The sequence below is a fragment of the Sesamum indicum genome, linkage group LG6 (assembly GCF_026168435.1).
Source record: "Sesamum indicum cultivar Baizhima isolate 11 linkage group LG6, ASM2616843v1, whole genome shotgun sequence".
NCBI lineage: Eukaryota > Viridiplantae > Streptophyta > Magnoliopsida > Lamiales > Pedaliaceae > Sesamum > Sesamum indicum.
The window spans coordinates 11,189,400-11,261,488 of NC_142662.1; the positions used below are offsets into that span (position 1 = coordinate 11,189,400).

Sequence of the window (72,089 nt, forward strand, 5' to 3'; positions counted from 1 at the left end):
CTGGAAACTCACGATTTTTCGGCCGATGATGGCATCGACGTCTCTATGGAGAAGGTAGCAAGGATCCTGAACGATAAAGGTGAGAACTTGACCTCTGAATCGCCTTCTTTAAACGCGTCGCCAAAACTAGGGTTTTCCTCCATTAATGGCGGACGCGAGATGGAACCGTTTAACCTCGACGAATTCTTGCGGTTGGCTCACGCTGTGATTGATCATGGAGATGAGAAGACTGTTGATGCCCTTAGAGATCTGAAAAATAAATGGACTTTGCGATTTAAAAGGATACCGTCGTCCCGATCGACGGCAAAGTTGCAGGAAACCGCACCACCACGAGTGGGGGGTCTTCGCAAGGCTTGGAGGTGCCTAATACCATCGGAAACAAGCAGTAGACCATCGGAATCTGGAGGGATAAGGACTGAAGCAGATCTGCGAACAAAAGCGCCTGGTTTCCAGCGACTGACGAGGAAGACGACCGGCAAGTTCAAGTGACTGTTGGTATTTCGCATGACATGGCGAATGACATGACAGATAATGATGTGGTGAATGACATGGCAGATACTGTGGCAGATGATGTGGCGCATGATAGAGATGATGATGTCATTGATGATGCAGACATGACCTATGATGCTGACATCACTGCTGAGGCAAGCATGACCTATACTGCTGACATCACTGCTGATGCAATGACAACATCAGCTGCTGATGTCATGGATGACATCATTCTGCACAAGAAGACAAAAAATCTGCATTCTAAACTTAATTCTTGCACTCCTATGGAATTATACGTCGGAAACATACCGTTGCATGCATGTTCGGAAACGATTATCGATGACAAAATAACTCATGCATTTCATAAATCAACTCGCAAGACCTTATCTTATGTGGCTCCAACGGTACAAAATGGAGAGGGTATAGTGCGCCCAACATTGGATACTATACGAAATGGATCTAAACGATGGAGGGCTACCGCGGTGGGGTATTTTCTAGGAAAAAGGCCGTATTTTCATCATTTAAAAGAGTTTGCAATGTCTGTATGGCCGGGCTTGAAGGAGGTCACTGGTACTAATAATGGATTTTTTTTCCTCCAATTCAAATTAGTAGCTGCTATGGAAGATGTAATTGAAGGAGGGCCGTGGCTATTCCAGGGGCAGCCTATTGTTCTACAAAAATGGAAACCAGGGATGGTATTAAGAAAACTACAGCATACACAGGTTCCTGTGTGGATAAAACTTCGACACCTTCCAGTCGAGTTTTGGACAGAGGAAGGCCTTAGTACGGTGGCCAGTGGAGTGGGTAAACCACTTTACCCGGATGCAATTATGAGAGCATGCACGAGACTGGACTTCGCTCGTGTATGCGTAATGTTGGATGTGACCTCAAATTTACCGAAGCACATTATAATAATGAAATCGGATGAGGATGGAGGAGAATCACCTTGTAAAGTAGATGTTGAGTACGAATGGCTACCCCAGAAGTGCAACAGTTGTATGACATTGGGACACTCTGCCAAAGAGTGTGTTCTCAACAAACCAAAACAAGCTAAACCACCGATTACTGTATATGTACCGAAAGTGGGAACGCCGCAAGAGCCCGAACGGAGTAAAAACAATCCTAATGAGGATGGTGATACTAATTCTATATCGACCCGGCCACCACAAGTGCCTGATCGGAACAAGAGCAGACCACCACCAGCTCCAGTAGTAGAAAAGCAAAGAGAGGGACGAGAGTACCCTAGGGATGCAACTGGGCCAAGTCGTGAGGAGAGGGGTAAGGCGCTTGTTATATATAATACTTTTGATGCACTTCACCTATTGGATGATACAGATGAGTCATCTCGGGGTCCTAAGCATAGCAGCGCCATGCCTAGTGATCCATGTTGAATGCAGCAATATGGAATGTTCGTGGCCTGAACAAAAGAGATCATCAGCTAGCAGTCAAAGACATCGTTGCTGAGTTCAGGTTACAATTCCTCGGTCTCCTTGAAACTCGTGTTCGTATCAATAATGTATCTCATATTCAAGCTTTTTTACTACCTCAATGGAAATGGTTTGTGGATTATGGATCGTCTGGAAATCGGGTTTGGATAGCGTGGGATGAAAATTTTATTGATGTTGATGTGGTTGAATGTGGCACACAGTTTATTCACTGTCATGTTCATATCCATGCACTTCATGAATCCATTGCTATTACTGTTATTTATGGGGCAAATGAGCTAGTAGAGAGGAGGGCATTATGGAGTTCCATGGAGACTATTGCTATGCAGTGTACCAATATCTCGTGGCTTGTTGGAGGGGATTTCAATACAGTGCGCGACCTTAGTGAAATCTGTGGTGTATCAGGAGATATTCGAATGGCCATGGAAGACTTTAACACTTGCATCCAGAATACAGGATTATTACCATTACCCATGCAGGGAGAATGGTACACATGGCACAATTGTAGTGCCGGGCCACGAAACCTCTGGAAAAGACTGGATCGCATGCTGATCAATGATAGATGGATGGCTCAGTTCCCGACATCATATTATTCTTCTCTCACAGCACGCACTTCAGACCACTCTCCAATGGTGTTATGCGGGGATAGACAACAACAACTTGGAGGTATGTTTCGATTCGATAATTACCTCGCCCTATCTCCAGAATTTACTCCCAGTGTACAGCAGGTCTGGCAACATAACATTATAGGGACACCTATGTATGCCGTAACAAGGAAACTCAAAGCACTTAAACCGGTGTTTAGAGAGCAAAGGAGGAAAAAGGGGGACTTATCACACAATGTCCAACTGGCAAAAGGGTTTCTTGAGATGGCGCAAGTACTTGTTACTTCAAACAGGCAGGATGAACTTTTCCTACAATTGGAACACTGCTGCCGGGTAGTACTAGCTAAAGCAGCTAAACTTGAACAAATTATGCTTCAACAGAGATAAAAAATGCAGTGGATGAAGGGGGGTGACCAGTGCTCACGGGTGTTCTTTCGTAAGATTGCTCAAAGGAGATCGACGAGGAGAATCTTACAAATCAATGATGATAATGGAACCACTCACACAGATCCAGGAGCAGTAACTAATGAGTTTGTCATGTACTACCAAAATTTACTTGGTGGGGAACGACGAAGAGACATGATAGATCTTCGATTCCTGCGACCATGGGCTAGACATATATTGAGTGAAGATGATGTCAACTCCTTAGTCTTTCCATTTACAAAGACGAATGTCAAGCAGGCGATTTTTCACATTGCGGAAGATAAGGCACCTGGGCCGTACGGGTATTCATCGGGCTTCTTCAAAGCTGCATGGCCTATAGTAGGGCAGGAGGTGTCTTCAGCAGTATTGGATTTCTTTAATACGAGCCGAATTCTGAAACAGATAAATACTACACTTTTGGCGCTCATACCAAAGGTACATTCCCCTATGAATGTTGGTGATTTCCGTCCTATATCTTGCTGCAATGTACTGTACAAGATTATTGCTAAACTCCTTGTCCAACGGTTGAGTGGGATACTAGACAAACTTATTAGTCCGTGCCAAGCGGCGTTTGTGCCCGGACAAAGCATAGGACACAATATTATGTTGACGCAGGAATTGTTTACGGGATATAACCAGACTCATCTACCACCCCGGTGTGCTTTAAAAGTGGACATTCGAAAGGCATATGATACGGTGGAGTGGGACTTCCTGATAGCTGTGATGGAATTATTTGGGTTCCCCCATACATTTGTGAAATGGATTGAGGAGTGTGTCACAACACCCTCATTTTCTGTCAGGCTTAATGGGAAACCTCACGGCTTCTTTACGGGGGCCAGAGGGCTTCGGCAGGGTGATCCTCTATCACCGTACTTGTTCGTGCTTGTGATGGAAGTCCTACAATTAGGTTTCCTACAGTTGATTGACTAGGATGAATTATTTTCCTTTCATTGGAAGTGTGATGCAGCCAGGATTTTTCAGCTGGGATTTGCTGATGATTTGTTGCTATTCTGCCGTGCCGATATGAACTCTATTGGAGTATTTAAAACAGGATTGGATCGCTTTGCTGAATGGTCGGGGCTCAAGCTGAATGTGCAGAAAAGCCACCTCATTATCTCACGTTCAGCACAAGGATTACGAGAAGAGATGCTGGAAGTACTCGGGTTTCAAGAGGGAGTCCTACCGATGAGGTATTTGGGGCTACCTCTTTTATCTTCTCGATTAACAGTTGCTGATTGTAACCCATTATTGTTGAAAATTGATAAACGCATTGCGGGTTGGGAGGGTATGGCTCTTTCTTATGCTGCTAGGGTGCAGATTATTAAATCTATACTCTTGTCGCTGAGTTTATATTGGTCATCTGCGTTCATCCTGCCAAAGAAAGTTACTAACGAAATTGAGAAGAGACTGCGAACTTTCTTATGGAAGGGGACAACAAACAGTGGTTATGCAAAGGTAGCATGGAAAGATCTATGCCGACCGAAAGATGAGGGAGGACTAGGATTCAAAGATATTGCTATCTTGAATTGCGCATTAATGACAAAGAAACTGTATGATATCATCAGATGCGATAGGACCTCAATTTGGGTTGAATGGCTTTAGCAGGGTCGATTACGAGACACCTGCATTTGGACGATTAGGGAGCATGGAGGCTCATGGGGTTGGCGGAAAATTCTACGTCTACGGGTTTTCCTCCGCCCTATGGTGGACTATCAGATCGGCGATGGGCGAACTTTTTACCTTTGGCAGGACCCGTGGCATTATCTTGGACCGCCCAGTGTCACATTCCCACGGGGACCGAGGCTACTCAGAATGGAGGAATCAGCCAGACTAAGCACGGTGATTAATGAAGGAGAGTGGCAGTGGCCCCCTATCACGGATTTTGAGTGTCTAGAGATCACAAATGATTTACCCACAATCCATGGAGGGGAGGATCGAATTATTTGGAGATTTGATCAGGGAAAACCCACAACTCAGGCTCTATATAGGCTTTTTGATCCCCCAGGACCGAAAGTAGGCTGGTCTTCACTACTTTCGGGATCACTGAAGATTCCACGTCATTTGTTCATCCTGTGGCTTGCTATTCTGGGCAAATTGGCTACGATGGACAAATCATGGTTAGCACACCTTGGCCCATGTATTCTATGTAATGAGGGAGCGACAGAGACACATGACCACTTATTCTTTCAGTGCAGATTTAGTCGACAGTGTCTCACAGCAATTCGGAGAGTGGTACGATATCCTTGGCCCAATAGAGATTGGATAACGGATATTGAATGGGCTTCCCAAAGATGGAGAGGTAAACACATTGTTAACATATCTTATCGAGCACTATTAGCATCATGTGTTTACCACATTTGGAGGGAGAGAAACTTGAGACGATTCGAGCACACCGAGAGGACACCTAGCACCATGGCTTTATTGATTGTTGAGGATATCAGGCAGCGGATCCTTAGTATCTCTCTACCTAGATCAGTCAGTACACGAGCTTTATATAGATTGTGGCGTATCCCTTGGCCTGTCGAGGGAGAAACCAGCTGATAACCACACTGTTGTACTGTACTACTATTTTACTTTACTTAATGAAACTTACATTTACCAAAAAAAATATTTTCTTTATAATTACCAAAATGTTCCTAATTTTTGGTTTTATAATTTATTATTTTTATGTAGTATATTTTAATAAATTATTTAATTCATATATTTAATAAATTAAAATAAATAAATAAATTATTTAATTCATATATTTAATAATTAAGGAAAAATATTATATTAATATAAAATATTATCTAATTAAAAAATAAAAAAAATAAAACCTAATCTAAACCCTCCTCATCAGCAACGTCTATGTCGTCGTGGTTCGAGGCCGGGGGGTCTGTCGAGGAGGTGGCCCGCATCTCCCTTATCATGGCCATCATCGTTTTCAAGGCGGCGGATGCGGTCCTCGACAGTCAATGTAATACTGGACTAGTAAATATCGATACAATGTTGAAAGATAATTTTTTATTTGACAGTGGTAGGTGGCACCAATGGAGTTTATTTTTTATAGAATATTAGAATTATGGTGCATTGATTTATATATTGTCGTAAATGTTGACTAACGTCAAGTATTTAATATCTTTTTTCATTTCTTATTTATTGCTAAATTTCATAAAACAAATGTGAATCTTTTGACATATATATATAGAATACTTTTTATTTTTTTATTCGATTCACTAAGGATCTCCCACACTCAATTTCATAAAACAAATATGATTAGTTTGGTTGCCTTTAATAGTTTCAACCCATTAAAATAATTAAAGTACCAATCAATTATCGAGATAAAATTGTCCTTATAGTGTAATCAAAGAGAGCAAAATTGTCCTCAAATGATGGAAGTGATGGAATGTGTAGGGATGAAGTCAATTTACTTTTTTCAATATAATAGCAACAAAAATAAGCCAGTGTAAACAATATTTCTCTGGTACGAGGGTCCCTCTTTTCTCTATTTTTTCGATAAATGTAATTTTCATTAAGTAAAAAGAAGTACAATAGTACAATACAACTTGTTTAATCTAAGCAGTTTCCTCGACAGCACAAAGAATCTGTCATAAGCGGTAAAGCGTACAATTACTAATAGCAGTAGATAATTCTACAGTAAGAATCCTTTGCTGTACATCTCAAACCATCAGCGCACCCACAATACATGTATCTCTATGCCCTGTTTTCTCTATTCCAAATTTCGAACTAGCAGTTTTATACAAACCCTAACTCACTCACATACATTCTCAAATGATAGGTTGTGCACATGAAGAGCATGCCCCTTGCTTGAATTTGCTTCACATCTCTTGTAATCTCACTCTTCTTTCTTCTTTTCCTCGTCGTATTCTTTTCTTCCCTGATCATACGCTTTCACGTGTTCTTTTATTTGAAACTAGGGTTTACTATTTGATTTTATTTAAGGGCAGAATATTTTTTTAGTCATACAAAATAAGGGTAGAATTGTTTTTAATACCACAACGATGTAGGTGCCGCTTTTAGTCTCATAAAACTCAAATCACGTACTTTTAATCCCAAAAAGTGTGATTTTAAGACTTTTTAGTCCCCATAACACAATGCCTTTTACTCCCAAAACCACAACATACTTGACTTTTCGGGACTAAAAATGCGTGATTATGAGTTTTATGGGACTGAAAGCAACATCTACCGTAGTTGTGGTATCAAAAACAAAATTATTCGGTCTAGTTTTTGGGACTAAAAAAGGTAGTTTGCCCTATATTTTATCTTTTTCTTTCTAGTCATATATATGCGAGAATTAAACAGAGGGCAAATACAACAAATAAAGGCTGGTTTATATCCAGACGTATGTTAGCTACATGGATTGGCAATTTAGAAGCTGAGGGTTGAAATCGGTTAAGGGGATGGAAGTTTGGTTCATCGTTTTTTATTCAGTTTGGTTATATCATCGACATTTAACCAACCCATTGGTTAACATCCCTATCCAATTTTCAATTTTAGCTAGACAATTATCAACAACTTCATCTAGTAAATTAAAGTTTTAACCAAGCAATAGAGATGGAGGTAGGTGTGGGCGTTGGATTGGGTTCGAGTATTTTGGGTCGGATACCCGACAAGTTGGATAGTGTAAAAATTAACCCGATCCCGAACCCGATTGAACTAGGTACCCGACTAATCGGGTACAATTGGGTTCAGGTGCTCGATTCGGGTAATTTTCTTTTTTGGAATAAATAACTATATATATTTTTATATTAAAAAATAAAGTCCAATTAAATATATTAAAGAGAATATATGAACATATTGTTATAGAAATGTAATTACAAGTATGAAAACATTGACCAAAATTTTGGGCAAAATCATGTTTTGGTACCATTAAAAAAAGTCAGTTTTGTTTTTGTTATCACAAATTTTACAAGTTCGGGTTTTGATACTATTGAACCAAAAAATAAATATCTTTTGGTACCAACTTAACGGTAGAGCCTATGTGGGCCTTAACGGCCGTCGACCCTACCATTTTGGCGGAAAAAGTCACGTGAGTCTGAAAAAAAGAAGGAAAAATTGGTCTTCCAACATTCCATAGTCTTTTAGTATCATTAAATCTAAAAATATGCCTTTTTGGTCCCATAAAGTCATGTGCGGCGCAAAATAAGCAATAAACACATTCCAAAATAAAATATACATTTCATAAATATAAAGCAAAATATATTGGTTATAAATACACGATTTGAACTAAATCAAACCTGGTTTGACAAAATCCACTTAACAAAATATATACATTGCAATACACAATTTTTCGCTAATTGAAACCTACCAAAAGACTTCAACCTATATATTTAGTATATGGCTTTGAAAATTTTAAATAAAGTGATAAAGCTATTGATTTGGCATATATAAAAATATATAAGATAAAAATTTAGTTGAACAAATAGGTATAAGAATTTACAAAATCGAGTTGAAGAATAACTACAATACAGACTCACAGTTTACATGGATGAATTTATAAAATTCGGCCATCCATAGAAAAATCTTATAAATTTTATATGTTACTCAAGACTCATATTAGTTAATACAGAAAATAATAAATCATTATAGAACTATTTAAAATTATCATATAATTTCATAAAGAGTACTGTTCTACAGAGAAGAGAACTACCATATAGCATAATTCAAAGAACTTTATAAATTTACCCAAATTTCCAAAACTGCTGAAAATTAACAAGTATTATATATATATATATATATATATCAGGTAATAAAAGGTTATAAAAAGTTTCATAACAAAAAGACATCTAGAAATATGTTAAATACTTGTATAGGTTGAAGTCATTTGGCGGGTTTCAAATAGTGAAAAATTGTTTATTGCAATGCATATATTTTGTCAAGTGGGTTTTGTCAAATTTTTATCAAATCAGGTTTCAATTAGCTCAAATCGTGTATTTATAACCAATATATTTTGCTTCATATTTATGGATTCTATCTTTTATTTTAGAATGTGTTATATTACTTATTTTGCACCGCAAATGACTTTATGGGACCAAAAGGCTAATTTTTAGGTTTAATGGTACCACACAAATATTGGAAGACCAATTTTCCATCGTTTTTCTCAGACTCATGTGACTTTCCCCCCCAAGATTGTGAGGTTAACAGCCGCTAAGGCCCATGTGCACGGCACATGGCTATGCCGTTAAGTTGGTACAAAAAATGCTTATTTTTTGATTTAATGGTAACGGAATTCGAACTTGCAAAATTTGTGGTACCAAAAATAAAATTGACCTTTATTAATGGTACCAAAACACGATTTTGCCCAAAATTTTGAAATGTCTATTAAATAAGAAACTCAATTAATAGTAAGAAATCTAAGACCTACAGTTTGCATTCTTCTTCAAAAATAGAATCCAAACCTTTCCATGACAGCTTCATAAAATCAATGAGCAAATATTTATAATTATGAAAACTAATAAGAACAAAAAAAAAAAAAAATAGACAATCATTTACATAAAACTAATTCTACCAAACTAATAATTGACCATACTAAATTATAATCATAAAACTCCAACCACGATTTAATTACAAAAATAACATCAACAACATATTTAACATACACCATATCTCATTAACAATTCACAACTATATGATACTAAAACACAAAAAGAAAATTCTATTGAATTGATTCGAGTGCGAAGAGCTGTCGTGCATAAAATAGAAATGAAGAATTGACATAATCAAATATCGATAATTATTGAATTAACCCCCAACTTAGTTAATTCTATAATAAAATAGAAAATAATTAGACAACTAGAAAACAGTTAGAGTACATAGAATTAAACAAGAAAAAAATAAAAATTATCTTTTTCAATAACTTCAAGTTTACTCAAATCCTCCTCAATGCTAATTGGTTTGGAATCTTTTCAAAGCCAATCTTAAGCACAAATAAGTACTTAAAACTATTTTAGGAGACAAAGAGCTCCTAAAAGCATCAAGAACACTATCACCGGTACTAACTACCGCTTCTAAAGCAACAATTGAGATCAGAACTCTCAATACATCTTGAGTCATTTTTGAGAGAATCGTAAACCTCTGAGCGTTTACTTTCCACCAATTTAATATATCAAAATTTTCTCTATGTATTCAACATCTTCACTAAAATATTTCCCCAATTCTGATTTCACACGATCACCTTTGCCCCCTGTTTTGTACTTATTGAACTTTTGTTCAATGGTAAACTTATGAGTCACCTCATGATCATGCTCAATCTCAAATGCAGAGGAAGATGGTGAATAAACACAATTAGATGATGACCCAGGGCTTTTTGGTGTCCCTTGGTGAGTATGACTATATCTTAACTTATAATCATTAAATAATTCATAAAGACCATCTTTTGGTTGTCTTTTTATTGTATCACTTTTTCCAATACCACATACAATTTATCAAGGGAAAATTCTATAAACTCAAATTATGACGTAGATCAAGAACCACACAACATAATATAAAATCATATTCATCTTTTCAATTAATCCCCAATACTTGTCATATTTTTTCTTCCTTTTTCATACCATCTCACTTAATTCAATATTGTTACTACTTAACCACTATCTGAGAAGCAAGTCAACCCATATATTTCACAAAACACAAGATTAGATGTATATATAAGGCATCAGAAATGTGCAAAGTAAGATTGTAAACTGCCATAAAAATTTCACCGATAGTTTTGTCCTCTCCTAGTCATAGTCAATTGGCACACCATCAGATCGTTTTTTTTATAGATCGGTCTTATAGGCAAGATCGACATCTTTATAAGAATCAAAGCTCTCTTAAGGCGTATAGCAGTCTTCAATATCAAGTAGTTTCACAAGAATCCTAAGACTTAGTAGAAGCGAAGACATTCTAACTCTCTTTCAAAGCAATTCAAAATGCATGAAATTATGCCTCAACTAATCCACATTTAATCAAAGCAACAATCATATAACGCTTGTGCACATTCATATCTCAATCTTATGACTTCCTACAATCACATTTATTTGTCAAATTACTAAGAGTAAACTAGAAAAATAATATAAATGAAAGTAGTTTGATAATAACTAGCAAAAGAAAAAAAAAAGTAGTTTGATAGTATAACAAAAGATAAATGAAATCTTGAAAAGAGTTACCCTCTGGTTCGCATGTGTTAATTAACACTACACATGTCACAGAATTCTTTACTTTTAAAATGGTTTTATCTCGTTCCAATGATGAATTGGGTCCTTCACATCAAAGTTGGAATATGAAAAGTTTCATGCAATTTCAATTGAACAAAGACTCTTAACCCTGAAATGCTAAACAATAAATGGCATCCCGACAACAAAGTATGTCTCACAAAGCTTGATATACCAAAAAGAAGAATACACTTTGTTTACTTGAATGAGATAACATAATAGCACAGCCAGATAAAACAGAATGAGAAATGCCCACATCACAGTAATAAATTAATTGAAAACCACTGAAAATACAACCAAAACTATTTATTAAAAGAACAACTTTCTATAGATAAAAAGAAAAGTACTACACCATAATGTAGATGATAAAATATCAAGAATTCAAGATAACAATACAAACACATAAAAAGAGAGACATTCTTCATGGATGAAATGAAAAGTGGGGGGGAAGAAAATGATCAACTTTGTAGCACCATTATCACTTTGCTAAGACTTCCTAGTTTCTTTAATCATCATCTGTGTCATTGTTTCCAAGCCCCAGCCTCCAACACCGCTATAGTATTCCTCCTCTTTGCCACCTCACACACTTGCTATTGGTTTCGAGCATGCATGAAGACAAACATATAAGTTCAAAATTCCTCAACCAGAGTTACCAAACTGCACGGTCACAAGAGGAATTAGTGTATTGTGCATCATTCAGCAGTGTTGAATAAAATAAATAACGAACAGAGCTTACTTCTAAAGCCTTCATGACTCCTCAAGCTCTACTGCCTTCTTGGACCATTCCTCCAAACTTTGTACTACAGGCTTGCTTACCTATGTGGTCCAAAAACATTGAAACACAAAGACGCTGTCAAATGCAAGATGTGGCAAATGTCTACATATAACTATGAACGACCAATGCATTGCTTAAAAAGATAAGTAGTTGATAAAATGAAGCCTTAACCAACCATCAATCAATAACTTATAAAGCCATCATACAATCATTACATACACACAACACACAACTAAAAGTGACACTCTTATAAACAAGACCTGGATGAGCTACAGTACTTCAATACAAGTCAAAACAAATTATAGATGACATAGTGGAAACAGGAAGCACAAAGCTCATGATGTTCCAGATTGGCATCATGGTGCCATTCTGAATGATACAGGTATAGACAAAGGGATATCAGTTCAAGGCCTAAACCCGGATGACATCAAATTCTCAAATTGAACAACATGTTTAATTGTTTCAAAGTTTCAGATCTATTAGCAAGTTGCATATTTTAGATAGCAAATACAATACAAGGGTTTTGGTGTAGTTGATCATAACCAATCTTGAGTAGCATAATCATTCTTGATACATGTACTCATAGAGATTCAGAACTAAGTCAATTGCATAAACGAATAATACAAGCCTCTGTTATACTTGAAATTGTTTCTTTTAGGTTATCCACTCTGCATCTTATCCCTCTACTTCATATGCACAATGAAGCACTCATCTCTTTGTCTATATACTTTGTGTTCACTAATTTCTATGGTAAAAATAATCAGCATGCAGCATTGAGCAGTACAAAAATATTAGAAAAGTAGAAGAAGAAGAATAAACTGAAAGCTAAATTAAATTCATGCTTTCTCAACTTAGACAATACTTTAAAAAATCTACTTTCTCAACATGAAAAGTAGCTTACGACATACAATTACATACTCTCACTAACATTCAAATCAACCGCACAAACCTCCAAGCTCTCCATGAATATATTTTTGAAATGTAACGGATTCTTGCTCCGCCAAACAACTCAGATGTTGACATTTCTTCATTCTTTCCTTCTACCATTTAGGAGAATGCTGTTTCAAACATGAAATAATATTATGGAAGGCAGGATGCCAAGCAACACAGCAAGGAACATCGCTGAGGAAAGTTGGGAGTTCATGCTTTACTACATTATTAAGCGCTGAGAACAAGAAAGGATAAAACTTAAAGTTGCTAATATGCAAACCAGACAGTTAAGTTATGAATATCTGGGCATATGTTGAATATTGAGTACAAGAATGTACAAAATCAGCTCACTAATAACATCAGTGGAAAATACAACACATGCCCAACTGAAAGCATATAAAGAGGACTTCATAAGATTATCAAATAGCATGATTGAATCTCTGACATTGTCTAATTAATAGTATGAATAGAGGCCACATACCATATTTTGAAAGAATGTTAAGTATTATTGCTCCGTGGCCAGCCTGTTCAAGGATAAGTTTAAAGATTAGAAATCAAGATAATTGGTGGAAAAGGCCTAGCCAGAAGTATTAATATAACAACTAAAGACTCCTAAATAGTTGTTCACGAACAAGTTCGAAGATTAAAAATCAAGATAATTGGTGAACAAGGCCTAGCTAGAAGTATTAATATAGCAACCAAAGACTCTAAATAGCTGTATGAATCAGCTGTCTCTGCTACTAATACCATCTTATTAAGAAGAAACGATTAGTCACAGAAGAGACAGACATTAAAGCATCAGCCTATATTAGAAAATTGGATTCAGACTAAGAGTATAGCCCCAAACTTATAAAAATAATCCACTAAGACTAACAATAAATAATTAGGAGAAAATAAACCTTTGATTCAGTAATCTCCCCATAACTAGCCTGCTCCTTTGCAATAGAAACTAGTGCAACACTAATACGTGTCTTCAACCCCAGGAAAACTGTCTTACTATGTTGTACTAGAATCTGCACAAGGAGAAAGCTTATATGATATAACTAATATTATTATACAATATCCTTCAGGTAAAAAATTAACCATAAAAATTGCAAGAAGAAACACAAATACACCAAAAAAATCTTCTTTAAAAAATACATCAATTTCTAACTTCACTTTTAAAGGAAAGCATAACATTTCCAAGTTAAATTTCAGAATCAAAATGACATTGGGGCATTAACGAGTGTCTGTAAGTTGGATACAAATAGACATGCACCGAGTCTATTAGCACAAGTATTCCCTTGCAAGATGTACACAATCAAGTGAACAAAAATATGTAACATGAACCATAGAGGTTTGAACAAAAGGGCAAATTAGATCTATGGCAAGGAGTAGAATAGATTAAACAGGTTTTGGTGGTATAAACTAGTTGTGCTATTAGCTCAGGCATTCACTTGGAAGGTGTACATGCAACATGACCGCCCAGGTATGAATAAAAGGGCAACAACTCATATCCTACGGTTGAGACTAGAATGAATTAAACTGGTCATTTGTCCAGAAACAACAGAGCCTGAAAATATTAATATGCTTTAGTATAACACTATGTACCTGGTTCAACTTCTTCCCCAATTGTGGCACTCTACAACAATCAGCTAAGATCGGTATACACCTGTAAAGAATATATTTAAACTATCGAAGAGAATAACCATGAACAACTAGAAGTGAACCAACAAATAGAGATCAAGGTCGTACAGGACGGCTGCGAAAGAACTTCTCCACTTAAGCATGACATCAACAACTTAATTCCTTATATAGATATGAAAATAAATGTTCAACTACAACCTTATTCTCTTAAAAATAGTTGTATTCATGGGGAAATTAGATAAGGACAAGTGTTGTTTTCATCTAAACACATGGAAGGACTTCCTTGAGTTCGAAAAATTAGTGTCATTCCCAACAGAAAACACTCTTGGCCATTAAGAAGATCGGTAAAGTCAGTTTATAGGGAAGCAAAGAACGCACAATTGCAGAGAGAGGAAGCAAAGGAATTGGAGCAGAGCATTCACATGGTCAAGCCCTATGCTCTTCAACAAGAGCCCTCACTCACATTACCAAAGCTCAAGGTCAAGGTTTCCCAATAGCAAACCGAGGACAATCGCATGGAGGAGTAATTGGATTACTTTGGCATACCATTTCCATTTCTTGTTAAGAATTCAATGACTAGTAATGAAATTATGGATGGTTGCTTATTGTTTGGTTTGGATCACAAGAAAAGTTCACAACTAAGACTTATGGTTTAAGTCAGATTGGTCCTGTTATTGCAATACGGTCTTGATATTGTATCTTATTCTCCTATAACTGATGCCAAAAAAATATCAAGAAAAAAAATCTTCTAGTCTGGTGCAATCAAGAATTATAAAACCCCAAATGCCCATATAAATATTAAAGAAGTAAATAAAACAAATTGAAAAAAAAAAAGAAAATTAAAGGATTTCTGGTGTACAATCATTTAGAACCAAACAACAACAAACAACTCAAGCAATTATATCATGAAGTCACTGCTACAAGTATAGCCACACAGAAAGTATGATTCACAAAGAAAGCACGTTGTCCTCTTTTGATTACATTTTAAATTAAGTAAAGTCCATGTTAGTAAAAACCATTAGCAGCATAAAGTCCTAAAACATTGGTGGAAAAAGAATAACATAACTCGCCCAGTGCATCTCCAGCAACCTCCTGAGAGATCCTCTTGTCCCAAAAAACACGGCTACGATTACCAGAAAAATGAAGTACAATAAGATAAAATTCTTATGTATTAGGTAAGTATTGTCTGACAATAAGACTAAAACATAAGCAAGATAAGACCGGCAGATTCATGCTGCTAGATTTGAATTGATCTAATTGTAAGTCACTGCTACAAGTATAGCCACACAGAAAGTATGATTCACAAAGAAAGCACATAGTCCTCTTCTGATTACATTTTAAAGGGAAAAAAAAAATTTTAGTCTGTTAAATATGTCTAATTTTAGTTTTAGTCCTATAAGTATGCCCATTTTTTATTAACTCCAGTAACTTGCAAAATTGATTAGTTTTAGTCCTCCGGTCGATTGGATTTATAATTTGCGCCGAAAAAGTGACATGGCATGACACCTAGATGTGTTTTTGTTGATTTATAATCCTATATGGCTAAAATTATGATGTGGAAGATGTTGATTTTACAACATCTTCCACATCATAATTTTAGCCATATAGGATTATAAATCAACAAAAACACATCTAGGTGTCATGCCATGTCACTTTTTCGGCGCAAATTATAAATCCAATCGACCGGAGGACTAAAACTAATCAATTTTGCAAGTTACTGGAGTTAATAAAAAATGAGCATACTTATAGGACTAAAACTAAAATTAGGCATACTTAACGGACTAAAAAATTATTTTTCCCCATTTTAAATTAAAAAAAAAGTTTCAACAACTACTTATGATGCTGAAAAGGAAGCGTGGTTGAAAATTTCGAAATAGTAAAAATTCTAAATATCGAAATTCAAAAAATTAAACTTCAACCCAAAAATAATATCAAATGAAGAAACCTCTTCACCAAAAATTCAAGAAATGAAATATAACGAATATTGCAGCAGTTTTCAGAATTTCTACCAGCGGGTTTATTCTTTCTCGAATTATTCTGTGCTGTACCCAACCTCCGCCGCTACTTCTCTTGCACAAGGGCACCATCAGGCCCCGTCACTTTCGCCGCCCTGAGTCGGCCAAACTTGGCTCACTCCACCACTAACTCCATCGAGGTTGCATGTGCAGATTGGTAAACGAAGAAGCACGTCTTTACACTTGCTTCGCTTCATGTTTTTTTCCGCGTTTTTTTGGGCGAGAAGAGAACAGAGGAAAGGAGAAATGAATCTGAGGGTGTTTTGTTTTTCTCTTTCTTGAATTTTTCTGGTGATTTTTCTCTTTCTTGGATTTTTTGAAGCGGTGGAGAGGGGTTTCAAAGATTGAGGGTTTTTCGGGAAAGGTAAGTTGATTAAGTAAAAAAGAAAGAAAGAAAATTAAAATAATTCGATCATCCAGCGGTACCTCCCCTGGCAGGCCAAGGGATACGCCACAGTCCAAATAAAGCTCATGTATTGATCGATCTAGGCAAGGTGAGGCTATGAATTCGCTTTCTAATACCCTCGACTATTACTAATGCCATAGTGGTGGGTGTTTGTTCCATGTGCTTTAATTGTCTGAGATTGATCTCCTTCAAAATGAGGTTAACACATGATGCAACGTCTGTATTCCAGTCTCCGATCTCGGTATATGACCCCGAGATGTATCTTCTGCATCATCTAGCAATTGTAGGGCATCAAACGTATTATACACGGAAATTGCCTTACCCTTTTACTCATGACTCAACCTTCTTTCACGAGGAAGCTCTCGTCCCTCTCTTTGATTATCCACCCCTTGAGTCGGCGGCATTCTCTCTTGATCATGCTCTCATCCCTCTCGCTGGTTGTCCACCCCTTGAGTCAGTAGTATTCTCTCTTGGTTATGCATAGGTGGTGGCCTCGTAGGTCCCGTTTTAGGAATGCAGCTTTCCCTGCTGATCTTGCTCGAAAAATGATCTCACACTGCGATCTCCAGAGGCCTTCCGAGTGGATCCGTAACCTACAGCACAGAAAGGTGAGACTAGTCGGGTTTATCCCCGACGAGGACACTCCGACGCTCAAGTTTGTTTCAGTGAGGGAGTTTGTTTAGAGATGAACTTTCTTAGTGAAAAACCACGTTACCTCTTTTTGCCGTTGTCCCTCATATATATAGAACCGTCTGAAAGTATATGCTAAATGCACTCAGGTTTCCTTATTTAGATCGAGTAGATTGGCTATAATTAAGCCAACCTATTGCAAGGCTGATATGGCTCCTTGATATTTGGCAAAACCTTAGGGTCAGGATGTTTCTTCCTCTTTTTAAACTGATCCCCATGTTCTCTTGTTGATTTTACCATGCTACCCTTAGTGGAGGGTAATTTTGTCCTTTTAATATTTTCTACCGTTATCATTTGCCCCCAACTTCTGCAAGTGTGATGTCACATCTTTCAAAAGTTGAACCGCCTCTTTGCTCTGATCACTATCCTCGAACCCGGTGACGACACGTGTGGCCCCATCCTGCTTGCTTCGTTAATCGTGTCATTACGTGTGCTTCATCCAATGGTTCGTATTCAGGCGCCTATGCTCTATAGATATAGATGTTCAATTCAAAAAGAACAGCTGCTGTCTCTTCCTCTTCTTCGATTTGGATCGCCATCTTACTGCTCGCGACCTTCGTCTTTCTATATCCAGGTACTATGTCTTCTTCTTCTACTAATTCTGAGTCTGCATCAGATAGTGTTCCCCGTTTGGCTTTTCCCCCTGTTCTGTTAGGGGGTCTTTCTAGGGTTAGGTCTCGTCATAGATCACGTCACAATGTTCACGAAGAAGAACATGACTCCAAAGAAACTCATAGTTATGCACGATTCCAATCTATGTTGGATCAAAATTCGTGGGTTGGAATAGTGAGCACTGTAAAACAACAGATACACAAAATAAAAGAGAAATATTTCATCCCCCATGGTTATGAGCTTGTCATTCCCTGGTCTTTCGATAGGATGCATTATCCCCCTAGGGGTTTTTGTTCGTTTTCACTTCACCATTTTGACACTGGATTGCGTCTCCCTTTAGCTCCACCAGTGGCTCATATCCTTACTAGGTTGAACCTTTGTCCAATGCAATTATCTCCAAATTCGATTCGACATATTATCCTTTTCATCATTATTATGAAAGTTCATCGTCTAGAACCCAGTATCGACAACTTCTGGTCCTTGTGTTCCTTTACTACCTCAACTCGATCTGCTGATAGGGGGTTCTTTTATCTTTCCGCCCGCAAAGAGTGTAGATTCCTCGAACCTCTTACCTCTAATGTGGGTCCATGGAAAAAGAAATTCGTATTTATTCGACCTCCTTCAGGTCGCGAATGGCCCTTTAGGCTCGATTGGGTGTTAGAGAAGCCTAATCCAATTACTGAAGGAGGGAGACTAGAGGGGGACCAGATTAATAGCCTCACCTTTTATCGTTACGATCCGAAGAAAATTCTGGTAGAAGAAATCCTCTGGCTCGCATGCCTAACTCCTGCTCCTGTCCAAGTTGATGAATCTTTAAGTGAATCTTTATCCCTATATTGCATTCATTCTTTTCTTAATAATTCAGTTGTCTTGAACCTTCCCCTTTTCGCAGATAACATGGTTAATCAAGCTCGCATTACTCAGTGCATTCGGGCTGTCCAGGCGAGGGCAGCAGCGGGACAAGTCGCTCCGGTTGCCCCTCCTACAGTTGCTCCATCTGCTGCATCCACTCAGCCTGAGTTAGAGCATTCGACAGCAAACGTGCCTAACGAGAGGGCTCCGATCGAGGTCGTGAGTGGAGATACGCAATCGGGGGGTTTACGTGGTGATCGCGGATCGCCCAATGAAGGACGGTCACCAAGTTCGATCTCACGTAGATGAATCTAGCCCTGGTGTTACAACCGGTCGGCGTAGGAGGAGGAGCAAAAGTCCCGAGCGTCCTGATGTACGCAGCCGATCTTTCCCCTTCAGGAGCAATCACCAATCTGAATCCGCTCGAGCTGAGGAGGCAAGGAACATGGAGCTTTTTAACGATGTATCTAAGTGCTGGAAGAAAGCTCGCGAGGAACTGCGATCCCCCCATCATCTATCTGCACAGTTGAATGGTGACAAGCTGGTTCCAGATTGGAAAATTTCCTCAAATAGCACAGTTCTTAGCACTCTATCGGGGCATGATTCTTGGGAGCTGTATGAAGCTATCTGTCCTCCTCGCGACCAGGCGGCCCTACTTCAAGCATCCTTCACTCGTCTTGAAGAGCATTGTGCCCATTCATTAATCCAGGTCCATCTTCTTTTCTTAGCGTTGTTTTTCTCATTCTCTTCTTACTTGTTATGTTTTTTTTCTTCAGGCCGCAAACTTTGTCAGAGGCCTCTCACTAAAATGCGCGGGATTTTGATGAAATCAGCTTCTTGCCGAGCACAAAAACAAAGATCTGAGGTTTAAAAATGTAGAGCTGAGTGGCCGCGAGCACGATCTTGGAAAACAACGACTATCTTTGGAAGCTCGGAACAAGGAACTTGAGGAGAAAATGTCCTCTGAGATTGCTAAGGCGATGGAAGCCGAGAAAGAGATCGGGTTTTCTGCTGGGCATGCAGCTGGAAAAGTTGCTGGTTCCATCGAAGGTCGTGACAACTTCCTGAAATCTGACGAGTTTGTTGGTCGTATCAAAGAGGCTTGTCTATAAGGAGCTCGTGACTTCATAAAAGCCCCAGCTTTTGACTCAGCTTTGGAGATCAAAGCGGCAGATTATCTGATACAAGGCTTTGATAGGTGTAAGGCTCAGGTTGCTACTTTGGGAGGGTTCGCTCCTGAATTTGAAATATCCAAATTGGACCCTGGACTAGATGGAAACATGCAACCGTTTCCCGAGGAAGATGCCCCGCCTGCCAAAGATGACGAGTTTGTCGTGCTTTTGGATGAGTTAGAGGATAGTTAAGTCTGCTGATCGGTTGTACCTCGATCGTTTATTCGAATACTTTAGTTTTTGTTTGAACCATCTTTCTCAGATCGTTTTTCTTGCGATCTGCTAATGTGATTTCTCTTCATTGCATTTATCGAATACAAATGGAACTTTCTTAATGTGATCTTTCTCAGGTCATTAATATTTGGTCGTTTGCATGTATGCAAGTGATCTTTAGCAGATCGTTTTTATTGAGATCTTTTACAGATCGTGTTTATTAAGACTTTTTCAGTCATACATGAGTGATCTTTTCCAGATCGTTTTTATTAAGCCTTTTCCAAGCGTACATTTAAACGTAAAATTTCCTAAGGTTTCCAATGTTCCATGTGCGTGGGAGTTCTCTTCCGTTCGCATCTTGGAGTGTGTACGCTCCTGACCTCTTTATTTCGACCACTTTATATGGCCCTTCCCAAGTGGGGTCTAGCTTCTCCACATGCTTCGAGACTTCGACTTTTTTAAGAACGAGGTCTCCTATTTGAAACTCGCGTGGATGCACTCTTTTGTTGTAGTTCCTCAGCATTAGCCCCTTGTGGTGAAGCATCTTGGCATATGCTCTCTCCCTTGCTTCTTCAATCGTAATGAGATCGAAAGATCTGGCCTCGTTGTTGGTGCTCGGATTGTAATTTGTGATCCTCAGCGTTTCTTCGCCTATCTCTGCAGGAATTATAGCTTCAGAACCATATACTAAACAAAAAGGTGTCTCACCTGTAGAAGAACGTGGGGTTGTTCGGTAAGCCCATAACACTCCTGGTAATTCTTCGTCCCATGCTCCTTTAGATGGGATTATAGCTTTTAAGTGCTGTAGAATGGTCCTATTTGTTACTTCTGTCTGCCCGTTTGCTTGAGGGTGGCCGACCGAAGTGAAATTTTGTTGTATTTTTAACTCTTTTAACCAAGCAGCAATTCGTTTCGCTTGGAATTGAGTCCCGTTATCTGATACCAATACTCTTGCTAATCCGAATCTGCAAATTATGTGCTTCTAGATGAAATCGATCATTGTTTTTTCCCTTATTTTGGCTGCGCTTCTGCTTCCACCCACTTGGAGAAGTATTCGACAGCGACCACAATAAACCTTTTTTGTGCCTTAGCGGGAGGAAAAGGACCCAAGATATCAATTCCCCATTGGTCGAATGGGCATGTGATTTTGATTGGTTGGAGGGGCGTTGCTGGTACATGTATTTGCGAGGCGTGTTTCTGGCAATTTTCACATTTTGAACAAGCTCTTTTGCGTCGTTTAGCATGGTCGGCCAGAAATATCCCTATCTGGTTAGTTTCTGCGCCAGCGACCTTGCTCCGAAATGATTGCCGCAGCTTCCTTCGTGGACCTCCGACTTAACATACTTAGCTTGATTGTCATCCAGGCATTTAAGGAGTGGCCCTTCAATCGATCTTTTATACAGCTGCGACCCAACTAAGGTGAACTTGGGAGCCCTGAATTTCAACTTTCTAGCTCGTGCTTGATCGTTTGGCAAGATGCCATCTCTGAGGTACTTTGCAAGTTCTTCTATCCATGGGCATGTTGACTCGACCGTATTTATCTCGACTACTTTGTTTGTTGCTGGTTGCTCCTTTATTAATACCTTTACCTTTCGATCCTTGATCCTAGTGAGAAGGGCCCCAAATTTTGACACTGAATCGGCTTGGTCATTTTCGCACCTCGGTATCTGCTGGATCGAACACTTATCGAACTGCTGCATCAACATCTTAGCTCTTCTATGGTATAGCGCCATGGTCTTCTCCTTTGTTTCGTAACTTCCTTCTATCTGCATTGCTATGAGCTGTGAGTCGGTATAGACTTCTAATACCTTTGCTCCTGCTTCGTAGGCCAAGTCTAACTCAAAATCAGGGCCTCATACTCTGCCTCGTTGTTCGTTGTTGGAAATGAGAGTCGGGCAGCGACCTCTATCTCTACTCCTGGTCCTTGGATCAGAATTCCCGCACCTCCGTTGTGAGCATTAGATGACCCATCTACATGTAACATCCAAGTATCGAGTTTCTGGGTTGGGTCTTCGGTCAGTTCTATCATAAAGTCTGCCAATATTTAGCCCTTCTTCGCTGTCCTTGCTTGATAATCGATGTCATACTCCCCCAACTCGATTGCCCATTTTACTAATCTCCCAAAAACTTTAGGTCGAGACAGTATGATTTTCAAGGGTTGGTCTATAAGCACGACCACTTGGTGCGACTGGAAATATGGTCGGAGCCTCCTAGCTGTTATTACTAATGCCAAGACTAGCTTTTCAATCATAGTGTATCTCCTCTCTGCCCCTTGCAATATTTTACTGACGTAATACACTGGATTATGTACCCTTTTTTCTTCTCTTATCAATACCGAACTGACCGCATTCTCAGACACTGCCAGGTATAAGTACAATACGTCCCCCACTTTCGGATTGGCTAATAAGGGTGGGGATTTAAGATAATTTTTTAATTCTTTGAATGCTAGCTCGCATTCGTTAGTCCATCTAAAATCCTTTGGTTTTCTAAGGACTTTAGAAAATTGCAAATTTCTATCGAAAGATCTAGAAATAAAGCGATTAAGGGACGCGATCTTACCGGTTAGCTTCTGGACCTCTTTTACTGACGAAGGGGATTTCAGCTGCAATATAGCTTCGATCTTTTTTCGATTTGCTTCTATGCCCCGGCTGCTGACCATATAGCCCAGTAATTTGCCGCCTCACACTCCGAATGTGCATTTGCTCGGGTTGAGCTTCATTCCATAAGCTCGCATGATATTAAAGGCGATCTCCAGGTGGGCTAGATGGTCCTCTGGTCGTTCGCTCTTTACGAGCATATCATCCACAACATCTCCATTATCCTCCTGATCTGGTCCTCGAACATTTTATTCACCAGCCTTTGGTATGTTGCTCTGCATTTTTAAGCCCAAAAAGCATAACTTTATAACAATAGATACCTTCATTGGTTATAAATGATGTCTTGTCCCGATCTTCAGCTGCCATGCTAATTTGATGGTAACCTTGGTAGGCGTCCATCATGGAGAAGAGTTTAAATCCAGCAGTCGAATCTACAAGTGCATCAATTCTTGGGAGTGGGTATGGGTCTTTGGGACACGCCTTACTCAGATTGGTGAAGTCAGTACACATCCTCCACTTTCCTGATGTTTTTGGTACGACCACCACGTTCGATAACCAGTCGGTACAATGGACCTCCGAGATATATCCCGCAGCCAACAATTTTTCGACCTCTTCCTTAATAATTGTGTTCTTTTCTACGCCAAAAGATCTCTTTTTCTGCTGGACAGGTCGCGCTGCTGGATCGGCGTTCAAACGATGGACGATTACTTCTGGGCTTATTCCTCTAAAATCCGATCGATCCCATGCGAATACATCCGAGTTATTCTGGAGGAAAGCGATGATCAAAGTCTCCATTTCCTTTGTCAATCTAGATCCAATTTTAGTTATTTTGGTCGGATCTCCATCTACTATCCCCACTTCCTTATGCTCGTCAATTGACTCGATCCTTTTCGTCTTCTGATTGCCTTGTTCCTCGTCTGGAATATCTAATTTCCTTCTTTTCTCTTCGATGTTGCCCTTTTTCAGGGACAAATTATAGCACCTCCTTGCCTCTATTTGGTCGCATGACACTTCTCCTACTCCGTTGGGTGTTGGGAACTTCATTTTGCCATGGTAGGTAGATACTATGGCCTTGAAAGAGTTAAGTCCTGGCCTACCTAGTATAACATTATAAGCAAAGGGGGTACTGACTACTAGAAATTTTACCATCAACGTTCTTCTCCTCGGCTCCTCACCTATAGACACTGGTAGGTTGATCGTACCCAGCGATTGTACTTCGCTACCTCCAAATCAGACCAGAGGGGCTGCGACCGGTGCTAGTTTAGCGTTATCAAGGCCCATCTTGTTTGAAACTTCCATCAGAATGATATCTACCGAACTGCCGTTATCCACCAATACCTTATGGACCGAGAAATTGGCAATATCCATCTTGATGACCATAGGGTCGTTATCTGTCCTGAATCTGTTCTTGGCGTCCTGTGAATTGAAACTTATCTCTATATCTAGTGTGATACTCATGACTTGCTTCTCCGTTGTATGCCAGTATCCTCTATCTAACCTCTTTCTCGATCTCTTGGATTGTCCGGGTTTTGAGCCACCAGCGATTGTGTGTATCACACCTTTGGTCGGGGCATTTTCCCTAGCTTTCGGGTTTCTAACATCTTCATTCCCTCTAACCTGTTTCCTTTCTCGGCTTCTAGATCTACTCCGGTTATTCCCATCATGCGGTTCCCTTGCAATCTGATCTTTGAAATATCCTTTCCGTACTAGGCGTTCTATCTCGTCCTTGAGTTGGTAGCATTCTTCCGTGTCATGTCCCTTCTCTCGGTGGAAGCGGCAATACTTACTGGAGTACTTTTTGGCCGGGGTGTACCTTGTGTGCTTGGGCCACTTCAAAGCGTCAGTCTTCTCCACCATCATCAGGGCCTTTGCTCTGGTCATGTTCAATAGGGTATAATTGCTGAACCTATGTTGATATGCTGGCTCCTTACTTCTGTCCTATTTTTGCCTCCGATCTTCCACATGAAGAGGGCGCCTATGATCTCTACCTCGATCCGAGCTCATCTTCCACTCTCCGTCCTTCATCGCATTCATCTCCTCTTCATTTATATATTTTTGGGCGAGACTCATTAGCTGTTCGACGTCCACTAGAGGGTCCCTGGCCAAGGCTGATGCGAATGGCCCCTTCTTTAACCCGTAGATCAGTATACTGACCATCATATCGATTCTTAGGTCCTCCACCTCCAGGGTCTCGTTATTGAATCTTCCCATGAAGGTTTTTAGAGTCTTAGCGTCGTGCTGTCTGATAGTAAACAAATGCATCGCTGATCGTTTCTGCTTCTTCTTGCTTGCGAAGTGAAACATAAATTTTTGGGCTAATTGTTCATGGGTCTCGATACAGCCGGGTGGAAGATTGGTGAACCATTCTTGTGCCTTACCTGTTAGGGTAGTAACAAACAATTTAGCAGTAATAGGGCCAGATTGCCCGTAAAGGTTCATTACCAGATCGAAGGCGGGAAGATGCTCCTGGGGGTCTTTGCTTCCATCATATTTTGGCAAGTCGGGCATCCTGAAGTTGGGATTCACGATTTCTGTCAGGATTTGGTTGCTAAAAGGAGAGTTCCTGTGCTGTGATACTAATTCCCCTCATCTCTTAAGTTCGTCTATCTGTTTCCCCAGGATTGCAATTTGTTTGGATATGCCTTCTACTTCTGCTTTGGAAATGGCAGGCCCTCTGAGGTGGCTCTTGTCTCTGCTACTTGATCCGACCTCAGACGGTGCCCGATGTCCCTTATTAGCGTTTCGTTTGCTCATGTCTTCAGAAGTTTTGTCATGCTCTCTATCCATGAATAATCTTCTTTTTGTGGCCTCTCTATTGAGGGGTGTCGTGGTTCTCCGCTCATATGCCACGATGGCGTTACGACCACCCTCCTCCATCATTTGTTGGAGTTCGGTCCGGGTCAGCTGTACTCCCTAAGTTTGCATCTGTCCTTTGAGCGTTCATCCCTATATTTCCTTCCATGCTCTCTAACTTTCCAACAGACGGCGCCAAACTGATCTTTCTCGAAAAACGATCTCGCACTGTGATCTCCAGAGGCCTTCCGAGTGGATCCGTAACCTGCAGCACAGAAAGGTGAGACTAGTAGGGTTTATCCCCGACGAGGACACTCCGACGCTCAAGTTAGTTTCAGTGAGGGAGTTTGTTTAGAGATGAATTTTCTTAGTGAAAAACCACGTTACCTCTTTTTGCCCTTATCCCTCATATATATATAGAACCGTCTGAAAGTATATGCTAAATGCACTCAGGTTTATATTTAGATCAAGTAGATTGGCTATAATTAAGCCAACCCTATTGCAAGGTTGATATGGCTCCTTGATATTTGGCAAAATCTTAGGGTCAGGATCTTTCTTCCTCTTTTTAAACTGATCCCCATGTTCTCTTGTTGATTTTACCATGCTACCCTTAGTGGAGGGTAATTTCGTCCTTTCAACATTTTCTACCGTTATCACCTACGAGGAGGCTCTCGTCCCTTTCTCTGGTTATCCACCCCTTGAGTCGGCTGCATGGGTCGTGATCTTGCAGGTACCGTTTTAGGAACATAGACAAAGACTGGTGGTTTAGATGGGTTGGATGGCTTGGTGAACACACAAACCTTTGCCTTTTGGCCTAACGTCATACAACTTGTACATTTAGGAGGTAGCCACTCATATTCAACATCAATTTTGCATGGTATTTCTCCTCCTTCCTCGTTAGGCATCATGATTGAGGGTTTTCCTTGAACAATAGTTTGAGGGTTTTTACAAAATACAAACCCTAAAGGAATGGGTATTCTTATACTTACCAAAACTATCCTTATAGTTTTCTTAATTTATTTTTTGGTCCTTCAGCCTAACGTTCTTTATCATTTAGGTGTAGAGAAATATTGCAACTTCTATTATAAATTATTGAAAATTTTATATTTTAAGTGTTCATTTGACCCTAAGATTAAATAGACCAAAATTGAGTTTTAGAAATGCAACTTTTTTTCAGTTTGGCCATTTTCTAATAATGACTTTTGAGATTCAATTCCCTCACTATCACATTTTAATAAAATTTATAGTTTTTGGCTTCTAATTTCACTGTAATTATTTTGTATCTAACTATATCATCTTACCCATGAAGTAATTTTTTTTAATTGACGTTACAAAATATTAGTATTGAAAATTAACTAAAATTTGTCTTTGTATAAGTAATTATGAATCCAAACATTATATCTTTCTGAAATAAGTTATTTTATAATTAATTCTCTCATAATCAATTATATTATAATTAATTATATAAACGAGGAGCCAAACCGTGTGTCCAAATTTTTGAATGTACAACGATGATCATAAACAAATCATATATTATAATCAATTATTTTAAAATTAATTCTCTCATAAATAATTATATTATAATCAACAATTTCGCACACTGTTTGATATTTATAGTTATAATTAATTGAAGTAGCAGTTTTTTGGGTCACTAATTCAGCAAAGCGTAATAATATTCGACGACTATTTATTTTTTTTCTTAAATATTTTGAAAGAAGTTTTTATGTAATATATCAGAAAAACTAAACAAATTTCATAAAGTGGTGAATTAAGACTATTGAGAATCAAAAATAGCAAAATATGTCAAAATATACTTTATATGTATTATTAAACAAATTATAACAGTATTATCTATGATCAATATCTTTTTCTCTATATCTTTGTTCACAATTAAAAAGTACAAAAGTGAAAAATATTTTGAAAATAAATATAATAAATAAGCACTACCAATCAACACATATTTATTGTTGCGCCAATTACTACATTTTTAATATATGAATATCTATACCTTATTATTAAGTGAGAGCATCATTTTGGTATCTCACGCTTTTGGTATGCTCCCACTCATTTGCACCCCAAACCATTCTTATAAACCCCCATATTGCTCACACTTTTCAGATTCCACTAATTCTTTATAACTTTTTTTTTAAATTTAAATATTTTAAATTTCTTCAATTAAAATTTATTGTAAAAAATAAAATTACTTTTTAAATTTTGATTTAATTATGCATACCCATTTGAGTGTGCCATACACACTAGCGTTTAGAATACTACCAGGTATTTATTCTAATAACCATCATGGAAACGATGGAAAACTCTGTGAAATCCTCATTTTTATATTTAAAGTTTGAACTATTTATGACTTTTTTAATTTTTAATTTGTGTAACAATATAATCTACTCGTGCCTTGGTACAGAGTACTAAGTAGTGATGTAGAAAATAGAAAAATTGGTAACTTATCGAATTGGATTTTTTTTAAAGAAAAATATTGTATTTTCTACTCTATTGAATACATATACATAATGCGTATAAAATATTTTTCTAAATAAAATAAAAATCCTAATCCATTAACTTACTCATTTAAGGTTTAAGTATGCTATAAAGCAATATTATAAAATTATGTTTAAATTTAAGAGATTTTTATGTAATTATCCTGAAAACAACTATCATATAAAGAAAAAAATGGAAAATTTGGTCGATATGATAACCACAAAAAATGCCATCCTCGTCAACTGATCTTTAAACAAACTATTATGTATTTTTTAATGCAATAGCCCTCCTTATAATAATAATAATAGGAAAAAAAAACATATTTTTTTGATAAAATAAAAAAAAATAGCACCCTCTTAACTTTAAAAAGAAAGCACAATGTAATATCTTGACATTGGAGTATGAGCTTCTGTTTTAAGAAAGCGAGAGCCAGATTAAGAATGTCAACAAGTTAGATTTGCCAAAACTCGGGACCCCATCTATCAAAAAATTCTTAAACCTAGAGGGTTAATTAGACTCGCTAAAACCAATTTAAACCTTTTAAAAATTTAAAAGTATATTTTAAAAACTAATACTATCATAACTCTATAATACGAGATATTATTGAAAGATTACAATTCTTTTTATAAAATTTGATCTCATATTTTAAAATATTTAAACTTTCAAAACATATGCTACTTATATATATGTTAAAACCATGAACCATTATTTGTATGCATTATAGGTAAGTATAAACAAAACATATATAAATATATATATATATATATATGATGAGGGGGTTTTTATCTTCGGACGAATATACCCCTCACACTAATTAAGGAACCTCTATGGAAAGATTCCAGGATCCCACACAATGCTCAAATGGAGAGATTTACGGCTGCCATAGCAGTAGTTGGCTACGATTTTAGGCATAACTTGAGCTCTCAAACCCGGATATTGGCATTTACCAAAAATATCTCTTGGAGACATATAAGAACAGCAAATGGAGGTCTGAGGAGGTAAGTTTTTCACTTAATATCAGAGGCATACTGTTCTCTACCAACGGATATCTTTGATCTAGGAACTGACTTGAGCGTCGGGGAGCCAGAGCCGGGACTACACCCAGCTGGCTTAACCGTTTCTTTTGTGTTCTCAGGAATCGCGTTTCGGGGGACGAGGTCGGATCGCGGGTCAAAAGTTCGATCACCAAGTGAATTCGATTAAATCTCCCTTACGCATTTTCATTGGCGCCGTCCGCTCATTTTCATTCTGAGAGCATGGAAGGAGAATCAGGGAGGAACATCCTAGGATTGGATACCACGATAGGAACCGCCGAACCCGTAGTTCAACTTACGAAAACAGAATTACAACAATTAATGGAAGAAGCTGGGAGAAAGGCCATTGTCGCGTATGAGCGAAGGATCGCTATTCCAGCTGAAGGAGAAGGGGCAAGGAGAAGGCTATTCGGAGAGAAGGAACAAGATAAAGCATCAGGTGCCAATGGAAGGGACAGAAGCAAGCACCAGCCTTCAGAAGTAGGATCGAGTAGCCGAGACAGGAGCCATGCCCGGGGACCAGCGATCTCGCGTGCGGAGGTCGACAATGTATCGAAACAGATCGAGAGGCTGGGAAAACAGATTGACGAACTGAAGAAGAGGGGGGAGATAGTATCCCAGCACCGAAATTCACCATTCTGTAATCATATCCTGACAGAGACTGTAGCTCCGAACTTCAGAATGCCGGACTTACCGAAATACGACGGAATGAAAGACCCCGCAGAACACCTAGCGGCATTCGATATGGTGATGAACCTCTACGGGCAGTCAGGTCCCATAAACGCTAAACTATTTGTCACGACTCTAACAGGAAAAGCCCAGGAGTGGTTCACAAACATGCCACCAGGAAGCGTGGAATCTCACGAGCAACTCATACAGAAGTTCTCTTTCCATTTTGCCAGTAAAAGGAAACAGAAACGATCAGCGACACATCTATTCACCATAAGACAGCGGAACGACGAGGCTTTAAAGAACTTCATGGGACGTTTCAATAACGAAACGCTGGAGGTACCAGACTTACGAATAGATATGATGATCAGCATACTAATCCACGGGTTGAAGAAGGGAGCATTTGCTTCCGCGTTAGCTCGAGACCCCCCATCTGATGTGGAGCAACTCATGAATCTGGCGCAGAAATACATAGACGAAGAAGAAATGAATGCCATGAAGGATGGCGAATGGAGGGTCGAATATGGAAGAGATAGGGGATACGACGTTAAGAATGATAAGCGATCAAGACATGATCGAAATAAAAAACCTCACTATTCGCAGAAATACAATAAATACACCCACTCAACACCACGAGGGCAAAGGCACTGCTCATGGTAGAAAGGAAGGATGTACTCAGATGGCCGAAACCCACGAGGGCTACCCCTGCCAAGAAACATTCGAGCAAATACTGTAGGTTCCACCGTGAAAGAGGGCATGACACGGAGGAATGCTACCAGCTTAAGGATGAGATCGAGCGGTTAGTCCGTCAAGGATATTTCAAAAATTTAATATCCAAAGATTATCCAAGCAGAGGACGACACAGTAGATCCCGAAGCCCATTAAGGCAAGAAGGAGGGGTCATTGCGGGGCAAACTACCCGGGAGAACGCGCCTGTGAAAGGCATCATACACATGATAGCAGGAGGATCCGAGATGGGATACTCGAGTAGAACAAGGAAGAAAGCAGAGCGGAGAACGAGTACTCTGATGAGCCGACAGGTAATGAATATATCCCCTGAATTAGAAATTAGCTTTGGTGCTCAGGATATAAAGGGAAAGGTCGGTGACGGCAATGACCCCATGGTGATTAAGATGGACATAGCCAATTTCACTGTCCATAAAGTATTGGTTGACAACGAAAGTTCTGCAGATATAATTTTGAAGGAAGTTTTAATCAAAATGGGGTTGGGAGACGCCAGGTTGGATGCTGTGAGCTCGCCATTGGTAGGCTTCGGAGGCAGTGAAGTGGATTCGTTGGGGACAATCGAATTGCCCGTTTCCCTTGGAGACGAACCCAGAAGAAGAACTCTCAAGGTAAAATTCCTGGTGGTCAACACCCCATTTGCCTATAATGTTATTTTGGGAAGACCTGGTTTGAACATTTTCAGGGCCATTGTATCCACGTATCACTTAAAAATGAAATTCCCTACACATGCCGGAGTTGGAGAGGTCGCATGCGATCAAGGGGAAGCCAGACGATGCTACAACCTCTCTGTCAGGAAGGATGCGACTGATAGAAAGAGGAAGCTGGATGAAACTTTCATCCAGAACGAGGAGAGAATAGAACCGGTGGATGAACACAAAGAGATCGAGTTGGTGCAAGGAGATCCATCCAAAACAACAAAGATTGGGGCAAGCATGGAAAAAAATTTCGAGCTGATGATGGTCGCATTCTTACGTCGCAATGCTGATATGTTCGCCTGGAGTGCCTCCGATTTTAAAGGTATTAGTCCCGAAATTATTGTCCACCGGTTGAATTTAGACCCAAAGGCACAGCCCATCCAACAGAGAAAAAGAGCGTTCGGGTCCGAAAAAAATCGGATCATCAAGGAGGAAGTGGATAAGCTGTTAAAAGCAGGATACGTTTCAGAGGTCCATTATACGGACTGGTTGTCGAACGTAGTTGTGGTGCCAAAGGCTGCAGGGAAATGGAGGATGTGCACCGATTTTACGGACTTAAACAGAGCGTGCCCCAAAGACCCTTTCCCATTGCCCAGGATCGATCAGTTGGTAGATGCGACCGCGGGGTACGAGTTGTTTTCAATGATGGATGCCTACCAGGGTTACCATCAGATCCGCATGGCTAAGGAGGACCGCACAAAGACATCATTCGTAACTGAACAAGGTATATTTTGCTATAACGTAATGCCATTCGGTCTGAAAAACGCAGGTGCTACGTATCAAAGGCTCGTTAACAGAATGTTCAGAGAACAAATTGGAAAAACAATGGAGGTCTACGTTGACGATATGTTAGTTAAAAGCCGGTACTCGGAGAAACACTTGCATGACCTCGAAGCAAGCTTTGCCGTCATGCGAACTTATGGAATGAAGCTCAATCCAACAAAATGCACATTCGGGGTCGTGGGGGGCAAGTTCTTGGGATATATGGTGAGCAGCCGGTGAATAGAGGCCAATCCAGAGAAGATCAAAGCAATCCTCGAGCTAAAGTCCCCAGCCTCGATAAAGGACGTACAGAAGTTAACGGGTAAGATCGCATCCCTTAACCGATTTATTTCAAAATCAGCAGATAGGAATTTACCCTTCTTTAAAGTTTTAAGAAAGCCCGAGGATTTCCAATGGACAAAAGAATGCGAGGATGCTTTTAACCAACTCAAGGATTACTTGAGGACGACACCACTATTAGCAAACCCCCGACCTGGAGACATTTTGTACCTATACTTAGCCGTGTCAGAACATGCTGTGAGTTCGGTTCTGGTGAGAGAGGAGAATAAAGTCCAGAACCCAGTATACTATGTTAGCAAAATGCTGTAGGGGGCGGAGATGAGGTACAGCTTAGTTGAAAAGTTCGTTCTTGCACTAGTAATGTCGGCTCGCAGGTTACGGCCGTATTTCCAGTCACACAAGATCATCGTATTAACGAACCAGCCGCTCAAAAGCATTTTGTCGCGACCGGAGGTCTCAGGGAGATTAGTGAAGTGGGCTGTGGAACTGGGTGAACACGATATAGAGTACCACGCCAGAAACTCGGAGAGGGCACAGGTACTTGCTGATTTTGTAATGGAACTGACAAACATACCAACTCTGGATGTCGAGCCGTGGATGTTACACGTAGACGGATCGTCGAATGCTAGCAACGGTGGGGCTGGGATCCTGATACAAGGACCTGGAGAGGTTGAAATAGAGGTCGCAGCCAGACTCTCGTTTCATGCCACCAACAATGAGGCCGAGTACGAGGCATTAATCTTAGGATTAGAGCTGGCCCATGCAGCAGGAGCAAGAATTTTAGAAGTATACACTGACTCGCAGTTAGTAGCAATGCAGATTGAGGGAAATTACGAAGCAAAGGAGCAGACAATGTCAATGTACCTGAAGAAGTCAAAGTCTTTGATCGAGTGTTTTGACAAATGCACTGTCCAACAGATACCAAGAGGAGAAAACGACAGAGCTGATTCACTTTCTAAATTTGGAGCCTCATTGTCGGGAATAAAGAACCGCAGCATAACAGTGATGGTGAAAGATAAACCAGCGATCGCCGAGGTCGATGTATATACGGTAGATCAACCTTGTACATGGAAAGACGAGCTGACGCTCTATCTCAAGGAGGGGATTCTTCCTAAAAATCCTTCGCATGCAAAGAATCTGAGGTTAAAGGCCACCAGATTCACAATGATCGAATCCGAACTATACAAAAGAACGGCGGACGGACCCCTGTTGAAGTGCTTGAACCACGAGCAAGCGGAATACGTACTGAAAGAGATACACGAAGGGAGTTGCGGCAACCATTCGGGTGCTAGGTCGTTAGCTCAAAAAGTCGCACGTCAAGGGTATTTCTGGCCTACCCTAATAAAAGATGCGAAGAGACTAGTACAAAGATGCGAAAGCTGTCAGAGATTCTCCACCCGGATACATTCCCCGGCTACACCAATGGAACCATTACAGGTCGCTTGCCCGTTTGATCAGTGGGGGATCGATATAATGGGACCTTTCCCCCCAGCGAAGGCACAAAAGAAATTTATCATACTCGCAGTCGAATACTTCTTTAAGTGGGTGGAAGCCGAAGCAGTGGAAAGAATAACGGAAAAAGAGATGATCGATTTTATTTGGAAGAATATCATATGTCGATTCGGGATCCCCAGAACTATCATATCGGATAACGGCACACAATTCCAAGGGAAAGAAATTGCGAGCTGGCTGAAGGAGTTGAAAATTCAATAAAACTTCACATCGGTGGGCCACCCTCAGTCGAACGGGCAGACAGAGGTGACCAACAGGACAATACTCCAACACTTAAAGACCCGTATTAATTCAAAAGGATCGTGGGAAGAAGAACTACCAGGGGCATTATGGGCATACAGGACGACCCCGAGATCGTCTACAGGTGAAAGTCCCTTTTGTTTAGTTTACAGTTCTGAAGCTATTCTTCCTACAGAAATCAGCGAGGAAACCCAATGGATCGCAAGTTACGACCCTGCGGCTAACAACCAAGCACGTGCGTTCGATTTGACGGTGATAGAAGAAAAGAGGGATGCCACCCTAGCTAAAATACTCCATCACAAAAGCTTAATGATGAGAAGGTACAACAAAAAACTTCGACCCAGGGAGCTCCAAGTGGGGGATCTGGTCCTTAAAAAAGCTGAAGTCTCTAAACATGTGGGAAAACTGGACCCTGAATGGGAGGGCCCCTTTAAGGTGGTCGAAATACGGAGGAAGGGTGTTTACCTACTCCAAGACTCTCAAGGACGCCATCTCAAGCGACCATGGAACATACGAAACCTGAGAAAATTCTATGCGTAACCCAGCCTGAGAAAGGCTGTGTCAATAGTGCGATCATAGGTGCCTGGAAAAGGCCAAATAATGTACGAAGTTTAGTTGCTGTATCTCCATTAGCCTGGAAAAGGCTCGTTAAACCCTATCGAATAATATGATCGCATTTTTTCTTATATAGACCTGAAAAAGGCACTACCAATCAATGCGATAGTGTTCACTCAAAACACAAACCTGAAAAAGGTTTTCTAAAACGATCGTGTCAGTAAAAGCGATTACAGTGACGAGAGCACTTAAAATTGAAGGATTTATAGAAGATATAATGCCCAAAACCAGGGATTATACAAAAACTACGTTTTGACCTCTAAAGATCAACGATCAACAGAATTGTTCAGGACAATAAAGCTACATGTTTTCAATGTCATCTAGCAATGAAGCAAATTCGTCTTCTTTGGGCGAAGCAGCAGGGTCCTCGGGGAATGGGCGCATGTCACCATCGAGGCTAGGGTCGAGCTTGGCGAGATCAAAATCAGGTACAAAACCTTTCAGGGTCGAAACTTGAGCTTTGCATCTATCAAAACCTTGTACCAGGTAGTCTGCAGCCCTAATTTCCAAAGCAGTATCAAAGGACGGAGCTCGGATGAAATCACGAGCACCCGAGAGTCGAGCTTCTCGAATGCGAGCAGAGAACTCGTCGGAACACAAGAACTCGGCTCGACCATCAATCTTCCCAGCTGCATGTCCAGTTGTAAAACCGGCCTCTCTCCCCAACTCAGTAGCCTTGGACACCTCGGAAGCCATTTTTTCCTCCAACTCTTTGATACGGGCTTCCAGGACAGCACGTTGGGCCTCCGAACTCTCCGCTCGTGCGGTAGCCTCCTCGACCTTGAGTCGCATCTCACTATTGGAGCGTTCAGCGACCAATTGATTCCTTCGAAACCCGGCACACTTCAAAGAAAGTCCCCGGACGAGGTTGGCAGCCTGGACACCACCGCGTTAGGAAAAATAATCCAAAAGAAAAACAAACTCATTCGGAGAATGCTTACCTGAACTAGCGAATGGGCAGCATGTTCTTCCAGTCGAGTAAAAGGACTCTGGAGCAGGGCCGCCTGGTCACGGGGTAAACATGACGCATTGAATAGTTCCCATGATACTTGCCCGGAATGTGAACCAAGAACAGTACTGTTAGGAGAGACATTCCAATTAGGAACGAATCTTTCTTCGACGGGTGGAGGCATAAGGTGGTTTGGAGCACGGAGATCCTCACGAGCCTTCTTCCAGCAGCCGGAAACATCATTGAACATCTCCCTACCTCTGCGATCATCAAGGGCTGCAGACACGGAGTGACCCAGAGCCAGGGATTGGGAGCGGCTCCTTGTACTGGGGCCCACCGGGCTCTTACCTCTCCTCCGCCTCCGGGGCAACAGACCGCCCGAACCAGATTCACCAGTATGTGATCGATCGGGTGAAGCAGGTACCGGTTGATTCAACGGACGAGTATGGGAGCGGGTATCCTCACTTCCAATGTCGATTGGGGGGCTAAGGGGCTGGTTCCCTTGAGGAGCCACAGAACTGTCACCAGGATGAGGCGAGGTCACCGATGAAGGGACGGGTGCGGCCTCTCCAGCTGATGGTCGTGCCCGATTGGCTCGAATCCGCTGGGCAAGGCGAGATTGACCTACCATATCGTCTGAGAAAAGAAAAAACAGTGGATTGAGAAAACATCGGATCTTAATAAAACAGAAGGAAACAAAAACATAGTCGATTAATCACCTAAGGAGCCCTCAATAGGGATAGGGGCAGGAGAAAGTTGTGCGAGCTTGAGAACTTCTTCTACCAAAAGCATCTTGGGGTCATACCGATTAGAGGAAAGGCTCCTAATCTGATCACCTTCTAACCCCCCCCCCTTCGACTACAGGTCTCGATTTTTCTAAGACCCATTCACAACAAAAAGGCCATTCCCGGCCTGGGGGAGGACGAACAAAGATGAACCGTTTCTTCCATGGGCCTACATTCGAAGTTAAAGGAGCCAAATATCTGCACTCCTTGCGGGCGGATAAATAATAAAAACCGTTATCTGCCGACCTAGCAGAGGTAGTGAACGAGTACAAAGACCAGAAATTATCAAAGCTGGGTTCATATCGGTAGACCCTCATTAGGATGACGAAGATAATTATGTGGCGGATCGAATTAGGCGAGAGTTGCATAGGGCACAATTCAAGGCGCCTGAGGATTTGTGAAACATACGGAGCGAGGGGTAATCTCAAACCCGCGTCAAAATGATTCAAAGAAAATGAACAAAAACCTCGAGGGGGGCGATGCATGCGATCAGCAGAACTAGGAACTAAAACTTCATAACTAGGAGGGATATAGTATTTTTCCTTTATTGTATCGACTCGAAGCCTTACAGTACTAACTATGTGTTCCCACGGCCTATCGCCGAGATCTGAGTCGGGAGCACTATCGGAGCCCGATTCTATTCGCCCACCATGACGCAATCTAGACCGAGACCTAGCCCTAGACGGACCTTCTTGGTGCATACTGACTGCAATACTATGGGTAAAAGTAGCAGAAGTAGTGAGAAGCAGAGCTTGGGGTGGCGGAATGTCGTACCTGGAAATGTAGAATAAAGCAAGGCTTGAACGGCAAGATGGCTGAAAGCGTTGGCTTGGGAAAGACGATATCAGTTTGAAATATTTTTTGAATCACACAGAATATATGAGTTTTTGTATTGAAAGGGGATTGGACGTCCCTGCAGAGGCACGCGCCCTCCAATGCTAGAGAGGGCTGCCCCCGCGACACGTGGACCTCAATATCGAGACAATTAAAATGACCTGCAAAGCACCTGTTGATTTCTGCACACGACTCAGCCGTCGCGTCCAGAACTAAGGGGGCAAATGATGAGGGGGTTTTTATCTTCGGACGAATATACCCCTCACACTAATTAAGGAACCTCTATGGAAAGATTCCAGGATCCCACACAATGCTCAAATGGAGAGATTTACGGCTGCCATAGCAGTAGTTGGCTACGATTTTGGGCATAACTTAAGCTCTCAAACCCGGATATTGGCATTTACCAAAACTATCTCTTGGAGACATATAAGAACAGCAAATGGAGGTCTGAGGAGGTAAGTTTTTCACTTAATATCAGAGGCATACTGTTCTCTACCAACGGATATCTTTGATCTAGGAACTGACTTGAGCGTCGGAGAGCCAGAGCCGGGACTACACCCGGCTGGCTTAACCGTTTCTTTTATGTTCTCAGGAATCGCGTTTCGGGGGACGAGGTCGGATCGCGGGTCAAAAGTTCGATCACCAAGTGAATTCGATTAAATCTCCCTTACGCATTTTCAATATATATATATAATATGTAAAACAATACTAAAAGAATCAGTTTGGCTTGAGTTTGTTTCCAAAACTCCAAATTCTGATACTCATCCTGGAACCCAGTTATGGTTCCAAAATGGGGCTAGTTCAGATCTAATTTAAATCCATTGTCATCATAAAAATACAATCAACCCATTTACACACATATACCAAACAAGTTTGCATTTATACTTTTTCTTGATATTATTAGATAAATAATACCTAAGCAAGTGAGCACAACTTGCAAACGTGCTAGAGCTCTCTAAATCTCTTTCATTTGAGAAAAGTCCAACAAACTTCTCAAATGAGTTAGAGATGATATATTTATAGTGCTTGGTAAATAAGAATAGTAGTTTTCACTACCCTTCATGTTCAAATTTCTATTGGTCGGGACTATATCTAGTAGCTTCTTGGATGGCGATTGCATCATTATACCTCGTAGCCATCTCATCAATATTCTCCTTGATTGATGCTTTTCATTAATGTTGATGTCGATAATCACAATTAATGATTGTTACATGTGACGTGATTCTCACTCTTGAACTAATATTGATGACATAATTTGTACCAAATCAAATACTTTTTTTAAAACTTGTTTTTAATAAGAAGCTAACAAACACTTAAATTAAACTATTATACATATTAGTTCGAGGAGTGATAAAATGAAAATCCCAACAACTACCCAAGGTTGATTAGAAGAATATGGAGATCTTGTTTTCAAGAAATTTGGCATTTTTATCATGGAAGATAACTTTTATTGTGTGAAGAGGTTGGTTTGTTGCCAAAACAATTTTGCCTGTGTTGATTAAGTGTAGCATATTGGATGCATCCAACGGGATTTAATTGCCCAAGACAAATAAAGATAAATTAAATTTATGTGCTCTAACATAAATTAAAACAACATAAACATTTTAAACCAAAATTAAATATATATCTTGCAGTCAAAGGACATATTTTAATCTTTCAACTTTCCTAACAATCTTATAAAATATTTTTAAAGCTAGTTAGGTGCTAAATCTTATTCTAAATTAAGTTTTTAAAGTATTTGAATAAAATAATTTGGTGGAGCTTACTAGTAGTAAGAAATCCTTTTTTTTTTAGTGTGTGTGGGTGTTAGTTTAAAGATTATTTTAAAATTTTAAAATAAATTAAAAGTTTCTTAATCTTTATAAATATGGTTATAAACTCACCCAAACGCCCTCTTAATTGTTATAGCATAGTCGTAAATGAAAATTTTGATCTAGTTAATGACAGGGTCCCTCGACTCTATCAACAATCATGTGGAACAACCATTTTGAGTAGCATACAATCATCTCTGCTCTAGCAAACATTATTCCCTTTCCAATCAATAGATTTAAGATTCATGTTCCCTAATATCGCTATATACAATAGTAACAACACAGGGTCACCTATATTACACTATATATAGGGTTAATGGAACGATGCTGAGTACACAAGCACATAAAGTGTGGGAATAAAAGAAATATTTGTCTATGTGAGGTGATAGAATACATTGAGTGTTACAAGACAAAAGGGATCTAATTTCATTGCTGAGAGGAAAAATATATACATGTGTCCATCTGCAACGAGTAACCTAATTGTTTCTTGTAGCTGGACATAATGTTTGAAAGGTAAGCCTCAGTGGTAAGGCTCTCTTCCAGCAACCTATCTATAATCTTAATCACATCTAGATAAACTTATTTACATAGAACCTTTCAGTGAAATTGTTATAAAAGCAGCATCTGCATTCCCTCTTCTTTTCCAGACAACCTTCACAGTTGAAGTCCCATCTTTTCTACCCAGTAACATACAAACATATACATATGTATATGTATGGTGTCAACTGCCCAAAACTAGGTTGAAAATATTTTTGCTGGCAGACCCATTGATCAAGTTGTTACTCTACTTCCTAAGCATTTCTTCTTTGGCACAAACATCACCATCGTAGACGAAGTATAACAAATTCAATAAATAAAGGCGCTTTCGTGCTTTTGCAAAACTGGTAAATTCTAATTCATCTTTCCTTCCGAACCAATAGTTGCTGCAGATACATGACTAAGCTCATACTTGATCCCTCAGACAATTTACATGTTAGATTTAGCAAATTCAATTGATTAATCACCAACATGAGGTTTTTTTTTATGTACAAGAACTGTTTTTCCCCGTTACTTTACCAAAAGTAACAAGATTTCAATTAGAGAGCATTTTTGGATTGAGTGTTTATGCAACTACAAGGAGAAATGGTATAATAATGTAGACAAACAAGGACTGAAATATTGAACAATGCATCACCAAATAATGTGGAAATACAAAAAAATGAATCTACATGTTGCAAATCGTGTTTCATACTTAGTTACGTTCTCGACCCGTGAAATACTATTAATTGCAGATAAGTAATTTTATTTGACCATGCAATTGTACTATATATAATTTTTAACAAGATTTGATCAGTACAACTGTTGGATCTAATAGTACCAAAGGGTCTCTTATTGACATAAGCCTGGAGCCTTTTCAGAAAGAAGATCATACATATATGATGAAAAACTATGATGGTTTGTGTGTGGATCAAGAATTTGGAGCTTGCCGTTGAATTGCAGAAAATGGTTAAAATTGAACTACTAAATTTGGAGTTAGTTTGGCAGTTAAAACATAATTCGCTGATGAAAATATAGTATCTTCACCCTATTGAAAGGATATAAGTGATTTGTCTCTTGGAAGAAACTTACATCTCAACTATATATGTTCTTAATTGCCAACCTTCCTAAGAAACTTGAAAATTTTCTTCTCAGTTTCTCTTGTCAACATGAGGCTATAGTCAAGTTTAATTTATGCAGAGATAACTTCAACTCTAAAGAGCTATTCACACTAGCTGCACTCTAGATCTCAAAAGAGAGAGTTTTATGGTTTTGGCTAAAATCTAGGGATGGGTGGAAGTGGGAAGGAATAAACAACACTTCGAAGAAAAAGGTAACTTAGGGTAACAATCACTAATCTAGAAATAGACAATTAAAAAAGCAAGATTTCTAAAACTTCTGCGTTTAATGCTGTGTCATCATAGCGACAGAAAACCTACAAGCAGAGAGTATGCACGAGCAAGAGAGAGCAATGTTGGATCATATCCAACAACAAGAGCAATGCCCTCTTTACTTGTGGAACCTGTATTCATAAAATTCAAAAAGATATCACAGTTTTCATCTTATGGAAAAGACAAAATAAGTGACCTTTTTGTCAAACTTCTTTACATTGAGAACTTTGTAACTGCTAGTTTGGTTGGATTGCAGAGTCCAACAAGCTTAGCAATAATCTTCCACTTGTGGAAGTTTTAAATCAACACGCTCAGCTATAATATTTTTGTTTTACCATCACTACCTACTAGGTCTATGTACTAACTCCCAGGAATCCCTCTGCCCCAACTAAAATAGAGAGTGGGATGGCGATAAAGTAATACGATAGAAGAAAAAGGCAGAACTAAAAGAATAAATAAATTAATAAGCATACATATAGTAAAGAGTCACTTGCATTATTGCTTGCTTTATTATTGTCTGAAGATAGTACAAAAAAATGCTTCATGAGAATAGTCATACACAAGTAGGCTAGTGTGATGTCCGTAGAATTTTTACACATAATCAAGAGACTAATTGGTAACTTTAAATTAAAATAATATTATAAACTATCAAGAGTTTCAAACAATCCATATAAGTTGGATTAATTATTAGTAAAGAAAACTAACCACATAATGAATAAGCAAAATAAATTAATTAAGCATAATACAAAAAGAAAATAGTTAAATAACAATTAAATATTTAAGATTATAATCAAAAGTGAAAACCTGAGGAACCGCTAACTTGTACACATCATGTATCTATTATAAACTGCAATTTCACCCATATGAAGTGCAACAAGAAAAAATTCAATAGAAAAAAAAAAGGTTGTATTATCGGTAGGAAATATTTCAGCGGGACTTGATGCATTATTCCCCAACAAAAATTACATCCAATTTCCTTTAACAAAAACATGTAAACCGATCCCTTGCATCCTAAACCTGTGATAGACAATTCAGTGGGTGCATCTCTCATGATTAACCCAAATAACCTTAATACCATGTTCTTGCCCCTAAACAAGCAAAACATTCAGAAACCATTACAAGCTGAAAGTTCAGGCCTCCAAGTCCATCTCTTAGACTTATCCCTGATATTCTATTAATACTTAATCAACGGTTGATTTTTACATGAAGAAACTGGTGGATCTGAATTACTTCCTAAAGCTACAGCAGGTGTTGAGGTTGTGGTTGATTTTTGTGTTGAGGTATGTATCCCTGTTTCCCAACAATGTATAGTTCCCAAACCCTTTATGTAAATGTTTTTCCACAGTTGAAACCAACAATTTAACTCAGACTTTTTCCCAAAAACTGACTGAATAATGTTTACCTTTGCTGCAAAAAAGTCTAAGTTTCAATACTGAATTAAACTTAAAGAACACTTACCGAAGGTTTTGAATCTCATCAGGACCCTTTATCTTCTTCTTTTTAGGTATGCTCCTAGCCTTTTTTAATTGGGGTGGGGGGGTGGGGGGATGGATCAGGACCCTTTATCTTCTTCTTTTTAGATATCCCTTGCCTTTTTTAACTGGGGGCGGGGGTTTAATTTCTTGTACGAGTCCTCCATAATATCATCTAGATTTTGTCTCCCAAAAGAGGTTCCAACACAAGCATGTGCACAAGGACAAAACATGCTACATGGACGGATTGTTTTACCTAAATCAACAACAAATCTATCAAGAAGCTAATCTATCTCAAATTGAGATCCCCACACCATCTAGTGAAATAATTTTGGACAATTGTTGTTGTTTATTGATATTCTTCATAATGTTGGAGCATATGTTTCCTGCAAATTTTTGCATTTCTTTTTTACAGTTATATCCTAGAAGTTAATTTTGAAACCCCTAGTTGATCGGCCCCGGAATGTGCAAGCGAAAGCGATAATGTAAAAATACGTAAATTAAAATGAAACATAACAAAACCATAATTTCAAGGAGTGTGCCCTTGGAGTTCCCAGACACTCGATGTAATTAATAATGACACTAGTAAAATTAAACCAGGCTAATGGTTGAATTAAAAAAAATAAGAGGTGCGAGATCGTAAATCAAGAATTACCTCATTCTTTGATTTACTTCGAACCTCCTTCGTTTGATCCGTTCATGCAAGACTTCGACGTAAAAGCCTTCTAAAGTTGCGTCCACACCACACCGAAATTTGAGATCCCTCAACTCAATTTGCTAGAAAAGAATTGGGGAGGAAAAATACACCAAGTGTGTATATGAGAGGGGCGTTCGAATGGGTGCTAGGGGAGAGGAAATTATTTTGTGTTGTGTGTTATGTATTCATTAGTCATTCCAAATAACTAATATACATATATATACCTTGTATGGATGTATTAGAATGTGTTTAGGTTCATTATATCATTCATAAGGTAATAAAATTCTTTATTTCAAATAAAGAATGACTAACATGGCACATTCCAAAAGTAAAATTATTAGTCAATAATTTCCTTTTCTAGAATTTTCAACAACTTAATTAAGGGGTGTATTGGCCGATTTTATCTAGAAATAAAATACAAGGCCCAAATAATTTTAATTAAATCTAATTTAATTAAAGCCCACCTAATTAAGTCCATCATATATTTATTCCAATTAAATATAAGAACTCAGTAAGATTTTATTAATTAATAAGTCCAACTTATTGAATAATAAGGGCAAGCCCAATATAAATTAATCCTATTAATTTATTCTTGGGCTCCAACATCCAATGGATCCATCTCATTTATAAGTAATCCAATTACTTATAAAATTAATTCCTCGTCCCTTCTTGGTGTTTGTGTGTGACTCTTTAGGTTCACCATTTAGCTAGACTTGGCTAGTGTCTAACACTATTATTAGTTAAATCTAATTTAACTAATAATTCTCAATCAACCCTTGTTCAAGAAAGCCCATCACCATGGGTAGCTGTTTAGCAACGGTTTATGGCACTAAAAACTAGGTGAATATTCGTGTAAACTTTTAGGCTCTCGAGTCCATACAGGTACGGTCCTTCCGTCTATCATCTGTCGGCCTTAGCCTAGGGCACGAAATTAGGTATTGGTTCCCATCCTAGACTAGGCGTCTATACATTATACTTGAGATAGCGTTACGCCAAATTGATCGACATAGGAAACTCTTGTCCTATTCGATCAATGACTGTGGCCACAGGTTTATAGAGTATAAACGCATCTCCAAGTGCATAGGAGATACCTCTATCACGTTTTGACAGGGGACGGATCCTCTTGTTGGAACTCACTGTCTCGCTATATGCTTTGACTATATTGGATAGGGCTTATGATGACCATGTTTGGGACACGATCACCTCTTGTACAAACTCAAGATACAGTTATCGCATGCATGTGCTGCTGCGATTCCTCAAGTACAAGGACTACTTTCGGACTATCAGAATCGGGATTTGAGTCATATCGATCAAGCTTCCAAGGCTTTCATATGAGATCCCCGCGAGTCAGTTCAGTTAATTCAACACTTAGCAATCGACCTATTAAGATTGTATAGACATCCCACGTCTATCGCTGATGAAATATGACACTGATCAAATAAATGCAAGTCTCCATAGGACACTCGATGCCCATTTTTGAGGTTCTCGAATTGGAACATTTCAGACCCAACCCTAGACAGTTGGTGTCATGACCGCCATCAAATTCGCAGTCCAACTGTTGCACGGTTGCTAAAGTGGTCTTTGGGCTTTTTTATGATGTTTGAAAGAAATGCAAATAAATGTGTAATGAGCACAACAAATGAAATGCCAATAGCGAATACTAATTTTATTCACTGAATAATATTACATAAATTGAGTTACTGTCAGAACAGATTACAAGTATGCCAATCTAATTGGCATTCAGGTCACCTATTCAAACAAATTTGGTCCTTATACACTGTATCATCGTGTCTATACTATATATAACTGAGGAGCACCTTCTTGGTGTCTCCAATTTATTAATATATTCAACTTTTTATTTTTTTAAATTAAATAATTATTTTTAACTTTCCCACTCATTATGATTTTTCATTACTACCTTTTGGTAGTTTTTTTTCCTTATTCATTTTTATCTTATATATATAAATATATCATCTTATATATATTTTAGTTATTTTTTAACTCTATCACAAGTAAATAATATAATTTATAAAATAATTTATCTTAAATATCTATTAAAAATTATGCACACACATAAGAATGTGACACACATGCTAGCTGTGATAATTGCTCATCCCTTACATCCAATTTATAGTTATTGAAACTTTCACACAAATTATTCATCAATGTATCACATTTATTGTGGGTTGGAAAGAAAGACGTACACCAATGTTCACAAGGGATTTTACCCAACCATTGAGATGCAGTGTCAATTGAAACAAAAGTTTTAGGATCCAATTATTCAATTTTTAGCATATCTGTCTCAAAATCCCTTTTGTTGCTTGTTCATGCAGCTTTCCAAAAGTATATCTTAAGTTCTTGATACTTAAACTTCATCTTAAGGTTCCAGTACTTGTGTCTCAGATATTACTTATTTTCACTCTCACGAACAAACTCTATTAATGCTTTTACTAACCTTTTTTGTGTATCTAAAATAGAACTCAATTTCGTAGTGCTCAATCGGCCAATATCATCTAACAACTTCTCCAGAAACCATTGCCATGTATGTTTGTTGTCAATAGGTACAACAACAATGGATATGTGAACCATGTTGTCATTTCTATCTGATGTAGGTCGCACGAAATCTGGATCGGGTCGCTGATCCTGGTCCTAAGGTCGGTTCGCTAGATCTTTCTTTCGAGCTTCCTGTTAATGGATTCTGAGAACAGAGCAAACGTAAGACTAGCTGGGTAGCCCCCAACGAAGGCCCTCCGATGCTTAAGTTAGAAATGAAAGGTCGAAGGTGATAAATGAGATCGAATCAGACCAAGAAAAAGCGGTAAAAGAAGTAATAAAAAATGTGTCCCCTCAAATATTCATAAATGCTTGTATTTATAGTAGCATAGTACCGCATGAGTGTTCGACATGTGGCATCATCTGGATGCATCCACGTCATATGATCCAAGGGTTGGACCAGTGGGTTGACTTATTGGACCCTGGTCAGGCGGGCCGGGTCAGGTCGAATTCATGTACGCGGATACTTGCATTAAGAGTAAAATTCTTTAATAAATAAGGGTATTTTGATCATTTGATAATTACCCTCATCACCATCCTTCCTAACACCCACAAGTAACTGCCCCTTAAGCAACATCAAAGCCATTATTGGCCTACAACCAGACATGAATGCATCTTTCGTTGAAAACGAAATGAAATACAATTTCTCAAACACAATACGATTTGAACCCTCAGCCTTCATTAGTATCAATTTTAACCCTTAGCCTTCACAGTAATCCCAAATATTTTCAAATTATTGTGAATCTACCCCTTATTGACTCAAGTGCAACCCTTTTTACCATGATCACTTTCCATCTAATGACTTCTACATTTCTAAGGATTATACTCTTCAATTGAGAGCTGACAATATAAGGATTATCCATTGAAAAATTTTCCATCCTCTTTGCCAAATAATAAGACTTGGCAACACCATTAGCACAAGTCCTTGCACATGTGTTTTAATCATGATTGTTTTGATTGAATGTAAGACCTTTTAGATAGGTGATATATGGATTCTCCATTCACATCCCTCATGTTTCCACTTTGCAGTGATCCTACTACTTTATTCTTGTTCCACTTAGCCCTATCAAATTGTATTTGAAAATTTTCAAATAGTTCTAAGTTTCATCAATTTTAAGGACCACTATCTTGTCCCTTCTTTTGCTGTGGTTCTATAAGACCTTCTAATGTCTTTAAAGCAAATTTTACTATATTTAGTCTCTCATTGTTGCTTTATTATCAGATCTTTTACATACTTAACAAGAGCAAGTCCAAACCATATGTGGCATGCGGGTCATTAAAGACCCTCTGTGCTATATTTCCTTCTTTCTTAAGTGACTTTTAATGTTTTTATATATTCCAATGTCAACTCTGAGAGCCGTATTAAGTAATTATTAAAAAATAAAAATAATTAAATCTACAGATTTTGTTCTATGTCCACCTAGGCCTAACAAATTACATTAAATATCTTGGCCAATGCTAAATTTCATCACCTTGAGTAACCACTATCTTGACCCAGTTGTTGTGGATCTATAAGACTATTAATTATCTTAGAAAAATATTTACTACATGTCGTCATTCATCATTGCTTTATAAGATTTTTACATACAAAACAAGAAGAAGTGTAGAAGCACGTGTGGCATGTACTTGATTTGCCTTCTTTGTCATGTGGCTTTTAATGTGCACATATATGCCAGTGTCAATTTTAAAGCTAAATTAAGTAATTACTAAAAAAGAGATTTATGAAATCTACTACTTTTGTTCTTATTCCATTAAGGCCTATCAAATTACATTTGAGAATTTTCGAACCGTTCTAAGTTTCACCAACTTGAAGAATCACTGTCATTTGACATTGGCACATACATAAATATTAAAAGCCACAAAGCAAAAAACGAAATCAAGAAAGAAGTTCTCTCCAGAGCATGCCACATGTGCTTATGCACTTGCTCTTATTTTTTTTTACCAAAAACTTGATAAAGTAACAATGAGAGACCTCATGTGATAGATGACTATTAATAGACAATTAACGGTATTACAGAACAACAACATGAGGGTCAAGATAGTGGTTGTTCTAGTTGATGAAATTCAGGACTGTTCTAAATAATTTTTAAGGTTATTCGATAGGTCGAAATGGAAGAAGAACCAACGAAAAAGATTTCATATAGCTCCTTTTTAGTAATTACTTCATTTGGCTTTCAAAACTAGTGTTGGCATATACAGAAACCTTAAAAACATGGAGGGTCTCCAGTTATTACACAACACAAGTGCTTATGCACATGCTCTTCTTGAGTGTGTCAAAAATCTGATAATAAAGCAACAATGAAAGACTTAATGTAGTAAAGCTTTCTTTGAAGGTATTTAATGGTCTTGTGGAACCAAAACAGAAGGAGGGTCAAGATAGTGGTTCATCAATTTGATGAAATTTAGGACTATTTGAAAATTTTCAAATACAATTTGATAGGCCTGAGTGGAAAAAGAACGAAAACAGTAGATTTCATAATTCTCTTTTCTAAGAATTACTTCATTAGGATTTCAAAATTGGCATTGGCATATACTTATACATTAAAAGCTATAAAACTAACAAGGAAAATCAAGAATATATATTCCTACAGAGATCCATACCCAATATGTCTTCCGCACTTGCTCTTGTTGAGTATGTTGAAAATCTTGTAAAGCAATGATGAAAGGCCTACATGTAGTAAATGCTTCTTCAAAGATTATTAATGGTCTTATAGAGCCACAACAGGGGAGTCAAGGTGGTGGTTGTTCAAGTTGATGAAATTTAGGATTATTTAAAATATTTTTAAATGATAATCGATAGGCCTAAGTGGAACATGAAAAAAATTAGTGGGTATAATGTTTCTCATATAAATAATTACTTAAGTTTGCCTTCAAAATTGACATTGGTATATATGCATGTTAGAATAGGTGACCTGAAAGCCAATTGGATTAGCATGCTTGTAATCTATTTTGATGACAACTTGATTTCATGTAATATTATCAGTGAATAAATGAATATTTGCTATTGGCATTTCATTTGTTGTTTGTATTCCATTTCAAACATCACAACAAAGTCAACATACCACTTTGAACAATCATTTCAACAGTTGGACTGCGTATTGGATGGCGGTCATGAAACCAATTGTTGAGGGTTGGATATGAATATTTCAAGTTAAGGACCTCGAGAATGGGCATCAAAGTATCCTATAGAGACTTGCATTAAGAGTCACATTCATTTGATGAATGTCGTGTTTCATCGACGACAGACGTGGGACGTCTATGTGATCTTAATGGGTCGATTGGCTAGGTGTTGAATCGACTGAACTGACTTGCGGGGATCATCATATGGAAGTCTTGGAGGCTTGGTCAATATGACTTGAGTCCCCGAATCTGATAGTATAGGAATAGTCCTCAAACTTGAGAAATCACGGCAGTCACGTGCATGAGATGACTGCATTTTGGATTTATGCGAGAGGTGATCGTGTCCAAGACATTGTCATCATAAGCCTTGTCCAGTGCAGTCAAAGCATGCAGTGAAGACAGTAAGTTCCAAGAAGAAGATCCTTCCCCTGTCAAAATAGTCATAGAGGTATCTCCTATGCACTTGGAGATGCGTCTATGCTCTATGAAGCTGTGGCCATAGTCATTGGTCGAATAGGAAGAAGAGGTTCCTATGTCGAGAAATTTTGCGTAATGTAATCTAAAGCATTAAGCATAGACGCCTAGTCCAAAATGGAAACCGACGCCCAATTCCATGCCCTAGACTAAGGTTGGAAGAAGGTAGAAGGAAGAACCGTACCCGCATGGACTCGAGAGCCTAAAAGTTCACATGAATATTTGTCTAGTTTCTAGTGCCATCGACCGTTGTTAGATGGCAATCCATAGTGACGGGTTTTCTTGATCAAGGGTTGAGCAAGAATTATTAATTAAATTAGATTTAATTAATAATAGCGTTGGACACTAGCCCAAGTCTAGCTGAAAGGTGAACTTAAAGAGTCACACACAAATCACTAAGGAGGAACGAGGAATTAATTGAGAATTAATTCTGTAAGTAATTGGATTACCTATATATGAGAGGGATCCATTGAATGGCTAAGCTCAATGATAAATTAATTAATTAATTTATATTGGGCTTGACCTTATTATTTAATAAGTTCGACTTATTATTTAATAAAGGTTTATTGGACTCATGTATTTAATTTGATTAAATATATGATTGACTTAATTACGTGGCTTTAATTAAATTGAATTTAATTAATTGGGCTTGGTACTTTAATTAATTAAAATCGGCCCAAGCCCATTAATTAAGTTGGTGGAAATAATTGACTAACAAATTCACTTTTGGAAAGCGCCATGTTAGTAATCCTTTATTTCGAATAAATGATTTTATTACCTTATGGATGGTTAAATGAACCTAGACATATTTTAATGCATCCGTACAAGGTACATATACGTATATTAGTTATTTGGAATAATCAATGAATACATAACAAAGCAAAAAAATAATTTTCTCTGCCCTATTTACTCCACTCGGCCGAACCCGCCCTTGTGAACACTTGACGTGTTTTTCTCCTTAATTCTTTTCTAGCAAATTGAATTGAGAAATCCCAAGTTCCAATATGGTGTGGACGCAGCTTTAGAGGGTTTCTACGTTGAAGCCTTGCATAAACGAATAAAGCAAATGAGGTTCAAAACAAATCAAATCAAAGGTAATTCTTGATTTATATTTATGTACCTCTCGTTTTTCAAACTACGAATAGCCCCTTTAATTTTATTATTGTCGTTTATATTATTAACTACATCGAGCGCTCGTGAACTCCAAGAGTACACCCTTTGGAATTATGGTTTCATTGCGATTTCGTTTTATTTATGTAATTTATTTTAACTGCTTCCGCTTGCACGTTCCTCGGCCGATCCACTCGCACTTTGCGGTGCCTTCAATGAAAACGTTAAGCCACAAAAGAAAGAAGGGAAATACAACATAGAATGTCCCTAGTGATCCACATGCCACACTTGCTTTTGCATTTGCTCTTTTTTACTATGTAAAATATCTATAATAAAGCAACAATGAAAGATTATATGCAGTTAAAGTTACATTAAAGACATTTAAAGGTTCTTCAATTTGATAAAACTTGGGACTGTTGAAAATTTTCATATGCAATTTGGTAGGCCATAGTGGAAAAAGAAAACACCAAAGTAGTAGATTTCATAATTCTCTTTTTCAATAATTACTTAATTTGGTTGCAAAAATTCACATCAGCTTGTACGAAAACATCAAAAGCCACAAATATAAAGAAGAAAAATCAAGCACAAAGGTCTCTATAGAGATCCGCATGCCACACGTGCTTCTGCACTTGCTCTCTTTGAGTATGTCAAAAAGTTGATAAAGTAGCAATGATAGACCACGTGTAGTTAATGTTTCTTAACAATTAATTAATGGTCTTATAGAACCTCAGCTGGAGGGTGAAGATAGTTGTTGTCCAAGTATAAGGAATTTAGGATTGGTTGCAATATTTTTAAATGCAATTCGTTAGTCCTAAGTGGAAGAAAAACCAAGTAAGTCGATTTAATATTTTTTTCATTTTTATAAATACATAATTTGGCTTCCAAAATTGATTGTGGCATATATCAAACCTTAAAAGATATAGAAGAAAGAAGAGAATAAAGCATAAACAGTCTCCAGTGATCCAGATGCCACACATACCTCTGCAATTGCTCTTGTTGAGTATTTCAAAGATCTAATGATAATGCAATAATGAAAGACTAAATATAGTAAAAGTTGCTTTGAAGATATTTAATGGTATTATAGAACCACAACAGAAGGAGATTCAACATAGTGGTTCTTCAAGTTGATGATACTTCGGACTATTTGAAAATTCTCAAAGGCAATGGGCTTCAATGGAAGAAAAATCAAAGTAGTAGATTTCATAAATATTTTTTTTAATAATTACCCAGTTCAACTTTCAAAATTGACATTGACATATACTCTTGCATTAAAAGCCATAAAACGCAGAAGGGAAATCAAGCAGAGAAGTCTCTATAGAAATCCACACCCCAATCCTCTTCCGCACTTTCTCTTGTTGAGTATGTAAAAAATCTTGTAAAGAAACAATGAAAGATCACAAGTAGTAATTGTTTCTTCAAAGATAATTAATGGTCTTATAAAACCACAACAAGTGAGTCAAGACAGTGATTGTTCAAGTTGATGAAATTTTGGACTGTTGAAATATTTTTAAATGATAATCAATAGGCCTACGTGGAACAAGAAAAAAATCAATAGATTTAATATTTTTTATTTTTAATAATTACTTAATTTGGCTTTCAAAATAAATATTGGAATATATGAAAATTTTAAAAGCCATAAAAGATAGAAGGAAAATACAACACAGAAGGTCTCAAGTGATCTGCACGCCACAAGTGCTTTTGCACTACTCTTGTTGAGTATGAAAATACAACAATGATAATCTTTTGTGGAAAAATAACCAAAGTAGTAGATTTTATAAATCTCTTTTATAAATAAATACTTAATTTGGCTTCGGATACTAACATCAACTTATATATATAAATTAAAAGCTACAAAACAAATAACGGGAATCAACACAGAGATCTCTGCTGAGATCCGCACAACACACATTCTCTTGCACTTGCTCTTGTTGAGAATGTGAAAGTCTAATAAATTAATGATGTAGCGCGTGTAGTAAGAGTTTATTCAAAGAGAATTCATGGTCTTATAGAACCACAATAGGACCATCAAGATTGTGGTTGATCAAGTTAATAGAATATAGAACTATTCAAAAAAAATTTTAAGGCAATTTGATACGCCTAAGTAGAAAAAGACCCAATCAGTAAATTTCATATATATCTTTTTTCATAATTACTTAATTTGGCTTAAACATTTGACATGGCATATACGAAAACCTTAATAGCTAAAAAACTGAATGAAAATATAGCATAGAGGGTATCAAATGATTAGCACACCGCACAGGTTTCTTGTTTAATATATAAAAGATCTAATAATAAAGCAATAATGAAATATTACATACAGTAAAAGTAGATTTGATGATAATTATGGGTCTTATAAAACCACAATGATAGGAGGATCAAGATAGTGGTTCTTCAAGTTGATGAAACATAGGATTCCTTGAAATTTTCAAATGCAATTTGATAGGCCTTAGTGGAATAATAACCAAAGTAGTACATTTCATAAATATTTTTTTTTATTGATTACTTAATTTAGCTTTTGAATGACATTGACATATACATACACATTAAAACCCACAAAACAAAGAATAAAATCAAGCACAGAGGTCCACGCAGTGATCCGCACGCCACACGTGCTCCTATACTTGCTCTTATTTAGTATGCCAAAATAAATCTTATAATGAAATAATGAAAGACCACATGTAGTAAATATTTTTTCGAAGATTATTAATTGTCTTATAGAACCACAATAAACCAGCCAAGATAGTGATTGTTCAAGTTGATGAACTTTAGGACTTTTCAAAATATTTTTAAATGCAATTTGGTAGACCTAAGTAGATGAAAAACAAAATAAGTAGGTTTTAATATTTCTCTATGTTAACAGTACTTAATTTGGCTTTCATAATTGACATTGGCATATATTAAACGTTAAAATCCCAAAAAGAAAGAAGAAAAATACAGCACCAAAGGTCTACAATGATCTACACGCCACACATTTGTTTGCACTTGCTCTTGTTGAGTATGTCAAATATCTTATAGTAAAGCAGCAATGAGAGATTACATGTGGTAAAAGTTGCTTTGAAGACATTTAAAGGTCTTATAGAATCACAACAGAATGGGGGTCAAGATAGTAATTTTTCAAATTAGTGAAACTTAGGACTGTTTGAAAATTGTCAAATGTAATATGATAGGCCTTAATGGAACAAGAACCAAAAAAGTAGATTTCATAAATCTCTTTTCTAATAAGTGGTCAATTTGGCCCTGAAAATTAACACTGACGTATATGTACACATTAAAAGCCACCAAAACAAAGAAGGTAAATCAAGCACACGCCACACATGCTGCCGCACTTGCTCTTGTTAAGTATGTTAAAAGTTTGATAAAGTAACAATGCAAGACCAATGTAGTAAACGTTTCTCTTAATGCAATTAATGGTCTTATGGAACGACAACAAGAGGGTCAGTATAGCGGTTGTTCAAGTTCATAAAATATCAAACTATTCGAAAATTTTCAAATGCAGTTCGATAGGCCTAAGTGGAACAAGAACCAAAGTTGGATATAATATTCCTTTCTAATAATTACTTAATTTAGCTTTCAAAATTTACATTGGCATATACGAAAACCTTAATAGCCTAAAAAGAAAGAAATGCAATCAAGCGCAATGGGTCTCCAGTGATCAGCACGCCACTCATACTTTTGCACTTACTCTTTTTGAGTAATAAAGATCTAATAAAGCAATGATGAATGACCACATATAATAAAAGTTGCTTCGAAGACAATCAAGGGTCTTATAAAACTACAATAGAAGGAAGGTCAAATAGTCGTTCTTCAAGTTGATGAAACTTTGAACAGTTTAAAAATTTTTAAATGTTGTTTGATAGGCCTAAGTGGAACACGAATTAAAATAGTAGACCTCATTTTTAAAAATTAATTTTTTTCACTATAGGTTCTAGTTCCATTTGATAGTTACTTAAGTAATTTGTCTCACATTTTTTATTCTTTATACTTTAAGAATTTGTTTGTTTTTTTTATCTGACTATAATTAAGTTGAATATCATCTATAAATGACATATTACGTACTCATAAGGTGAACCGACATTGCATTTGACGTGGCCCTCTTGCTTAATATATAATCATATCTATGTATATGTGTGTATATATATATCTTGGAAGAGAAAGAGAGATTTTCACTTAGTTATAGTTTTTATGTTCAAAAAAGAGAGATTTTCACTTATTTATAAATCGTCTCAAATTTGCTTGAATGGAATGTGCCAAACTTATTGAAAGTTTTTAATACACAAAAATGTGTAACTTGTTGGAAAAGTTCCAAAGTGCTAAATTCCAAGCATGATTTCCTATATTATATAATAAATTTTTATATTATGTTGTTATTATGAGTATATTGGAATATTTAGAACTTTGTCGTTCCAATAAAATTAATCTTGTAAGAGCTATTGGTTTGCGAAAAGCATATTAACATGAAAAATTTCCTACCCTTTTCATTTGTAATCTTATAAACAATTAAACAAACCTTCTTTGGTTGACAAGTGTTTTTTCAAATGATCCCATTGTATACCCGCTAATCATATAGAAAAAGAGTTCAATGCAATTTATTTTTCATAAAAAAATAATAGAAATTTATTCCCCTATATTTTTTAAAATTAAACAATTGCTTATAGAAATTTGCTCATTTATAATCACACAAAGGGATTGCTTGTAATTTTTTACCTGAGAAAAAAGATTTTCGTTCATGTATATATATATAAATATATTTTTTTGGGCAAAAACTACTTGGGCAGGGTAGGGGGATTTTTGGGGTCTCCTCCCATCTCAATATATAAGCATAAGTTGGAGAAGTACAACAATTTTTTTGGGAAGTACTACACCCTTCATAAAATATAAAGTCCAAAGCAAGGCTAATAATAAAAAGAAAAAAAATATTACAAATCAGGGTGGATCCCAGACAAGTCTTGGTAAAACCTGCATCATCATGGAGTCCAAAATAGTCATAAAGAAAGACCAACTTTATTTTTGACCAGTCCAAATTTGTCGCCGTAAGCTTGTAAGCCCAGAATTTTGATCAACCAAAATGCTACTCATCAAAGTCATCATCTTAAGGAGGGGGTGGGAACGAGACCTCAGTGCACTTCGAGTTTGCATACTACAAAAGGTGGAGTTTTGTATCTTACTTGACAGCGCCCCTCTTCTTGTGAAACGAGAAGTCACCACATCATCATCATCATCATCATCATCAAAGTTGGAGTTTCTCTTAGGTTTTCCCTGAATGCGTTTATCTTGGAAAAGAATTTTTTGAAGACGTTGTTCTTCCACTTCATCAACAACAGGATCCTCCTTCATATTAAACAAAATATCAAACCTATTTTCACAACCCAAACCCTCTTCATTTCTATGTACCTCCTCAAGTGGGTTGTTTTCATCTGCCTTCTCTTTTTGTCCTCTTGAACGCTTTCTTCCTTGTCATTTAACCCACCTTCCTGCCCACATTTATCCCCCTATAGTATTATATTCTTCCATCTCATTCTCGAGAATTGAATTTTGTTTTTTAATTGGTTGAGTAATATCACCAATCCCAAACTGCTTAATTTGATTGCAATTTTCCACAACACTGTTCACTTTTTTTGTCTCTTCTAACAAGCAATAGATATTAGGATCACGTGTCTCACTAGATTCTTGATAACCTTTACCAAGCAACTCACAAATAACCAGATCCACACAACTATCAATTTTTTTTTATCTAGAGTTGGTTGAGGGATACTTACATTTTTTTCGAGATTACTCCCCATTGTAGGTTCCTTATGTGTCTTTTGGCCTGTTTCTTTCCCACTCTGATTGCCACATCAATATTTGCTCCTTTGTTCTTATCAATACAGTCTTTTTCTTCATGACCTATGTGTTGATAGAAGCAGCAATTGTGAAGGCAATTCTCGTAGATAATTTGTTGCAAAATAGTGTTGTGACCAACCCCCACGTACACCTCAGTAACTTTAGGTTTCAACAGATCAAATTCAATGTAGACTCGAGCGAGGTTAGGTCTAGAGATATCCGTTTTAGGCTCATCAACTCTCAATGGCTTCCCAATCACGCTAGCAAACATCCGGCGCATCTATTATGCATGAGGTTACCAAGAAACTTGTTCACTAATACAATATCTCCACCAACCCCCCCCCCCCCCAACCTAAAAAACAACAAAAAAGAAAAGGTAATCCGTGAAGTTCATCACCCCCTCTTCAATTTTATCCAGATTTTTTAAGGGTGAAATTGTCCTTAACTGTATACATATTGACATATATATATATATATCCAAAAATTTGATTATTTAACCTTAAATGGGGAAGTATTGTGTCTGGAAAGTAATATGTCTAGTTTCCTAGTGTCCTTTGGGAGGAGTATCTCTAGCTTTTATGCTTTTATCTAATTATATATATCTATAAAAATATGAATTAGTTTAAAAGTTTTTTTTCAATTCGATTAAATTAATCATGTAATATTATTTTACTAAGGACAGAAATATAAAATAATATATTTATTAATTTCTAAATTACTTTTATATTATACTTATGTACTCATGTTAATTTGAATTTCTTTTTAATAATATATTCATAATATGTTATGCATACAAGATAAAAGGTATCCTTATGCAATAATATGAAATGACTAAAATAATTCAAGAAAATTAGAGGGATTTAATGCATTGAAAAATTTCGTAGCATATATATAAATGAGAATTAATTAGATCACTTATCATGTTAAAATAAGTGGAAAAACAAACATAAATGTGATGCGTTCAAAAAATGCACGGGTCCCATTGATATGGAATATGCTCAAATCCTAAAGGAGGACCTGCAAAAAAGGCATTAGCACTCTAACGCTCAAGTTAGTATCGAATTTAGAAGAAAATTAATCATAAGAAATAAAATATAATAGGATTTCGTGATAGAGTAAGCAATTTTGTGGGAGAAATCGTGCTATGGTGCAATTTAAATGCTAAAGCAAGAATGGAGAGTGGTTTTTTAGATTCCAAATATTTCATCACTGAAGGGGATACCCTGCTGCTTCTCTGAGGCGTTCCCGCGATTTGGTGTTGGACGTCTTGGAAATAACTTTGCAGGCATTCCAGATGTGCGATCCATTGAGGAGGGACGTCCTACTGGATTTTTGCAAGGAGGGTTGCTGGTCTCTTGCAACCGGCGATGCAGGGGCAAGGGATACGCTTTGACTTCCTTCCTTAGGAGCATCCACGTCAAATAGAGTTATTGCGTGATTGGGATTAGTGTTGCCATTTGCTCCCGTATGACCACCATGATGATCTGTTGTATGGTCCATAGGTGATTTGGGGAGAACCTCCTGAGGAGTTGTCTGAAGAGGGACTATGGTGTGGAAGCTCCATTCATAGGTCAACAGGTCTGAAGGGTCCTGGGACCATCGCATCACTGGCGTGGGCTACCCTACTAATAGGAGATATCCTACTGGCGGGTGTAGGGGGGATTCCTACAACAACTTACAAAGTCTGATTGTTGCCAGGTGCCTCCACAGCCTTTTGTTTGCTAGTGGTTTCCATGGAAACACATGTCTTTAACTCAAATTTTTCACAAATGGTGCCAATGATGGTTTGAAAAAATGGGTCTAATTGATATGGACTATGCTCAAAACTTGGGCCGAAATGAATGCAAATGCTAAAGGGGGGCTTGTAAAAAAGACGTTGGCATTCCGACGCCCAAGTTAATATCAGATTTAGGAGAAAAATAATAGTAAGAAATAAAATATAACGAAAAATCATGATAGAGTAAGCAATTTCGTGAGATAAATTGTTCTCAGAGTGCCCTTCGAATGCTAAAGTCAGAACATAGAGTTGTTATCCAAATTTCGGAGGGTATCCCCATAGAGGGACTGAAGGTATCCCGTTGGAGGACTCAAGGTGTCTGTTGGTGGACTGAAGGTGTCTTTATTGAGGAGTGTTGTCTGTATTTGTAGAGAAAGAGTTCCTCTTCGCAGGGACTCTGTAAGTGGCCTACATTATCGAGAAAAAGGACGAAAATTTGTGGGTAAGGCATGATCTCCTAGTTGACTTGAGTAGCACGTCTTTGGTTAGAAATCCTACTCTTTGAGCCCTTCTAGGTCACAAAGTGCGGCTTCTTGGGGCGCCTCTCCTGAGCTGGGCCTGGAAGATAGGTTTGAGGTCCGACAGACCTTGTACCAGGCCTCCTTCTTGGGCCGATCTTAGTGTATATGACTGGCGTGCTCAGTTTTCCTCTTGGGCTAAGCCTGGTAATTTTTCAGCAGGCCGTCCTTATTATGGGCTGGTGGGCCTGATTCGGGCTTTGGATCTCATATGTGGCCAAATTCTTTTGGGCCATACACATCACACATCACACATCAAAATGAATTAAATGAATTGTAAAGTAAACTAAATATTTTAAAAGTAAAGAGGTTAAAAAATAAAATGGGATCAATTAAATCACTTTTCCTATAAAGTTAATAGTTTTTACAGTAAGATAGACTAAAAGATAATTTAAACATTTGAGGTATAACTACTATTTTTTTTATATGATTTGTTATTCGTTTATGATATAATAGGAACAAAATGTCAGCATATGATTTAATTTTTTCAACAATGTACGATAAAATTTTTCTCGTATTAATATTGAAATGTATAAAATCTATTTCTAGGCCACGACCACATATACATGTTTCTCACTAAAAGAAAAGACAAATAAGAAACAATGGGCATTGGAATTATAGATAAATATTATCTATACTATTATAAAATTAAAAGTGTGAATGGTTAAAAAGGTCATTTAAAATTTTTGTATTACATATTATAGGTTCATTATAGTTAGTAATAAGATTGTAATAGGTATTATAAAAAATAACTATTAATTGAGTCATTTAATATATTATTAATATATGAAAATGATCAATTTGGTATTTACTCAAAAAAATTAAATGAATCACAATTGACCGATCATGCTTATTATTCTTCTTATTTTGATTTTTGGTTTTACAATATTTATGTAGTCAACATAAATTTATCCAATGCCTTTTGAAAAGTCATATAATTTAATTTTTTTAAAAAAAGAATTGCGTAATATAAGCTTAGCCTCTAAAAAGGACACATTAAATTGCCCAAATTGATTTTGATAACAAAAATAGTGTTTTATTTAGTAATTAAAGTATATTAATACCTATAGATGCATGTTATATTTCTTTAATTGAACTTAGAGTATTTTCATGATAATTACACATAAAATATGACTTGGTATATTTTGCGTAACTCAAACAACATTTATTTTTATTCTTATTATTTATAAATAAATTATTTAGTGTGTGTTTATTTTTACTAAATGTGATAAATTTAACTTAGAATTTTCCTTTCAATTGTATATTATTTGGTATATTTGAAAAATTAATTAAGAAAAATAATTGACAATTAATTACTTAAAACTTAAAAGGAAAAGTTCAACAATCTTTTCGAAAGTAATATATAATCCAAATCAAACAAACTGTCAATTGATTAAATTTTTCAATTCTGAACTCAATAGAAATTTTGTACAAAATATTTATAGATAATAAATATAAGTATTAAGCATATGCAAGCAAAAGATCTATAATAGAATGATAGTTAGAAATGTTCTTTGCAAAAGCTATTATTATAACATGGTTATTAAACTATTAAATTATTTGTGAGTTAAAAGTTTCAATCATCAAAAATATTTTATATAAATTCTTATTTACATAGTTCCAATTTCTCATCGCACACAACGTGACATTGAAAGGATATTAGATGCCAACATAAAGAAACATCTATTATAAAATCACAAGGAAAAAAAAAAAAAAACATCAACCAAGCCAGATTAAGTACTTCAAATTTAGTTCTGTATTAAAATTTATTAGACGATCCAGAATAGATTATACTTCAAATGTAGTTGATATGAATAATTGAGTTTTTTTAGTTGATTATTCATAGCAATCATTACAAAAGAATTCTTCAAATATTGTTGATCAGAGTCTAGTTATTGTAATTAATTTTGTTAGACATCGATACTCGATAAAAATAATTATATTTTATTTATTTTAATTAATAATAATTCAATTAAAAAACAAAAACAAGAAATTAATGATGATGAGCTCTTATGGAGGATTAGCTCCGGATATAACAAATCCAAGATGTTTTATCTCCTTTCTTTCTGCTTATCCCTATTGTTTTACTCAAGTTGGTTCTTGTGAATATTATGTCAACTTAACATCTTTTTATAGTATAACTACTTGCGTTAGCTCCGAATATAACAAATCCAAGATGTTTTATAGTATAACTACTTGCGTTAACTACTATCGTTCAGAATTCAAACTTCTTTGGCACAATAGTAGAATTCCTCATTGGTTATGAACATGGAGACTCCACTTCTCCTATGGTTTTGAAATACCATCCTCATATGACTCATCATAGGATAAGATTGTGGTAAAGAATCAAGTGCTACTACCTTTTAAAGAAAGAAAGTCCAAAACAATGGAGAATGGCTATATTGATCCATCTACATCTATCCTCTAATTTCCTGATGATTGTTTATACTTTCTCTTCCAAAGGCTTGAGTCTAGTTCGGAACATGAATCTTATGGATTAACTCGCCATTGTTGGATTCACATTCAATACTCAAGTTTTCGACATTTACTAATTCAAAGTTCATTCACCCAATTGAACCCTACATCACTATCGCACCCTTCAACCACCATTAATTTCTTACATATGTATAGTTGTTGAATTGTTTCCCAAAATTGTTGTTTTGGCATTATCAAACATGGACTTTCCTTCGTTACTAGTGGTTACCCTTGGTTTAGCTATAGTTAGTGTTTATCTGCATAATATTATGGATATTGGATTAGAAATTTTGTCTAAATATACTCTTAAAGATGGGCATCTCTCGTATCATTCACCATCTCTCATCATAGAACACCGAGCTATTTTCCAAAATTGTTTTCATCTTAAACCTGTCAAGGTAACTTAAAGTTGATTAACTTTCGGGAGATGGTGTGAGAGGATAGGAACTAACTTTTATTGATAGAGACAAATAATGAAACTATAAAGAAAATTTATATTACAACTTAGAGCTTTACAAGAGAGCTTGTGAGGTAGATGATTAGTAGAAAGCACTCTTTATACAACTTCACCACCTCAATGGATTGTTGAGATCCATTTTATCTAACAGATATGATTATATTCTAAATTTCTAATACAACTTAGAGCTTCTAAGATGTTATGCTTATTTTCTACAACTATGCACAAATCTGCTGAGGCTTCTAGAAGTTTATAGAAGACTCTTTTAATTTTGCATATTCTACTGGAACCTTCTAGAAAGTTCTAAAAGCTTTTCTTGATTGGCACTATAATTAATACAAGAAGAGGGAAAGCTTAAAGTTAGTAACTCTTGGGTAGTGTTAATCAAGAATTTTATAAACACTACCAAAAAATATTTTATTGGATCGATTTTTGTAACGGCCAACTTATAATTTCGCAACCGTTATTTAATATTTGAAATGGCTTGTGTAAAGGACAAACGTCCACGACATTGCAAATTATTTGTAATGGCTCTTCTTGTGGCCATTACAAATTGTAACGGGCTTTATACTGGCCCGGTAAGCCGTTATATACTTGAGCAATTGGAAAAAATAAGTTTGGAGTTATTTTTGAAACAATCAATGTGAATTTGATAAATATATTGTTAGAACGGACATTGTAACACATATAATTATAAAGGCAAAATTGTATTTTTGGTCCCGTTAGATAAGGCCATTATCACTTCTAGTCCCACGCTTTTCATGGTCGACAGTTATGGTCCCCTGGTTTTCAAATTTTAACACTATTGATCCTGTAATCAACTCTCTTTGCAATTTTTAGTGAATCTTTCACCTCATGCTTAGAAATAGGCCCAACATGCTTTTGAAATAAATTAAGACCCCATAAATTCATACCTTATTTTTGACCGCTTTGTTTCCGGGTATTCCAAGTCCTTGGTTTTACAACTTCTTCCAACCACACTACTGCAACAGATGGTTCACAGGAACTTGGCTCCTTCAGCAACAAACAACACAGCCCTATTTCATTTCCTACCTTACGGCGTAAAAGGGATTCTAGTATAGGGACTTAATAGAATTTTGGAAAAACAGGTTGAATGGAAGCCTAATTTTTATTGAAGAAATATAGAAAATATTACATAAATATTATTCCTCCGTTGGAGGAGACAATTGTTTTAGCCTCTCATGGTGTAGAGGACTTGACTTATTGGGGAAACCCCCATAAATTAAAAAATTAAAATATTACAGGAAATTAAGAAGACTCAAAATTCTAATACTTTGAAGAGTAGGAGAAGTTTTCTGATATCCCCCTTCCGCTTCATTGCATCTTTATTTATAGGCGTCCGCGGACTTGAAATTCGGACTCCAAACTTGTTCTGTGATGACGTCATTGCGTTCGTCATTGCCTTGTGATTTTCAGCTGTTGGTCACATGGTTTGTCGGTCACATGATTTCCAGCTAGTTGCTTTGCTGATTGTTGGCTTTTGTTGTTATCTGCCGACAGTCTTATCCTCTCGATTTTTTACATCGTTTAACTTTTACTTCTCTTGGTAAAAATTTTTCTCTTTCCTTTGTCTTGGTCCAGTTCGGGTTTATTTTTCATGACCCGAATCTTTGTCCCGAACAGGGGCTTTTCTTGTTTTTCGCAGCAAGGGCATATATGGTTATGCTATTGCCCAACATGCAACATGTTGCACGTCTTCATCCTTGTGGCTTCGTTTGCTGGCAGCTTATTTCCCAAATTATCATCCTCTTTTTCTCGAATAAGCTTTCAGCAAACTCCGTGCTCTTTCCTGTCATAGAATTTAACAGGAATGATCCATTCACTTTGTTTGAGAAGATCTTGAATGGATACTTGACTTTGTCCATCTCTGTGAGACAGACCCATAATCTCCAAGCTCTCCTGGTAGAGATACTATCTTCACTAATGGCTGATACCAAGGGAGCTTCTCCTGAGGCAACTTTAATTTTGTTGAAAGCTACCATATCTGACCTCTGCAGCTTCATAAAATGGAATGCTGGATGAGACCCCTTTTCTGCAGTTTCTGGAGCTACTGAAACAAATTTTATCTCCAGAAATATTAAAGTTGATTAACTTTCGGAAGATGGTGTGAGAGGATAGGAACTAACTTTTATTGATAGAGACCAATAATGAAATTGTAAAGAAAATTTATATTACAACTTAGAGCTTTAAAAGAGAGCTTGTGAGGTAGATGATTAGTAAAAAGCACTCTTTATACAACTTCACCACCTCAATGGATTGTTGAGATCCATTTTATCTAACAGATATGATTATATTCTAAATTTCTCTACACCTTTAAAAGCTTCTAAGATGTTATGCTTATTTTCTACAACTATGCACAAATCAGCTGAGGCTTCTAGAAGTTTATAGAAGACTCTTTTAATTTTGCATATTCTACTGGAACCTTCTAGAAAGTTCTAAAAGCTTTTCTTGATTGGCACTATAATTAATACAAGAAGAGGGAAAGCTAAATGTTAGTAACTCTTGGGTAATGTTAATCAAGAATTTTATAAACACTACAAAAAAATATTTATTGGATCAATTTTTGTAACGGCCAACTTATAATTTTGCAACCGCTATTTAATATTTGAAATGGCTTGGTAAAGGACAAATGTCCACGGCATTGCAAATTATTTGTAATGGCTCTTCTTGTGGCCATTACAAATTGTAACGGGTTTTATACTGGCCCGGTAAGCCGTTATATACTTGAGCAATTTGAAAAAATAAGTTTGGAGTTATTTTTGAAACAATCAATGTGAATTTGATAAATATATTGTTAGAACGGTCATTTTAACACATATAATTATAAAAATATATTCATGTTGGAACGGTCGTTTGAATTCTATTTGTAACAACATTGCCTAATATAGTAACAATTTTTGTAGCTCTTTTTTGTAATAATCTTTTCAGCACATGTTGCAACGATTTTTGTGTCTCATGTTGTGAATGTTGGTTTTAGCTTTGTGTTGATTTTTGTTCCTATTTTAGTAACAGTTTTTTAAACGATTTGGTAAAAATTTCGAACACTCTTTTGTACAGTCTTTGGAATGACTTTTGTGGTATTGCATTAATGATCTCTATTCCAAACACCGTTACAACAACAGTTACAAATTCAATATATTTTTTATATTACTTATTTGTATTTAATTTACTGTAGTATTCATTTTTGTAGTAATGATTTGATGAAATTTTTATTATAAATATATAGTTGAATTTGTGAAGTGTGAAATATTATACAAAAATATATAACATAACAATAAAATTAACAAAATTAAAATATTTTTTAAACATTGTATTTATATTATAAAAAAATCAGGACAAAATGCATAAAACCCCCCTGTGTTTTAAAAGGTCTGCAAAAACAACCTTCTAATTATGAGAATAGGCTAAAAGCTCCCCTGTGTTTTGTAAACCTCAGCTCAATTTGCTCCCTTTTCGTTAAATCCAACTAACACTGTTAATTTTTTAGAAAATGACCGTTATACCCTTACTTAATATATATTATTTCTTATTTTAATGACCGTTGGATCTTCTTTGATATTGATCGTTAGATCTAATCAATTAATCTTAACCGTTAGATTTTAAAAAATAATTTAAAATTAAAAAATATATTATTATTATTATATATATAAACTCCGGCGCCGCCACCTTCTCTCTCAAATTCCGGCGCCGTCACGACGAGTCGCTAGACGCGACACATATCATTCGACTCCTCTTCATGAGGCGAATATTTCTCCTCAAACAATTTGAGATTTCATCAACCATAGACGCTTGGTTACCACCACGACCACCAAAGCTTTTCTCCATCGATTCGCCGTCACCGGAGCGACCCACGGTCGCGGACCACCACCAATCACTTCATCTCCTCCTTGCGAATCGAATGAGCCCCCTCCCACCGATTTTTGTCAACTGTATACATGCATTTCAATTTTCCGATCGCGGACCACCGCGAATGCTTCGCCATCTGATTTCTTCATTTTTTTATTTTTTAATTAATTTTAATTATATTAATTAAAATACATTTTAGTTAGTTAAGAATATTTTAAATAATTACAATAATTAAATATTTTGACTAATTAAGAATAATTATAATGATAATTGTTGTAATTAAATATATATTTTAATTAATCAAAATAATTTTGGATTTAACAATTAACAAATATAAAATTCTTTGAATTTAAATTTAAATTTAATTGGTAAAATTTAATACTTATTTTTTTTAGTGTGACAATGGCTAAAGGAAGACACAAAACAAGCCAAAAAGCCCTTTGTATGTTATATAGACCCATAGAGGGCTATTTTAGTCAAAATTATCATTAAATATGAACCTGAACTACAGAAAATGACTACCAAACGCAGCAGATGCGTGTCTCCTCTACCTTCCGTTAGTTTCTAATAGAATGGGGGTTTTTTGCTGACTAAAACAAAACATGAGCGGGTTTTTAGCCTATTCTGAAAATAGGGTGGTGTTTTTAGCATACTTTCTAAAACACAGGAGGGTTTTATGCATTTTGTCCAAAAAATCATAATCTAAATCGGTCTCCTTGTCGGCAGCGTCTGCATCGTCCTCGTCCTCATCCCTGTCGCCGGTGTCGGGGGTTTAGCTCGAGCCTGGGATGGTTGGGGCAATGGACCATCGGGCCAGGTGGTCGCCCAATGTTCCACTCACGCCTCCAACCTCGTGACCAGATCATCAAGGTCAGCACGTTGTGCGTGTAGTGGCAAAGACCATGGAGCAGTGAACGAGCTGTGTTGTGATAGTCCAACAATCGTGTGGTGGGCCTCGAAGCCGAGACTTAATACATGACTTCTCTTCCAGACTCCCGCTACTAACAACCACTATTGTTGCTCGGTTAGGGCTCCAAGCCTTGAGAGGATGATGGAGGATCTTGATCATTGTGTGGCTGGGTATGTCGTTCCTCCATCATCCTCAGAAATAGATCTTGCAAATAGATTAGTTGATTACAATTCAAAATTTAAATTTAAAAATTAAATTTTAATATACTTACCACGAGTTTTGGTGGTCTGGTTGTTAAATTTTCTAGTCTTTTATCGGGTTTGTGTTTAATATTGTGATACTACTTTTCTTGAGATTATGTATATGAGGACATCTAGTGAGGTATATATAAAGTTTTTGTGGTATCTATTAACTTTTGTGATATATATATATATTACATTGATAAATTAGAATTTATTTTACAGGTTGAAAGGAAATTACTTATCGAATGAGTTCTAAATTAAAGAAATGATGAAATAGTGATAATTAGATATAGCGAGTAGGGGGTACTACAAAAGTAGCACACCTTCCTATTATGTTGAGATGGAATGCCCGTGTGTCGTCCATACAAACAGGACAACCCATACAACAGCGGTACTCTATCCAAACGTCATCCCATAAGCGGGTAGGTCGTTCGCGGTCCACATCAATGCCGCCTGCATAATGAATGCCTGGTCATGGTATTATCATGCATTCGAACACCCACATGCCACAATTGCAACGACTGCTCAATCAACGACTTGAAGTAGACATTGATTTTTGGACTAGAAGAGCCAAGAATCACCATCTTCAAAAACATATACTCAGAACTCATGCACATACCACGGGGGAGATTATACGGTGTAAGTATGACGAGCCAACAAGAATAAGTACGAGCGTATTGCAGGTGCGCTGCCAACCAGTTTGTGCAAAGGCCAACCGAATATCACGCTACTCTTCTGCAAAATCGGAATACGTTTGGTCAAAATGCCTCCAACCTCTGCATCGAATGGATAACATGTGGAGCCTTTCTCCATCTAATGTGTGGCATGCCACGTCATGTGCTCTACAGTTGCTCTTGAAGCATACAACTTCTAGAGATTGGGAGTAAGCGGCAGGTACCTAGAACGGCATACGGAGAATTCTTGCGGCAGGGGTTTTGCTCCCTAATCAGCTTGTACATAGTGTTTTCACAGAACTTGCAACCATTTTTAAACACATCAATCTTTTCAATGGATAAACCAAATCCCTTATGAATTTCTTCGAACTATAGTAATGTCTTGGCAGGGTGTGATCGCAAGGAAATATATATTAATAGCCCACTGTTTGAGCATATGTTCGCTCAGAAAAATTACCCTCGGCTTTGATAGTCACCAAACCAACAACCAACGTCAACAGAGGTTGCTGCTCTACGGCTAGTAAGCAGCATGCACTACATTGTAAAAACGGTCTGACAACCATTGCACATAATCATAGAGTCGCCTATTGAATGTCGAACTAGGATCGATATTAGTAAGACAGGACCTCGTATCATCATCAAACACAACCTTCATGTCATGAAGAAAAATAAACTAGCTTGGCTGCTTAAAAAACCATCCTCCACCCAATCCATCTGTTGTAACCACTGCAGTGCAAATTACCGTCCTCTTGAGCAGCTGAGGTTTGCTCCTCCTGCACTGGAGGGTCAGTCACAGCATCAAAGTACTGTTGCACCCTCTCATCGCCATACAAAGTTCAATTATATTATTTTGGCATAACTCTCGCATACATAAATGATAATTAACATTCAGGTGTTTTCAACCTTTCGTTTCTGCACTCGGACATGGGGACCTAATTTTGTCTTTGTCTATATGTCTACGCTGACACTTGTCCCATTCTACGAAAGTCTTAACACCATCCTCAAACTCTAGCGTAAGACCTACCCTCTCTAAAAAGTTCTTATCATACATTTATTTCCTCAGTTATCGTAACATGATGATCACTACATATTGATGTGCATATTTATAATTATATATATTTCAACTTATAAATGTATAAATATTACTTTAAACTAATAATACATAATATATAAGATCCAAAAAAATAAAAAAACTAAAATAATTAAACATCAATTTAATTAACAAAAAGGGTTAAGGTTGTTACCTGGTCAACCAACTCAAGAGATCAACAGTGCCGGTCCAAATTATGAAATTCTAGCTGATCAAGTGTATACGCACGAAAATTAGAACGAAATTGAGAGAGTGTGAGGTCTAATAATCAATTATAGAATAAATAAAATGAAATAAAAACAACATGCAACACACACATATATAAACTAAGTTGTACTGATTTGTGGGGCGAAATATAGCCATTTAAAACAATAGTTTTTTAATATAGCCATTATACTGATTTGCAGTTAGAAAAGCCTTTGTAACAATGGTAACGCACAAAGTCATTCCTATTGGTACGACCTTTGTATCATCCAGTTGTAATACGACTTGTAACGGTCTTTTATCCAATGCGTGAAACGGCTTTTCTTTTTTTTCTTGGACCGTCACACAAAGACAAGGCCATCACAATAATTGTAGTAAATTTTCATTGACCAAAAACTATTAACAGTCTTTTTCAGGGTCATAAACATTTAAACATTTTGACTGGCTATAGTTACATGTTTTGGAACGGTTAACATCCGAAGAAAGGCAGGCCATCCCTCATTTCAGAAGTAATTTCAAAAGTCATTACAACTTGTGAGTGCCAGTTATTTATAACGGCTTTACGAATACACATGTGTAGTAATGGCTTCTGTAACGATTACAGTTGTTACAAACAAATGCAATTCTTATGGACTCAGAAATGACATCATCAAATCTTCTCCATTCCAATCTTGCTACAAAGACCATGCACAACCGTTTTAAAAAAATCGTTACAGATCCCACCTTTTTTTTTGTGGTGAAAAGAACGCATGAAACAACTACGATGCACTAATGCTTATTCATTTGTATTTTTTTTAGAGGAAAGTATCATTTTAGTCTGCTAAGTATGCTTAATTTTGATTTTAGTCCTATAACTATGCCCATATTTGTTTAGGTCCAGTTACTTTTGAAATTGCTTACTTTTAGTCCTCTGACAGATTTCTGGACAATTTTACCCCTATGCACCTTTTAAAAGGATTCTAGTCCATATGCACTCACTTCACAATTTTTCGCTAATGCTCGCCCGAGATAGTATTAGATCCTAGGTTTATTGAAGAAATATATGATTATATTATATTTTTATATTATTTATCCACTAATGGAGGAGACTCTTTGAGAAAAAATGAAACCAAACGAAAGTTCAAGTTACTCTGAAAACAGAGAATATTTTCAAATTTTGGAAATACAAAGAAGATAATTTCTCATGGAATTTCTTGACAAGTGTTACAACGGTCCCAAGAGGATTGATCCAAGACTTCTCATGCCAGAAGAAGAACAAGAATGGCTGAGAAATTTTGAAGTTCGACAGGTATTACTAGGAAATACAGTGATGCGTCTACACTCTACTGAAGTCCAAAATTGAATCCCAGCCAGGAAAAGCGGAACAGGTAAATTCTTACATAATTTCAGTTCTAAAAATTATGATTAAAGGAACTGACTAGAAAGAACTCGAGATACATCTAAGATCTCCCAAGATCTGAGGGAGATACAAAAGACAGTCCAAGACTATGGACATAGGTTAATTTATATAGGTCAAAAAGTGGAGGACATCCTCAAGATCTTTCCAGATCTGAAGTTAAAAATCGCAGATCTAAAGTGAAACCAAAGGGAGAACCATGAGATATCAAAATCCAGACAAAAGCGAATCAGGGATTCCCTTGGAACAGTACCTCTTCTACATCAGAAGGGGAAGGCCACGGAGATTCCAAAGCCAAAGTCTAGAGAAGATCTGATTATCGCTTCCATCAAATCTATAAAATAATGGAGGTAACAAGAGCGGATCTATCATATTTACAAGAATTTGCGGAAATCTTTTCCTAACTCGGGATTGCGGATTTAGTCAATACCCAAACAAGTGAGATCACTCTAGCACTACCACCACTGGAGGGAAGTACATGCTCTAATGATGTTTCGCAGGATCAACCGATGAGCGAAAGTGCGGATTTCCACACTAATGCCACTCCAACGTTCGTGGGAGCCAGACTAAAGGAAAATCCAGGAAAAAATTCAAAGAAAGTACCTGAAAATACACTTTGGGCAAGGACCATGCTCCAGCCCGTACATCCATACGACACTATACTTAACCTGGATATTATTAATTTTTGTAACACCAAGAAGTTGATCGCAACCATCAAGATAGTAGCAACTACCCTAGAGCTCGCCAAGGAAAACTTCATAAACTTGTTGAGTTGAGCTTGGAGGGATCTATGAAAATCGGATGGGATAATACCTCAAAAGATACCAAAGGCAACATCCTTCCTGAGATTTGAAAGGCGCAATAGCAGACCGGCTAGGAAGGCTTATCAAAATACACTTCATCTGAGATGGATACTTCGAGGGAAATAGAGCAGAAAAGGCTAGAGAATATGCACAGGCTCTTTTTAGCCTTGAACTAAGGAGTATTTGCGCAGTAGATGAATACGTCTATTGGTTTCACAAGTATTTCTTCCAGAGTGGAGTAGCAACGAAAGTAGCAGCTCCAATGTTCTTTGCAAAAATATGCAGTCCATGGAGGAAAATGTTGATCCAGTCATACAAAGTACCTGAAGGACAACTAGATTCAGTTGCAAGGAGATCGTCTTTCCTTAAAGACAAACGGAAGGATTGATGTTATCAAGCATCCATCCAGAAGAACATGAAAAGACTAAGAGCTAAAATCAAACGAGCTCCTCTCTGTTGTGATAACAATGATTTTCCAACTATTATGGAGAATCAAGCGAGCCAAGAAAAATGAGGAAGCAAAATAGTGACTCCTATCGTAGGAGTTGCAGAAGAACCTTTTCCCAACGGAGATCATGGTGGTCCTAGTAGAAAGCCAGAACATACAAATTTGGACAGAAAATAGAACCCACAAGAACTTCATCCCAAGGATCTAGACGGACAGATGCAAGATCCACCGAAAGAACCCCTATAAGAAGAACTTTTAGACGAACCTATATCCGAGCAAATGAAAGTTTCAAAGATTCTAATTGCTAGACTTGCGGAGCAAGAAGACATATATCTCCCAACTGCCCAGAGAAACGTGGTGAATAACAAATATGTGAAGCCACGGATGACATCTTAGATGCAATCTACTACGAAAATTTGAAGCCACGCTATAAAATCTCATGAAAATGTTATTGTAGATTTCCTGACGAGGGACGGAGGCATCTAAAGCAAACTCCATCATGCTGATACTCAGGCACCTCTAAGAAAACCTCGAGGAGCTTGACAGGAAGTTGGGGCAGCTAGCGGTGAATGCCCAACTTTCCAGACAAATCCTAAAAGCTGAATTAGACACAGTCCAGGTCGCAATAAGGAGTTCCTTACTAGCATCCACATCGCTATGGAATGACTTAAGATAACCAACTCAGAAGGCATCACCTTCAGGGATGACTCACGAGTTGAGGGAGCATGACCCTGAACATGCTTTTAGAGTACAGGACCCTAGACCTGCAGTATCAAACTCTGGTGAAATGGCAAAAATTG

General features: G+C 37.3%; 3 protein-coding genes across 3 annotated transcripts; 1 reads left to right on the top strand and 2 right to left on the bottom strand.

The window, feature by feature from the left end:
• Positions 1-20,734: 20,734 nt before the first annotated feature.
• Positions 20,735-23,101, bottom strand: LOC148787755 (uncharacterized). Its single transcript, XM_088881355.1, has 3 exons — positions 23,002-23,101; positions 21,733-22,258; positions 20,735-21,407 (listed from the first exon to the last, which is right to left on the bottom strand). The coding sequence occupies exons 1-3, from the start codon at positions 23,099-23,101 to the stop codon at positions 20,735-20,737; spliced, it is 1,299 nt and encodes a 432-aa protein (XP_088737481.1).
• A 1,168-nt stretch (positions 23,102-24,269) lies between these two features.
• LOC148787756 (uncharacterized) lies at positions 24,270-24,920 on the bottom strand. The gene has a single exon (XM_088881356.1). The coding sequence runs from the start codon at positions 24,918-24,920 to the stop codon at positions 24,270-24,272; it is 651 nt and encodes a 216-aa protein (XP_088737482.1).
• A 4,658-nt stretch (positions 24,921-29,578) lies between these two features.
• LOC148787757 (uncharacterized) lies at positions 29,579-34,242 on the top strand. The gene is made up of 4 exons (XM_088881357.1): positions 29,579-30,669; positions 30,762-32,191; positions 32,237-32,454; positions 32,839-34,242. Exons 1-4 carry the CDS (start codon positions 29,579-29,581, stop codon positions 34,240-34,242), a joined length of 4,143 nt encoding a protein of 1,380 aa, XP_088737483.1.
• The last annotated feature ends 37,847 nt before the right edge of the window (positions 34,243-72,089 follow it).

Excerpts from the sequence above, each read along its gene's own strand:
- LOC148787755 (XM_088881355.1), bottom strand. The coding sequence starts at position 23,101 with ATGGTCAGCAGCCGGGGCATAGAAGCAAATCGAAAAAAGATCGAAGCT. Across the intron at positions 22,259-23,001 it reads AGAGGTCCAGAAGCTAACCG|GAGCAAAGGTATTAGAAGTC; the intron begins GTAAGATCGCGT and ends CCTACGAAGCAG. Across the intron at positions 21,408-21,732 it reads GGCAATCATTTCGGAGCAAG|ATTCGGATTAGCAAGAGTAT; the intron begins GTCGCTGGCGCA and ends CATAATTTGCAG.
- LOC148787756 (XM_088881356.1), bottom strand. The coding sequence starts at position 24,920 with ATGACCAGAGCAAAGGCCCTGATGATGGTGGAGAAGACTGACGCTTTG.
- LOC148787757 (XM_088881357.1), top strand. The coding sequence starts at position 29,579 with ATGGAAGGAGAATCAGGGAGGAACATCCTAGGATTGGATACCACGATA. Across the intron at positions 30,670-30,761 it reads TCAACACCACGAGGGCAAAG|GTTCCACCGTGAAAGAGGGC; the intron begins GCACTGCTCATG and ends CAAATACTGTAG. Across the intron at positions 32,192-32,236 it reads ATCATTCGTAACTGAACAAG|GTGCTACGTATCAAAGGCTC; the intron begins GTATATTTTGCT and ends TGAAAAACGCAG.